The sequence below is a fragment of the Cornus florida genome, unplaced genomic scaffold, assembly GCF_030987335.1.
Source record: "Cornus florida cultivar Cherokee Brave unplaced genomic scaffold, ASM3098733v1 CherokeeBrave_3.0.0_Hap2_Chr02, whole genome shotgun sequence".
Taxonomy (NCBI): Eukaryota; Viridiplantae; Streptophyta; class Magnoliopsida; order Cornales; family Cornaceae; genus Cornus; species Cornus florida.
The window spans coordinates 27,604,762-27,665,709 of NW_026775572.1; the positions used below are offsets into that span (position 1 = coordinate 27,604,762).

Genomic DNA, 60,948 nt, shown 5'->3' on the forward strand with positions numbered 1-60,948 from the left:
AGTACCAGACATCAAGATATTGAATGAACCTTGTTATTCAATCAAACATATATATATATATATTTTTTAAATTGATTTCATTTCATTTTTTTGTTTTTTTTTTTTTAATGTATGACCATGTGCAATGTCCAAGTTCCTTAAGCTCTCTAATCACCCCATGTAACAAGCGTTGAGCCAATGACTCACAAACCAAATGGAGAAAGGCCTAGTTCTCATCTGTGAATACTCCAATTTTTATGGCGTTACTTGGATTTCACAGACCCACTTGAAAATTTCTTGTGGATCCACAAGCATTTGCATCAACCTTTTGGATCGACCATTACAGAGGATTGTGTTGGTTTTTTTTTTATGATGTTTTGTGTTGGGTTTTTGAATCTCATCTTGGATCTTGATTTTTCTTTTGTATGATATGGATTTTGGGTTTAGATGGGGTTTGGAGGAAACGTGAGAGGAAGAACAAAGATTTACAATTTTTTTTTTTAAATGGGTTTGCTGGTAAGGTGGGTGAAAGAGAGAGATGGCAGATAGGATTGTTGGTTGTTCGTTTGGGAAGAACGGTTGCCATAGATGGGTTTCTCTCTCTATATATGAGAGAAGGGTGTTTTGGGAATAAAAAGATAATATATAATAAATTTTCATGTCCACGTCAAATTTTTACAAAATTTCATTAATGTGAAAAACTTAATTTTGACTCCATTCTTTTGTCCTTTGACCCCCAAAACTCCATTTTTATGAAATTATCCCTTTATGTTTAATATTAACCCACTCCTGAATCCGCCCTTGCCCTTACGTAGCTTCGTGTGGTTATGCATGTGTGCTTTATGTATATATTGCATATTTGCGGCAAATATATATATATTATGAGTGTAGTTTTTTAATTTTTCCACCAATAACGTGTATAGTTGTGGGTGATTTACAACATGCAGATTTGGAGCTCTTAATAATCGGTCCAAGGACCAAACACCACTTAAGCCAATGGAGTCAGGCCTCTTATTTGGATTTTATCTGGGCCTGCTAGTGATTGATCAAGGTTAGACAGATTCAGTTATGGGCCAATCCTGGAAAGCCCACTACACGTTTAAGATATCTATATACTTTATTTTTTATTTTTAAGAGATGTATCTACATGACCCATCTATGACCCAATATATGTTACTAATTACTCTAGTATTTTTTATTTTTTAAACTTCCCAAAAAAAAAAAAAGAGAATAATAAATAAATATAAATATAGGAATATTATGTGTATAACTGGGGTTATTGTTCGAGTATAATTTATTAAAAGATGAAAAATAAAAATAAATAAAGACAAAGCACTAAACATGGAAATTTAGTTAAAGAAATATCATAGAAAAGATAGATGTGAAAAACAAAACAAAAAACCTCCATTGTGTTTTTCTAAAATAGGAGGAAAAAATTAGTAATATGCCTAAGATTTCTAAAATACTAGAAAAATAATAATAATAAACATAGGAATACTTTTGTACACACAAATTTTGTAAGTCTGCAATAGAAACAAAATATGGAGTAAATAATATAATTTTATTAATTTGAGAAATTGAGATACATTCCTCTGTAATATTTTTTACATAAGAGATAACTGGTCCTCCAATTAAATCTCCTTTTTTGTTGGTTGGTTGGATCCAAGGGCTGTACGAGCTTGATCTTGAATCACCGTGGAATTTGGATGACGAACGGCATGACTTTGGATGTGTTTTTTGTTGATCACCGTGGAATTTGATGAAGACCGACACGATTTGATGTACTTGGTGTTCTTCGTCTTTGGGTTTGGTTGTTGGGGATGAGAGCTTTTGTATTTCTCTCTGGATTTCTGGATTTCTGAATTCTAAATTTGTGTCTATCTTCTTCTTCCTCCAGGCCTCTATTTTTAGGCTTCTTAGATTAATAGGATGATGACACGTGTCATCTCCTGATAAGGATAAAATTATAACTGGGCCGGGCCGGTTATATTATGATAATTATCCTTAAAAATAATTATTCCAAATATATTTTATTAGGAATAATTATCTTTCCATTTAATCATATAATTTAAGTGGACCAAGCTTGGGCCAATTAAATAATTTAATTTAACATTAAACCCATATTGAATGGGTCAATTTGTCAACACCAAAGTCCATTAAATTTTTAGTGTCTACAAATTGCCCCCACTTCGAGTCCCATGTTTAACAGGATTTGTTTCCTTTTTCAAGTGGAACTTGAAGTATCCAACTTTCCTTCTTTTTTTTCTTTTTTTTTTCTTTTTTTTTCTTTTTTTGTGCCTTTCCAATCCCACTTCAGAAATTTTACTTTCCAATTTATACAAATCCCTTGCCTATATATATATCACCCAAGTCATAGGATTCTGACATCAATTTCAATCAGCTCTCAAGGACTTGTAAGATCGCAACCTCTGAAGATTGTGTGGGATTGCGGCATCTGCTTAAACACATAAGTATGACTGTTCTTTCTTTTCTTCTTCTTTTTTTTTTTTTTTTGGAGATCAAATTATTATTTTTATTTTTATTTTTTTCTCTTCTCCACGATTGCTGGAGATCAAATTTTTTTTTTTCACGTCCTTTAACCCTTTTTTTTTTTTTTTTTTTTTTTTCAGGACTTGATTGGATATAACAACTTGATTACACCAACCGTATCAGAAATTGAAATCTTTCTTCTTCACAACATTGATCGAGCTTCAAAATTTGTGTATTATTCCATCATGGTGGCATTCAAGTGTTTTATGAAACAAAAGGTGACTATCTTAAAGAGCGAAAATTGTCGAAGAAGCCAATGAACCACATTAAGCGTATTCGATTCACTTCTCGGTCGCGATGCCATTCATATGCCTGATCCCGAGAATAAACATTGTTCTTCTCATTGGACACGCATTCAAATGCCTGATCCCTACAATGAACAATGTTCTTCTCATTGGACACGCAAGGCTATAGGCGACCTTACCAACTTTGGTTTTGATCACATTAATGAAGAATCCCTTGTCTCGGAGGCCTTGATATTAAATTCTCCACTTCATGAGAGAATAGTTGAGGAGAACCAGTTTTCACTATTGGGTCACAATGCTCAAGTGAAGAAAATGTCATGGAGTATTCCCTGTACACCTTCTGCTGAATTGCCACACACCGAACTATATTGGGATGGTTAGAAGATATCTTGGCGCGCTTCAATGATTTCTTATTAAAACAAAATCTATATGGTGCTCTATTTGCCTCCCTGTTTTCATATGATCACCATGAAGAGGGATTTAAAGCATTCCTCGAATGTTGGTGCCCAGCCACTAATACTCTTCATTGTTCTATTGGCGAGCTGTCTATTTCCCTTCGAGATTTATATGCGCTAGGCGGTCTCCCCCATCAAGGAATAATTTATGATGAAGTCATTCCGTGTGCAGATGAACTCTCGAGAGCTGGCAACAACAAACGTTCTCTCCCCTTGAGTTGTCAACATCTATTTTTGGCTTTCCACAGACTCCGCAAAAAGTACAAAGGAAAATAGAATGTGAAGATATCTGACTGGATTAGTTTCTGGTTTCAAGGTGCATCAAGGAATGCCAATCCCTCAAAGAGAATGAAAAAAAATAAAGTTTATCGTCCAAAGGAAACTCAGAACCCTTCTGGTGCAATCCCTCATGTCCGGCCAATGTCCACCAAAGAGAATGAAGTATTTATTAACCTTGGTATAGATGAAGCATTGAGAGACACCACTTATCTAGCCGTTTTTTTAGCATGTTGGCTCTGTAAATTCGCCTTGCCTGCACACCCTGGTAACGTGATTCGTCCTGGAACTTTCAAGGTTGCCAGCATGTTAGCAGATGGCTGCAACATTTGTCTTTCCATCCTAGTTTTGGCCAGTATTTACAGAGGTTTAAACGAAATTGTTTCCTCACCAGATCTTAGACGTTGCTCTGCGATATTTCCTGTACACTATGTATTCGGATGGTTGAGTGATTATTTCCAAACTAATTTCACCGTTCCCCATACCAAATACTAGCCTCGAATGACATTATACGCAGAAGAATGAGGAGCAAAACATTTTGACGCTTTTGAAGCACAAAATTCATTCAGATCATGTGAAAAAGTAATTTTAACTAATATGTCTAAAAGATCTTTAAAACAGCGACTCATTGTGGATAATGGCCAAATGATAAAGCCCGACTCTGACTACCTACTCAGTCTTCGATCAAGTTATTTGACATTGCGCCAAGATGACCGTCTTATCATTGAGCCATATAGTCCACACAAATTTAGTCGACAATTTGGATACCACCAAGATGTTCCTGGAAAATTGAAGAACGATATTCGTTATTGTACCTTAGAAGCACTCTTAAAGTGTTGGACTTCCTCTGTTCATTACTCTTCTGGTTGCGACACGTTGCTTCCTTCAACATCTAGTCACCAGAAGTCCTCAATTACTAAAGCATATGTTAAATGGTGGTCCAACGTATATGTTGATCCATTTAAAAGACTGGTTTCATTGCCGACTAAGCATACAATTTCTCCAAAGGAATCGCCAGCCAAAATTAGAAAAGTCATTATTAATGGACTCAAGTCGAACTCTCGTTGCAGACAATAAGCCATTGAAACTCACAAGATCAACAATATCAATGCAGACCCGCCAACGGAGCAATTTCTGTCACCAGTAGAATCTCGACTACATTCTCAATAGTTAGTCCATCCAGATAAATAAACTGACAATGAAGACCGTAACTGGAAACATGTAGGTGTAAATAACTTCCCATATGATCGGGTTATTATTCCTCATAATTTAGACCGCTTGTTTGAAGGAGTTAATAGTAGTTCGGAACCCATCCAAGTAAAGATTTTTTTTTTTTTTTTTTTTTTTTTTTTTTCATTATCTCAATTTGTTTCAGACAAAAGGCAATGAAGGCTTTCTTGGAGAATATGTTGTTATGGTTACTAATCATGTATGTAGTGGGGAATCTATTTATGGACCATATGCATTTGATTTAGCAGCTAAAAGAAACTGTGCAATTACTCAAGATGAGAATGACCCTCTCTTACAAGAAGTGGAGTCCCTTGAAAGGCAGTCACAACCCCAAGCCTCTTTGACTGAGAAGGACGTCCAAAGCAAACAAATGATTATGAATGTTGAAGAGATTCCTGCAACTGCTACTGCATTATTGACTAAGAGTCATCACCTTAGGGATGCCCAGACATCTCACCGAATCACACCCTCTGCAACTACTTTTGACCCGAGGAGTGCCATTTCTGAGATTAAGCACACGGCGGCCAAAGCATTTGGGAATATCATTAAGAGTAAAGAAAGGTGTACACCGCTTTCGAAGATTCCATCTCTTAAACCAAAGTTTGACGAGATCTTTCTTGAAATTTCTAAACAATGTGTGGATTTTCCTGAGTTCCGCCATAAAATTGATGCATACATTCAGAATGGTGAAGAATATAACAAAGTTTGATTCAAGCATGATCATGCCTTATCTGAAGAAGTACGCTCTCGACGTTTAGCCGATGTTGGTTCTCACCTTAAAGAAGCTCTTGCTTTAGATTGTGCAGACGTGAAACAAGTTCAATCAGCTCAAGAAGCTCTGCATAATTGTGAAAGAGAAATCGAACTTTTGCATGCTTGTATGGAAAGACATAAAGCCACCATTGAAGAAGCTAATAACCGAATTCTCCAAAAAAAAACTAACATTGCAAAATTCAAGGAGGAACAACATTCAATCGAAGAGACCTCTGTTGTCACTGATGATGATAAAAAAAGTTTTGAATTTAATGAAAAAACTGTTACAAAATGCTCAAACTAAAATTGAGAATCTCCCTTTGTTGCCTTAATGAGAAGTTTTTTTTTTTTTTTTTTTTTTTATTTTTTTTTTTTACATATACCTTGTAATAAAATATCATTTTATTAGAACAAAGTAATGAATTTGATTTGTTTATTTTACCATTCACAGTTTATACTCTTGCGAGGCAAGAGTGAGTTTATATATATATATATATATATATATATATATATATATATATATATATATATATATCATACTGAACTTAGAATGAAATTCTAAACTGCCTACGTACCCCCACACGAGGGATCAAGTCATCACGTAGTTCAAAAGGGATATGAATTTTTTTTTTTGGGCCGTACACAGTTTTAGCTCATGCGGGCCAGGAGCATAGTGCAGTTTAAGCTCGTACGATCAGAAGCATTGCCTTCATGGGTAGTAGCGCTTTAGGAACTTGTCATTAATGGGCCCCACTCTTACTCCGTCTTCATCAATAATGAGATACGCGCCATTAGTATAAACTTCGCAAACAACATATGGTCCATCCCATTTGGAAACAAATTTATTTCCCTTGCGATTCATGACAATTGGTCTACGAACAGCTAATACTAAGTCTCGAACTTGAAATGACCGAGGTCGAACTTTCTTATTGAATGCTTTAGAAAGTCGAGCTTGATAACACTCTAGCTGTTGTTGAGCTTATAATCTCTTTCCATCCAATGCTTCCAGTTCTTGAAGACGTAAGATGGCATTTTCTTCACTTGTAAGACCTTCTTGTATGGCTATCCTTAACGAAGGGATCTGTTGTTCCAATTGAAGAACCGTTTCCACGCCATAGACAAGAGAATACAGAGTTGCTTGAGTAGGCGTACGATGCGTAGTGCGGTATGGCCACAATGCTTCTTCCATTCGCTCATGCCAATCTCTCTTCGTCTGGTTGACTACCTTCTTCAATAACTCACAAAGAGTTTTATTGAATGCTTCCGCGAAACCATTTGCAGGGGCATTGTACATGGAGGACTTACGTTGTTTGAAACCAAACTTCTCATAAAGGTCAGTTACCCAACTATTTTTGAAATTCGTCCCATTATCAGTGATAATGTATCGAGGGACACCATATCGATAGATAATGTTCGATTTGATGAAATCAACCACTGTTTCCTTTTTCACATGTTTATAGGGTGCAGCTTCCGCCCATTTGGAAAAATAAGTGGCAGCCAAGATATACAAGTGGCCCTTTGAAGACTTGTCTAAAGGACCAATTGCATCTAATCCCCATGCATCAAATGGCCATGACGTCACAGTAGGGTGCAATGGTTCCGGTGGTTGGTGTATGAAGTTAGCATAGAATTGACAGGCTTGACACCTTTTCGCATATTCCATGCAGTTTTTGACCATGGTGGGCCAATAATAACCCATTCTTTTGACACGAAAGGGAAGTTTTGGTCCAGACTGATGGGCTCCACAAATCCCAGAATGTGCTTCATTCATTGAATGGGTGGCTTCATCATTTACGAGGCAGCGAAGGAAAAGGCCCTCATATGAATGACTATACAACGTACCATTGTAATAGATGAATCGAGGTGCTCGTCTTCGTATATCAGTCTTGTGGCGTTGATCTTCGGGAAGCTTTCTATGTTCCAAATAATCAATGATAGGGAGTCTCCAGTCTTCTTCCTCTTGTGTCCAACAAGAAACTAAATTACTTTTTTCAAATTTATCTTCCAAGACTTGTGGCAATACCCATCGTTGACATACAGGAACATCAAGCAAATCCTCAGCAATTAACGCCAATGTTGTAGCTAAATTTGCCAAAGCATCAGCTATCGGATTTTCTTTCCTCGGAATGTGTTCTAGCATGACGCTATCAAACTGTTCCAACAAACGAGAGGCATAACGATGGTACAGCACTAGATCATCTTTCTTAACCTCATATTCTTGAAGAAGTTGGTTAATCACCAACTTAGAGTCTCCATATATTTCGAGATCTGTGATCTTCATCTCATTTGCCATTTGAAGGCCGATGATCAGGGCTTGATATTCAGCTACATTTTTGAGCAGTTTTCAGCGAGTGCAAAAGAGTACGGAATAACATGTCTTTTTGGAGAGACAAACACTACTCCTGCTCCGGCCCCGTCTGCTCATATTGCCCCATCGAAAAACATCATCCATGGAGGGAGGATGTCCACAAGGAAGACTTCTTCATCAGGAAAATCTTCAGAAATTTCCCAATCGGCTGGAATAGAATGGTCAGCCAAGAAATCTGCCAGGACTTGTCCTTTTACTGCTTTGCGTGGCACATAAACAATTTCAAATTCGTTGAACAAAATTGACCACCTTGCCAAGCGTCCAGAAAGGACCGGTTTAGACATGACATATTTGAGAGGATCAGCCCTTGCAATAAGATGTATCATATGAGCCAAGAAATAATGCCTCAATTTCTTAGAGGCGAAGACAAGTGCGAGGCATGTTTTTTCAATTGGAGGATAATTTCGCTCCGTTAGGGTAAATTTGTGACTTAAGTAATACAATACATTTTCTTTGTGTTTTTCATTATTCTGAGCAAGTAAGGCACCCAACGATTCTTCTTGCGTAGCAATGTAAAGTATGAGCGGTTTTCCAGGTATGGGTGCTCCCAATACCGGAGAATTGAGAAAGTACTTTTTGATGCTATCAAAAGCATTTTGGCAAGATTGGTCCCAGATGAATGGGGCATCTTTCTTCATGAGTCGGTTAAAAGGCTAACAACGACCAGCCAAATTTGAGATGAACCTACGAATGAACGCAAGTTGACCTTGTAAACTTCGAAGCTCGCGTAAATTCTTTGGTAGCGGCATCTTTTGAATGGCCTCCACTTTATTAGGATCAATCTTAATATCACGATGACATACAACGTATCTTAGGAATTTCCCTGAAGTCACACCAAATGCACATTTAAGATGATTCATCTTGAGTTGAAATTTTCGGAGGCGATTAAAAACTGTACGTAGATCCTGTAAATGATTCCTTCGTTCTTTCGTCTTAACCACCAAGTCATTAACATAACATTCAACAATCTTGTGGAGTATGTCATCGAAGATCCTTTACATGGAGCGCTGGTATGTTGCTCCCACATTTTTGAGTCCGAAGGGCATAACTTTGTAGCAATATATGCCTTTAGGAGTGCGAAAGGCAGTTAATTCCTCATCTTTTGGAGTCATTCTTATCTGATTGTACTCGGAGTAACAATCCATGAACGAGAAAGCTTCATGCCCTGTGGTTGCATCTACAGTAAGTTCGGGGATGGGAAGAGGAAAATCATCTTTTGGGCATGCCTCATTTAAATTACGAAAATCCATACAAATTCGAATCTGTCCATTTTTCTTCTTCACTGGAACAATTGTAATACCACTAAATTTAAAAAGGACGTAATTGGAATTTTATTTTTTATTTTATTATTCTTAGGTGTTTTCATGACTTTTGTTATGTGGCTTCCTGTTTTGTTGTTTAAATGAACTAACTATTTAATTATAAGTGTGCGTGATGAAGTGGTATTTGAATGTTAAATTAAATGTATTGTTTTTATTTTTATTTTATTTTCAATCGAACTTGGGCTTGGATATGATTAACGGACTATTTGGATAGTGTAAATGGATACCGTTTTATCCATGGAAGTATATACATGTATATATATGGGTATATATGTATATAGAGTTAGTTTTAATTATTGGTATTTATTAATAATTAAACTTGAGGTATTAATCATAATTTAATATAGGTTATAATTTTAGGGTTACATATATTCTCACGTTTTTAGCCGACTTACATTATAACTTTTATGGTTGTTTTTCTTTCTCGGATAAAAATTAGAATTAGGGTTTTAGTTTTTCTAAACCTATAAATATATCATTATGTTGACTTAGGGTTTTAAAAAAAAAATATGTAAACCTTTTTCACGTACCAGAGAGATAGAGAGGAACAGAGCGTAAATTGTGAGACAATAACAGACCATCTTTGGTGAGGGTTTCAACTGTGGATAAAGGATTGGTCATAGGAGAAGGGAAGGTTAAGCAGTAGGAGGCTTGACGGCAGTCATGATCGCCGGAAAAAAACCTAGGAAGACGGCAACAAGGTTTTGATTCCAAAACCGCAAAGGCAAGTTCTTTCCTTTCTCTCTCCCGTTGACTGTGTTCTGTGCATCTGTAGATAGTCTCTAGGGCTTTAATAAACTAATAAATTGAATCTTAGATGCTTAGTATTTGTTTAATCAATTATCTGTATGTAGGCGTGAATTAATTTTGTTACAGTTCATGCAAGTTTGGTTTGGTTGCAGTGCTTGCTCTTTCTAAGCATGTTGGATCGGTAAATGTTTTAAGTTTTAATTTGATGCAAATTGACTTAAGTAAGGATTTGGGATGGTTTTAGATATACTTAGGACTCCTAGGAACAATTTTAAAAACCAACAAAGGGAGTGGAAGTGGCCGGTGCTGAAGCAGATGGTCGAAAAAACGTAGCTGGAGGAGAACAGAGGCTCAGAGGGATGAAGAGCCGGCTCTGGGGATTGAAGAGCCGGCTCCCATCATTCAAGAGCCGGCTCCAAGAAGGCATGGAGCCGGCTCCATGCTTGCAAGAGCCTGCTCTTGCATTTTAGAGCAGGCTCTCTCCTATTTTGACGTATTTTAGTGTTTTCTGATTTTCTGGGCACCGTTTGGATGATTTTAATTCTTTCGAATTGTGTTGTGAGGGCACTTGGGGTTCTTAATTTAAACTTCAAGTGTATCTAAACCTATTATTGCATAGTTTATACATTTATGCTAAAGTGTTAAATAGTAGGAAAGTAGATAACTTTTCAGTACTGTTAATGGTTAGAGGAAAGTTAACTTGCGTAGTTTAATTCAGTGATTGAACGGATTATAAAACCAGTCATGGGGATGATTTTGGGTGTAAATAGGATTCTTAAACTCAGTATTAAAGATGAACCGAAGGTTGGGAATAGCCGGAGACGAAGCTGAAAGGCGAAACGAAGCAAAACTGGACAGAGGAGGCTCTAAGCCTTTAAGAGCAGGCTCTAAGTTTTTATGGAGCAGGCTCTAAGTTTCTAGAGCAAGCTCTAAGTTTTTGTAGAGCAGGCTCTATGGTGTAAAGAGCCTGCTCTATGATTTTCAAGAGAAGGCTCTTTGGTTAGGTTATGTTTGGTTGCAATCTGGAGCTATCCGGAAACTGTTTGGGCTATGTTTGGAGTTCTAAATTGTTTTAAGGAGTGAACTAACAATTTTAAAAGTAATTTCAAGAGATCTTAAGCTCTCTAATTGCATAAGTTAGCCTATTATAGGAAGGGAATGATCAGTGTGAAAATTAGACAATTCACATACTGTTAACGGTTGGAAGGGAAGTAGTTGTTAAATTTTTAAATGGGTGACTTAAGTAATTATAACATGATTTTAATCTTGTTTTAAATGCACGTTAGGGTCATTTAATTAATAAATTTGATCTGTGCACACTCGAGAATATAATTACTGAATTAATAAACCCGTTCTGCAATTATGTAGATTAAGGATAGGAAATTACTTGCTTGTTTTAATATGGCAATTTAATAAGTTATAACATGTTTCTAATTTTTGTTTTAGATGCACAGTAGAGTCTTTTAGTTAACAGATTGGACCTGTGCATGTTTTGGATTTTTATATTACTGAAACATTAATTTTCCTGCAATTACATGAGTAAAAGGTTTGCTTTAAATTGCTGAATTATTAGATACACTTTTCTGCAATTAATTGGATGATGGTTTTCAACTAGATGATGGTTTTGGACTTAAATTGCTAAACTAAAACATAGGTTTTGTAATTTACATGGGAGTTAACCTGGACTTAATTGAAGAATTAATTGCATATTTTCTGTCAATTATATGAATGGATTCTGGATTTTAAGTTGACGAACGATTAAGTTTTGTCTCATCAATTTCATGGATATTTAGTTGATAAACTGTTCCAATTTTGTTTTATCAGCTACATGGATTTATGTGGACTGTATTTGGTGTACTGATTGAGTTAATGAATCATTTACGGATCATATGCATGGTATGTACCGGTATGGGACGGTGACATACGGAGGGACGGATTAGATCAAAACGCTAATTCCAACCCATTCATACATACGGAATGGATTAACTAAAACAGTTGAATCCTACATGGTTTCATGTCCTATCAACTAAAACAGTTGAACGACATATTGGATGGTTGTTTATATATTCTGTTAATAGGAAGGATAGGGATTTAATTAAAACATTCAAATCCTAATTATATGTTGTGTTTCGGCGACGAATAGTTGACCGGCTCAACATTGTATTTGGATGGGATGTATGTAATACCCCTAATTTTAAAAAGGATATTCTTGGTATTTAATTTATTATTTAAGTGCATTTTATTTGATTATGTGTCATTATTTTTTTTATTAGGTGCTTAATTGTTTTCTTTTGTGGTGATTTAATTTATTTAAATGATATTTATTTTTAGTTATTTGATTGGAATTACTTGTTAGTGTTTTAATTATTTAATTGGCATTAATGGTTTAAGTGTGTAATACCCCGATATTTTAAAAAGGATTTATTAATTAAATTAATTTATATTATATTATTATTATTATTATTATTAAATGATTTGTTTTATTTAATTAGGTGCTTGATAGTTGTGATTTGTTTTATTTAATTAAGTGCGTAGGTAAATTGTATTGGTTTAATTAAATTATATTTTGTAATTTTATTTGTTAAATTTATACGGTGTTTGATTTGTGGAATGCTAGTTAGTGAATTGTTTATTTGATTTGCGTGATTTTATGTTGGTGTAACTTTATTTAATTTCATTATGTTAGGTATTTAAGTTATTTGGGTTGGGATTAAAGGAAATTGGACCAACGGATGTGGTATTGGGCTTGAAGGAAGCCTTGTTGGGTTAATTGGTAAAGGCCCGTGGTTGTGAGGATATTTAATAATTATCTTTGCATAATTATACCTATATAATTACATGTGTATATTAATTCATTATTAAATCATGTGGAGGGGTATATATGTCAATATAATTATATATTGATATATATAGGTATATATAATTTATTTAACTAATGGTTATATATGGAAGGTAATATATATATATATTTACATTAAAATATATGTATATATATATTATTTAAAAGATAAATATTATTTATTTTATATGATAATAATCCTAATGGGAAAAGGATTTAGGTTTTTGGATGTGTATAAATAGACACATAAGACTTTAGGGTTAGGAGTTTTTCCACGTTAGAAAAATAAGAGAATTAGAGCGAGAAGAAGAAGGGCTAGCGAAGAGGAGGCCGGATCAAAGAACGTAAGAGGAGACCAAATTTGGAAAAGAAAAGGCGAGTTCTTCTCTACTTCTCCTCTTAGAACTCATAAGCTTATCACCTTAATTATCGAAATTTTAATTTTAACTTATTAAATCAAATTGTTAATCAGTGTAGATCAGCATGTTTATTCTTTACAAAATTATAAATTTAAGCATGTGAATATATGTATGAATTGTTCTGAATATTTAAATATTGTATGTGGGGTTAGGTTAATTAAATTTTATTTCTGAAATTTTTTATAGTTTGCTTTAACCTTGTGTGGTATGATGAATTAAATTAAATAGATCTTAATTTAATTATATATGTTTAATTATGCCCAAAATAATAAATAAAGCTTTTGGGATTTTTTTAGGATTTTCTGGAAATTTTCTAGAATTAATTTATATTTTGAATGTTATTTTAGAAATTGTTTTATTATATACTGTTATATATATATAAATATTTGTAGTATAAACAACATACTGGGGTTGGATTTGCAAATCGGTGCATCATCAAAGGCGTAAAATCCAGTGTGTCGCGGTCCATGGTAGTATGGTGAGCCGCAAATCAGCACCATGGATGCTGCTCGATCTAAGGAAGATGAATCCAGTGTGTACGGCATATAATAAGGTTGTGTGAAAACTAATCCAGTGGCTGAGAAGAGTTGATGGAAGGGCGGTTGATTCAGTGCTTCGCGGCACATGATGGGCTGGTACACGTTAGCATCTGGACCATAGATATGGTCCAGCCAACTAAAAATGATCTGGTGCGAGCAAGTGCACCAGAACGCAGAAAGGCAACCAATTAGGAGCTGCCAACACGCGCCGAGAGTGGCTCAGGCGCGTGAGGGCGCGTGCAGGCGCGTGGACGCGCCTGCCGGTAAGGGGAAGCGCGTGGAGGCGCGTGGGAGTAGTCTAGGGGTATGTGGCGGCACGTGAAGGCGCGTGGGGATGCGTGTGAGGTCCTGGAAAGTTGCTTGAGACTCCGGTGAAATTCCAGTATTTATCTTAAGTTTGTTAGGGTTAAAATTAATCATTAGAGGGTGTGTTCTTGATATTTTGAGAGCCTCAGAGTGTTACTAAGATACCTAGTAGCATTTAGTGGTATAAATATAATTAATTAAATATGTTTGCAATGAAAGGAGGTGTATATATGTGTATGTATATGTAGATATGATTTTAAATAGGCAACGATTGGTATGGAATGTATGATACACACATATATATATATTATAAAATATATGTGTATATATATATGATTTAAGATTATTAAATATTATAAATCTTGTTTGGTATGACTTGATTCGTGTATGGTATGGTTGATTTAAAATCGTAATAGATACACGGTTATTAAATTAAGGACATGCTTATTATATGCATGTGAAGTCTATGTATAATTATACCTAGAGTTAAGTTTAAAGTTAATACATGGTTGAATTGTAGGCATGGATGAGTTGCCAAAGGCTTTGATATACTGCCTTATTGGTTATGAATAAATTTCATATATGGGAAGCATGGTTGAATTGCTAATTAATTGTAAAAGTAAATATATATTGAAGGAAGCATGGTTGAATTGCTAGTATATAAATAAATATATTTATAAATGGTATGGTTGATTTGCCGGTGCATATTTAAATTGCTATATGTGTAGATGACTAAATTACTGTTTAGGATGGAGTTAAGGTGAGTGGGGTTTACTTTATGAGAAAATTATAAAAGGGGGGGCTTGGTCTAGGTATGTCTGATAATTAATTATTGGTGAGTGGTTTTGACAATTTAATGCCCTATTAACTGGTAGGATTCTTGTACTATATATATAAGTATTTATATATATTTGTAGCATCGTATATTAAAGTTAAAGCTTAATTAGGGATGGTTTTGGTAAAGATGATCTGTTTATTGGTTTTCAGAGGCTTGGTAGAGAGAACTTGCTCGTAGGGTTTAACCCGCGATTTATTTTTCAGGTTGTAGAAGGTCAAGTCTCAAGGTTGAGGATCCGCAGCTGGAGGACTTATCCATTCCTTCTATTTACTCAAAAGTAGGATATTAGTTTTGTTTCAGTTGATGTTAGTACTTATTTGGTTGAAATTCTAAATAGTAACTTTTGGTTAAGGGGTCCTTGAGTTACGGGATTCCCGAGTTGTAACCATTTGGGAGTTATTAATGGATTTACTATTAATTGGATTTCTTCAGCGTTTTATTTTATTCTTTATTTTATTTTGTAATCCGTGCTTGTTTAAATACTTTAATTGGTTTGATATCCCCTGATTTTGTGCGCAGACTTGATCAACCCGTGTTCCGAAATTAGGGGGTATTACAAAGTGTAATTGGTTTAATTATTCTATGCGTGTCTTATTTTATGTGTGTCTTATTTGGTTTAATTGGGTTTACTAATTATTATTTTGTTCAATTAGATTATTTGTTAAGTATTTAATGGTGAATAGGGTAATTAGGTAAATACATCTAACTAGGGTTTTAATTACAGTATAAATTAGGGTTTTATATTATAGCCGTCGTAGGTTTCTACGTTAATTGGATGGGCCGGTTAGGATTGTGAGTTGGACTTAAATGAACCTAGGGTTTAGGAAAACTCTATAAGTATAAGGTAGACGTCTGTGTAGGGTTTTTTTAAACAAAGCACACGTTTTGTGGAAGTGGAGAAGGAAAAACGCAGTTTTTCACATTCTGCCAAGGTTTGATCAAAGCTCCGATCCCGCTTCGTCCGTGGTCCGATCGAGTTGAATTTTGGAGGAGAGGTTCACGACTCAGTGACGCACAATCTAAACAGTGGAGATCAGAGTTTGACCCCGGGAACAGTGATTCGTACTCGTGAACAGTAACTGGGTCGCACAGGTTTTTTTCCATTCTGCCCAGATTTCATCAAACATCCGATCCTGCTTCTTCCGTGGTCCGATCGAGCTGAAATTTGGAGGATAGGTTCATGACTCAGTGTCGCACAATCTGAACGGTGGAGATCAGATTTTTGAGTTCGGGAATAGTGTTTCGTACCCGTGAACAGTAACCGGGTTTTGGAACTCGCCGGGATTTTTTTAAGAAGACGACGTTGAAACTTTGAACAAAAGTTTCTGAGGCAAGATTCTATCCTTACTCTTTCCCTTAGGCTTCATACTCTTTGCACTCTTAGATGATTTCAGGATTAATGAAGATTAAACCAAACTAAAATGATATCTGTTTTGCTATGAAACTGGTAGTTACAGTAGTGTTGTATGCTTGTTTAACCCAGACTAAGCATGTTTGTGGATGCATTGTGGTTCTGTGGTTCACGTTTTTCCTTACCACTGCTAGTATAAATTATTGGAAGGATGGGTCTAGATGATAGCTATCTTAACTTCTGTAATAGCAACTGTTGGAACTTAAATACTAGGAGGATTTGAGTTTAACACTAAATCGGTTTTGTGGAACATTTTAATTTGAGCATGTCTACATACATACCGTGAATATTGTTTTGATGCTTACATTATCACAGTTAGTATCAACTGTGGAGGTTAGGATTTTGTGATACATACCCTACATATCTGTATGTCATTTGTAAGGTGTTAAATGGAAGTTTTAATTAATTCTGTCTTTATATCAGACTAAAGGGAACAACTTAAATTGGGCATGTATATGTTGTTGTTGTGACCCTGTTTATCAATGCTTATTTTATCACTGCTAACATTGAATGTTGGATGTTGGAATTTTGTTGATATATACTTGATTTATTGGTATTATTGACTACTGGAGGATTGGAAAGTAGGCACCGGTATGGGATGGTGGCATACTAAGGATGGGTTTGGTTTTTAAAACAATACCATTACCCACCTACTTGGAATAAGGATGGGATTAACTAAAAGTTAAGTCCCGTGGATTTGTATTGTCATGGCAACTACTTGTTGAGCGGCAATACTAAGGATTTTGGATGGATTTTATATATGTACTGTTATGGTGCCTCGGTATGAGCTTGAGCCTCGGGACCGATGGCTACGGAGCGTATATGCATCGGGATGTGTAGCTGGCTACGATGGTTGGAGGTGTACCCTGTTTAGGTATAGGTACTTATGCCCACTTCGTGTGCGTTTTAGCATGTTACCTCTATTCAGGTTGAGACCGGCCTGTAGTCCAGTGAGAGTCCTTTAGTGTGACTATATATATATTTACGGACTATTAGCTATTGTTGAATTGTTTAGGATGTACATGCGTATCGGGTCTCTGTTTGGATTGTAGTAGTATAGAACTTGCGCGTGGGCTTGACCCACTTCTATTTTTCAGGTACACGGCAGTTCCAGGCTTAGACGTGTTCGTGCTGAGCAGAGGTCTCTATTCACTCTTCCGACGATGTAGGACTCTCTCTTTAGTTTTATTTCTGGACGTTTATTACAGTTGTTCTATCTTCCGTTTGGATGTTTAATAGGGGTCCACTAGAGATGGATTCCCAAGTTGTAAATTGATGGAGTTTTGGAGTTTGGGTTTGATGGATTTTAATAATTATAATATTTTGCAGATTCTATTTTTAGTTCCTTCCAGCTTTAATTTCATTTCTTAATTTCTTTTGTATTCCGTGTTCATTATAAAATATTAATTGTTTGATATTCCCTCGGGTTTGGGCCTGGGCCTGATCAACCCGTGTCTCGGATCCGAGGGTAATGTATATACGCTTAATTTGTGTTATTCTGTGCGACTGAACAAGCTAAACGACTGTAATACCCCTAATTTTAAAAGGATAGTCTCGGTATTTATTTATTTATTTTTATTGTATTTTTTTTAATTGTTTAATTGATTATTTGACTAACTGTTTGTGTGTTTAATTGAATTAAGTGTTACTTGATTAATTGGCTACTTATTTATGTGTTATTTGTATTTTGTCTAGGTATTATTTGTATTATTTGTTTAATTAGATTGTGTGCTTAAATGATGTATTTGATTAATTGTAATTAATTGTAAATTAAATGATTAAATGTTTTTATGGTTATGGTTACTGGTAATGGGCTAACTAATTGGGTCTCATGGACTACTTGGATAGGAGGTTAGATGGGTATGAATAATTACCCATAGATAGTTCTATATGTATATATATAGATATATATGTATATACATATATATAAAAAGGAAAGTAATTTATTAATATTATAGTAACTTTAGTATTAATAAATAATCTGATATATATATTTTATATATTTATATAATAAGGATACGTAACATGTTTTAAGTTACCTTTTTAATATTATGGTAACTTTAGTATAAATAAATAATTTGATGTATATATTTTATTTATTTAATGAGGATACAGATAAATTATATACGTAACATGTTTTAAGTTACCTTTTTAATATTATGGTAACTTTAGTATAAATAAATAATCTGATGTATATATTTTATTTATTTAATAAGGATACAGATAGATTATATACGTAACATGTTTTAAGTTACTTTTTTAATATTATGGTAACTTTAGTATAAATAAATAATCTGATGTATATATTTTATTTATTTAATGAGGATATAGATAGATTGTATACTTAACATGTTTTAAGTTACCTTTTAATATTATGGTAACTTTAGTATTAATAAATAATCTAATGTATATATTTTATTTAATTAATAAGGATATACATAGATTATATACGTAACATATTTTAAGTTACCTTTTTAATATTTTCATTTTTTATTTTTCTTTATTAAGTTGACTTGGATTGGGAAAAGGAATAGGATTATTATTTAGCCTATAAATACACAACTATAGGTTGAAAAAGGAGTGAAAATATATCACGTAATATATTCTAGAGAGAGAGAGTTAGAGAGAGAAGGAGAAAGAGGAAGGAAGGAGGAAAAAACCCTTTAGAGAGAAGATCAAGGAAGAAGAAGTTTAACTTTCAATCTGAAAGTTTAAGGCAAGTTCTTCTTCTATCTCTTTCCCTTTGATTCGTGTTTCTATACATGCCTAGGAAATTTCAGGATTTATTAAACATATAAAATTAAATAATTATGCATGTTTAATTGGATTAGAACATAGGTTTTATGAATTTGGTTCATATTGGTTCTTGTGTTATAAATTGATAAATGCATGATTTTGATTTGATTTCCGGTGTGAATTTTTACATGTTTGAATTATGTATATTTCATATCTGTGAAATGATGGAACGTAGAAACATGCCTAGGATTCCTGAACATTAAATAGGAACTAGGTTTGGATTTAAATAAATTTAAATAGACTCAATCATAATGATGCTTGCTATTTGAATGTTTTAAACAAACGAATGAATTTAATCTTTTAATATGTTTTAACAATTGAGATTAAATGTGTAGGATGAATTGGATATGGAGAATGCTTATTCGACGGTATAATAAAATATCATCATATGTATAAGATTCAGTTTATGTAGGACATATGATATAGGAAACTTAAATAAATAATAAGTCATTCATATTTTGTGATAACTTGAAATCATATTATCATAGTTATTTCTGGATTGTTTGATGTATTTCCTTAATCGTTACATCAATTGTTGAATTGTGTGATTTAATGCACCGGTATGGGACGGTGGCATTTTAGGGACGGATTAACTTATCAGTTAAGTCCTACCTATTTTATATAAGGGAATGGATTAACTAACATGTTAAGTCCTACTTATATCATGTCAGGTCAGCTGAACAAGTTGAATGACTTATGGAGGATTAATTTATTATATAAGGGAATGGATTAACTAAAATGTTAAGTCCTACTTATATTCAAGTCAGGTCAGCTGAACAAGTTGAATGACTTATGGAGGAATAATTTATACTGGATAGGATGGTTACTAGATTATATATATATAAGTATGGTGCCATGATATGAGCTTGAGTCTTAGGATCAGTGGTTAGGGTGCGTATATCGCCAGGGATGTATAGTTAGATATAGTGTAGTTGTGTACCCTGGTAGGTCTAGGTACTCATGCCCACTATATGTGCGTTTTGCATGTTGCTTACTATTCAGGTTGAGACAATCCTATAGTCTAGTGAGGTTCCTTTAGTGTGTGTATATATATATACGGACTACTAGTTACTGTTGGATTGACTAGGATGTATACGTGTATCGGATCTCTGCTTAGACTGTAGTAGAGTAGAACTTATTTGTGGGCCTGACCCACCATTATTTTTCAGGTGTTCGTCAAGAGCAGAGGTTGTTCGTGCTGAGCAGGGATCAGTCTACTTCATTCTTCCGATGCTACATAGGAGTTCCTTTCTGATTCAGTTTCCTAATTTAGACAGTTATTGCTGTCATTTGTTTAGTTTGGATTTTTTAGGGGTCCACACGGTATGGATTCCCGAGTTGTAATTTGGAGGATCAGTTGTATCAGAAGAGTTTATTAATTAATGGAAATATATTCTGAGGTTTATTATTAGATTATCATTTTAGTTTCTTGTCAGCATTTTATTTATTCTTCTTTATTCTTTTGTACTCTGTGTTCATTTATTATCAATTTGTTTTGATATCCTCGGGTATTCGGGCATGGGCCTGGCCAACCCGCATTCGAAAATCCGGGGGGTATCACAACGACTAGCTGGATTTCTTATGGTTGGATAGGATCGGACTTTATATATATAATTATGGTACAGCGATCTGAGCTTGAGTCTCATAGTCGACGGTTAGGGAGCGTATATACAGTAGGATGCATAGTTAGCTATGTTGGTTGAGGTATACCCTGTTAGGCTTAGGTAGTCATGCCCACTCAGGTGCGTTTTTGCATGTTGCCTTCTATTCAGGTTGCGATCTTCAACATAGTCTAGTGAGAGTCTTGTAGTGTGGTTATATGTATATAACTATTTACGGACTATATAGATATGGTTGAGACATCTAGGATGTATCTGCGTATCGGGTCTCTGTTTGGATTGTAGTTAGGATAGAACTTGTTCGTGGGCCTGACCCACTATTATTTTTCAGGTAACGAACGGTTCCAAGTCTTAGATCTTGTTCATGCTGAGCAGAGACGACTTCTCATTCTTTCGACGATGTAGGCGGTTCCTGTATGGTTTAGCATTGGATTCTTTTTCGGTGGTTCATTTCTCAGTGATGATTTTATTAGGGGTCCACCAAATGGATTCCCGAGTTGTATTAGAAATGGAGAATTTGGATGTATCAGAATAATTCTTTATTAATTTAATTTTATTCTGAGGTTTCAGTATTTGGTTTATTATTCTAGTTTCTTTTCAGCAAATTTTTATTTATTCCTGTTTCCTTAATTGTATTCTGTGTTCGTTTATTGCTAATTTGTTTGATATCCTCGGGTAGTCGGGCGTGGGCCTGGCCAACCCGCATCCGGAAATCCGGGGGTATCACAACAATGCTCGAAATCAATGTTGGATATTTGACCTCACGAATGAACCCTACTTCAATCAATTTGTTAAGTTCTTCCTCTATCCTCGGAACTAGCTCTAGACGAAAGAAACGTTGAGACTGCTTAATCGGACGTGTCCCATGTTTGACAGCAAAATTATGCACTGCAATTTTAGGATCAAGACCAGGCATCTCTTTGTATGTCCAAGCGAAAACATCCTTATACTCAGACAACAATTGAAAGTAATCATTTTCTTCTGAGGGGCTTAGGAATGCACTAACGAAAACTGGTCTGGGTTGATCATCAGTTCTTAAGTTGATTTCTTTGAGTTGATCAACAGTAGCCTGCCCCCCGTCTTCTAGTGTTGTTGGAGCTTTCTCGATATCATTTGGTTGTTCAACTTCAGGTTCCTCTTCAATAATGATGTGGTATGAAGTAACACAAGATGATTCGCCAATGTCTTCCACTTTATTTGCTTGATTAGTGAATACAATGGTTCACCTTCTAGCTTTTTATGTAACATCATTAGTGACATCTATCTGTGTCTTACGTTTCATTGGCGAGGGCACTAGGCTCTGAACTTCACTGTTGTTCACCACGTCAATGCTTGTTTCCTCTGACTTCCTACTCTTGTTACTTTTTAGCGGTGCATCATTGATAGTACCAATTCGAGAAAATACTGACTTTCGAGGTTGAGGTTGTGGAGATTTTCTTCCTTGGTCATGAAAGCTCATTCTGTTAAAAACAGAGGCACGAGGCAAACTGCTGACATGAGAACTTGAAACATTTGATTCTTGGCTTGACAACATGTTGAATACAGATATTCGATCATATAGAGCTCCAATAAGGTCAAAGACCGATTTTTGATTTATAGTCTGTTTATCTTGTTCATCTGCAACTTCTTCAAACCCAATGTAAAAAGTGTTTGACTTCTTACCCTTTTTTGTGATGTGAATTCGAAGTGGCTCAGAAGGTACGAAACCAATACCAGACTTGGGTGGAATGATTTTATGCCCTTGATCTTTCAACTTCTTCTGTGTTTCATTGAGGCCATGCATTTTCTCACCGGTGACCTCTGAATTCAGTTTTCTAAGGTTTGCATGATTTGTAAAATCATACCCCGACTTAGCCATGAGTTGGTATGCTTTAGGATCGAATCCTTCATCAGTCCTTTGTTTTAGAAGTGATTCATGATTGACCAGAGATTGAAAATGCCGCATGAACCCTTTTAACGGAGGCTTGGAAGGCGAAGACTTTTAAATCTTGATGAGAGGAAGAGTTAACTCTCCTTTCAGCTTCTGCATATCTTCTTTCTCTTTGGTTTGTGACATTTTCAATTTAAATTCCTTGGTTTTAAGTATCTCAATGACAGGTGACTGCCCTTCTTGTCGTTGAGATTTTGGAACATACTTTAAAATAGGTTTCGTCCAATGTGCTTTTATCGAGACCCCTCTTGTTTTAGCTACCTTTACAATGTCTGTCACTGAAACATCTAATGGATCACTTAACACTTCTTTTGTTTTTGTAAATTGAACCTCTTATGTAGATGGATGGCTTGGGATGGGCATTTCCGAAGGTGTATCATGATCGATATAAAACTTGGCATCAGCAAAATGAGATTCTGCTTCTATAAATGGTTTATAGTCCGCCACAACTGTTTGTACGCCATTCTTGTAGAATTTAAAGCACTGATGAAAAGTCGATGGAATGACACCATTATTATGTATCCAAGGCCTTCCTAACAACAAATTGTAGGACATTTTTGCATCAATAACATGGAATAAGGTTTCAGCTTGGAGCTCGCCAATAATTAGTTTTGCTCGAATCATGCCAATAGCTCTCTGTCCTCCTTGGTTAAAACCTTGAATAATAAGACGGCTATGAGATAACTCATCGATTGTGATGTCGAGATTTTTCATTGTAAATTTTGGCATGAGATTCACCGCTGATCCACCATCAACAAGAATTTGAGTAACTCTTTGTTCCTTTATGTAACCGAAAACGAAAAGAGGACAATTGTGCGGCTTCGAACCCAACTGAAGATCTTCGTTAGTGAAAATAATTGGTGCATAACATGAATCCAGCGTACCTCCAACTACTTCATCATCATCGGACTTTTCAATGATGGCAGCGTCCTTTGCATGATTCTTCACAGTCTGGGCTTCATTTTGATCCTTGCTATTCTCACCATCGGGGCTCGTTTTAGTTGAAACCATGTAAGCTGTCACAACTTCGACATCTAAATATCCTTTTGGAAAGAACTCTTGCAAAGTAATGGGCTACTGGATCCTTTTGCTTATAGAGGCGTGTTTGGTTGATTGTGTCTTCTTGACCCATTTTCTGTTATGGCCAGACTGCTTATAGTGATATTGAGGTTTCTTCATCCTTTGCCCCCTATCAGAATAACTAGTCTGAAAAATGTCAGCTCGTTGCTTCCGCGGTTTCTTTCTTGTCACTAGAGTCCATCCTTCTTCATCATCCTGAGGGAAGACCCTTCCAAAAGTTGAAACGTCAAGTGCATTCCCTTTACCAAGAGAGATGGAGATTGGTTCTAATGAGCCAAACTGGATGGTTGTGCAATATACCTTAGAAGTTGAAGGTTGAAAACGAGCACTCCCCACGACAGAGGTTGTCACAGTAGCAGTAGTATGATTTGAAGTTACAACTTCATCCGTGTCCAACAAGATTTTTCCTTGTTTTGCTAGATTCATCATCACCTCGTTGAAGATAAAACACTTCTCAATTGGATGACTGACAATACGATGATATTTGCAGTATTTTGGATCGTTGACACGTCCCATCTCTTGAGGGCGTTTGCATTCAGGGAGTTCTATAACTTTACTTTCGAGTAAACATTCCAAGATGTCAGGGACATCGGAATCGGGGAAGGGGTATTCCTTCTTCTCTAATTCCTTTAGCGTAGGACGTTGTCTTTCCCTCTCTTGACACTGGCGAGGCTTTTTATCATCCTTCTTGTCATCTTTAACAGATATCTTGATTGGGGTGGTTGAAATAGCTATGGAATCTTTAACAGCGGTCTTTGACGACTTATCACCCTTCTTCTAATCTTTCTTATCCTTGCGTGGTTCTATGGCCACAGGACTTTTGCCTTCATGGGATTTCATACTGATCTCCATGTCATGGGTACGTGTTGCCAATTCTTCAAATGTGCGAGGTTTTATACCTTGCAGAATGTAAAGAAGGCCCCAATGCATTCCCTGCATACACATCTCCACAGCAGAGATTTCTGACAATCGGTCCTTGTAGTCAAAACTGAGTGCTCTCCACCGATTAATGTAGTCGATTACAGGCTCATCCTTCCATTGCTTCGTGTTAGTTAACTCTATCATACTAACAGTACGACGAGTGCTATAGAACCTGTTCAAGAATTCTCGTTCCATTTGGTCCCAACTATCAATTGACTCCGACTTTAGGTCGGTGTACCACTCGAACGCGTTTCCTTTAAGGGAGCGGACAAACTATTTAACTAGTAAGTCCCCCTCTGTTCCGGCATTGTTACAAGTCTCGACAAAATGGGCAATGTGTTGCTTGGGGTTACCTTTTTTGTCAAATTGCTGAATCTTCGGAAGTTGGTATCCTACATGCATCCTCATACTGTCGATTCTCCTTGTATAGGGCTTTAAGTACATGAGAGTGCTTTGTGAGACGCCTCCATATTGGGCTTGGATTGTATTTGTTATCATATCTTGCAATTGTGTGACAGATAATGAAGAGACTGAAGAAGCATGATTGGTTTGACTAGCTGCATATTCTATCACCGGCGTCTAGTTTTGATTAGCCACTTGTTCTGTGACCGGCATCTGTTTGGGATCCATGTGAGTACCTTGCGCAGTAGAATTAAGATTCTCCGTCGGTATAGCTGTGGAAGATGCAGGATTCCCAGACGGTGGTGGTGTGAAAGTTGCATGATTCCCAGTTGGCGGTGGTGCGGAAGATGCAGGATGCCCAGATTGTACTGGTGATTCACCGAAGGTCTGAACTTCCAATTTGTTCATCAGCGTAGCGATTTGTAAGTCCTTCTCTTTAACAGTCTTTGTGAGGTTCTCAATGGCACGAGACACAGTTGCTAATTGTTCCTCCACTGTGGCAGCTCCAGTCATCATAGTAGCGACCACATCTGAGTATGATAGGCAATGAAAGTCAACGTTTCTTGAAGTGATTGAATACTTTGAAGTCTGACGTGGTGACTCTGGGGGTGAACCGACACTAGAGCGAGCATCATAGATGGAATGAGGTAAATCTGGTGGTGGAATCTCCTCTAGAACAACGTCAGGGTTCTTGACATGTTGGGTTTTCACGTTTGCCGGTTTTGCAGGATTGGTTTTCACCAAGTCTTGCTGATGTTTGGATGAAGCCATTGCCTGGGACTTGCTACATGTCACAGGGCCCGCCAAGGTACTTCCATCACTTGATTTGGCTTTCGTGCCACTTTTCATGGCGGCTTTGGCGTCGACCTTTGTGGTAGCGATGTTTTTTTGGGCTTTTTTGTCTGTCAGAGTCTTAGGGGGAGCCATAGAATCTGACAGAGATGAAACTTAATGGTAGGAGAAAGAGATGAGAGGCAAAGGAGGTCCCACTGGGCGTGCCAAATATTTGTACACATAAATTTTGTAAGTCTGCAATAGAAACAAAATATGGAGCAAATAATATAATTTTATTAATTTGAGAAATTGAGGTACAATCCTCTGTAATATTCTTTATAAAAGAAAGAACTGGTCCTCCGATTAAATCTCATTTTTTTGTTGGTTGGTTGGATTCAAGGGCTGTACGAGCTTGATCTTGAATCACAGTGGAATTTGGATGACGAACGGCACGACTTTGGATGTGCTTATTGTTGATCACCGTAGAATTTGATGAAGACCGGCACGATTTGATGTGCTTGGTGTTCTTCGCCTTTGGGTTTGGTTGTTGGGGATGAGAGCTTTTGTATTTCTCTCTGGAATTCTAGATTTCTGAATTCTGAATTTGTGTCCCTCTTCTTCTTCCTCCAGGCCTCTATTTATAGGCTTCTTGGATTAATAAGATGATGACATGTGTCATCTCCTGATAATGATAAAATTATAACTGGGCCGGGCCGGTTATTTTGTGATAATTATCCTTAAAAATAATTATTCCAAATATATTTTATTAGGACTAATTATCTTTCCATTTAATCATCTGGGCTGGGCTAATTAAATAATTTAAGTGGACCAAGCTTAAGCCAATTAAACAATTTAATTAAACATTAAACCCATATTGAATAGGTCAATTTGTCAACACCAAAGTCCATTAAATTTTTAGTGTCTACAACTTTAAAGTAAGGCGTGTCATCTTAGCTCAATAAATCATTTTTATCAATAATAATATTTGTCATCCTATGTGTTTCAAGATGATTTTTAGAGTTTTCTTCGGAATTTTTTATTTTATGTTTGATAATTACCTATGTTTCCAATGAGATGTTCCAATACCCAACACCACCATTGTAGAAAAAAATGTATATATATAATATTTTTTAAGATTATCTTGTGAGTTACAAAAAATAATAATAATAATAATAAAAATAAGACTAAAATCTGAAAGTCCCCTGTTGTTTATCTAAACTATCTACTAACCCCCTCGAGTATTAAAAAACCCCTGATATAACATAAACTATCACATTGCCCCCATTCCGTCATAGAACCGTTAAGTTCATGTGAAATGACAAGAATGCTCTTAATAGTATATTAATATTTATTTAAAAGTTAAATGTGTTCTTTATAAAATGACAACTATGTCCTTTGTAGGGTTCACCACAAATGAACTATGAATGACGTCGTTTGGCAAATTTTTTTTTTTTTTTTTCTCACCCCTTCGTTCAAGGTATATATATATATATATATATATATATATATATATATATATACAAGTGCTGGCGTAGAGCACCACCAGTGTGCATATATAAGCATGTGAGTATATATAATTATCGTAATTATAGATATAATTATAATTATAATTATAGTAATTATGGTAATAGTAGTTATAGTAATATAATTATATATATTACATAATTATATATATAATTCACCAAGGATCGAGAAACTTAAATTATATAGTAATAGCTTTGATCACGCCGGAGCATATCGGAACAGTAGGGACCACGAAGCAGCAAAAATAAAGCGATTGGATTTAATGATTCGATTGGTCAAACACCTCTTCACATCACAACAATTCATGGCAATATCTAGTTGGTTCGATTTATAGTTTCAAGCGAGGTTGGATTGAATCCTTCGCGATGGACTAATTAGTTTTATGAAAGCACCCAAGTTATCAATGTATAGATGACTGCAAGAATTACTGCTTACCTTTAAACAAGAGATTTCGAAGCTCGTGACTTTCAATGATAAAAAATCAGACCAAATTCAACAACAGTAACACAAACACATGACAAGTCGCTCTTGGAATCAATAGACGCTATGGTCACCGGAAACCTGGAGCCTCTCCGATGAGATAAACACAAGGTATTTTGGTCAATAAAAACTAGCAAGTGATTGTCACATGATTTGTTCTGATAGTTTGCGACGAAAAAAACATCAAGAAGTTAAATGATAGTTTCCGTACTTGAGGGGGTTAGTCTATAATTTTTGTAAATAACAAAAGGGTTTTTCAGATTTTAACCCAAAAAAATATTATGTAATTTATTTATCTATATCTATATTTATATCTATATCTATACTATTCTAAAAGTGTAAGGAATTTCTTAACACTTTTGATTTTTTTTTTCCCACATAAAAATAGTTCATCAATCTATAATAATTCATACCGCACATGATCGAACATTAATTCCAAAAAAACATAACACGTCCTACATATAAATCTATACATGTATATTTAATTAGTGAAAAACTTTTCCTCTTCTTTAAATAAAAAACTAATAATACGTTTAAACTTTTATTTATCTGTTTAAAATTGCAATTTATTTTAGTTGATGATATTTTATTATTTTAGGAATTTTTTTTTGTTAAAATGCATATTCACAACATATATATATGTATATATAGTAAGATTATAATATAGAATGATAATAAATAAATAAATTGATATTAAAAAAGAAAATAAAATATATATAACAAAAAGAAAGCAAGTAATTTGGTAAACATTAGTATATATAATTATTGAAACAGTGTAAGGAATTTCTTAATACTTTTGATTTTTTTTTTAACATAAAAAGAGTTCATTAATCTATAATAATTCATACCACACATGAACATTAATTCCAAAAAAAAAAAGAAAAAAAAAGACATGTTCCACATATAAATATATAAACGCATATTTAATTAGTGAAAAACTTTTCCTATTCCTTAAATAGAAAACTCATAATGTGTTTAAACTTTATTTATCTATTTTAAATAGCAATTTGTTTTAATTAATCATTATTTTAGGAATTTTTTTTGTTAAAATGCATATTCATGACATGTATATCTATGCTATTCTAAATTATAAATTAAAGGGTAAGGAATTTCTAAACACTTTTGATTTTTTTTTTTTCCCTACATAAAAAAAGTTCATTAATCTATAATAATTCATACTGCACATGAACATTAAAATCCAAATTTTTTTTTAAAATAGCACGTCCCACATATAAATATATACATGTATATTTAATTAGTGAAAAACTCTTCCTCTTCTTTAAATAGAAAACTAAAAATGTGTTTAAACTTTTATTTATCTGTTTTAAATAACAATTTATTTCAGTTAATCATTATTTTATTATTTTAAGAATTTTTTTTGGTTAAAATACATATTCACGACATATATATCTATCTATCTATATCTATATATCTATCTATACATCTATCTATACTAATGGTAAGAAATTTCTTAACATGTATATATATTTTTTCCTTTCATAAAATGTCTCATTGACTATTTTTTTATTTTTTTTCCAAGGCAAGTCAAATACACTGCTCCACTACAACATCCATCAAAATAGGAGGAAAAAAATCAAAAAATTCAGCATCGACCTTCCTAGACATAGCATACTTTGCTAGATTATGGGCAGCAGTGTTGGCATCCCTGGGAACAAACTTAACAGCAAGCCCATTTGAATGTTTCAGCCACATCTGGACATCCTCAATCAACTGCATCAAAGCTATTGGACATACCTGAGTCCCATTAACTATGTCCACCACCTGTTTAGCATCAGACTCAAAAATAACCTGTGACAACAATCGTTTCCTTACCTTGAGCATTGCCTGCCTCAACACAAATGCTTCCCCAACTGTGGGATCAGATAAAAACTTCAAGTAGAATATAACAGCAAAAATTACCAACCCTTTGTGGTCTCTAATCACTAAACCACCAGCAACTTCATTAGAGAAGGTGTTAACTGTTGCATCAACGTTAGCCTTTAAACATCCCACATTCGACAGCAACCAACGCACTGGCAAAGGAGAGGGAATATGAATAGACTGATAGGAATCGTGAATATTTTTTGAATGAACCCTATAAAACTCCCAAAACTGCCCAACAACAACTTCAATGATCTTCTGGCCAGACCAACTAGCTCTACAAAACACAGCATTGTTGCGAGACTTCCATAAATACCAACATAAGTTTGCAGCTACTCCAATTAAAATATTGTTGTCTTTCAATCCATCTCACGAATGGATTAAGTTCATCCACCATTCACCCCATGTACTCCCCCAACTGAAGATACATCAATTCGTAACGGGGAACCCTTCCAAACTAATTTTGTTGATTGACAATCACACAGTAGGTGTTTTAAAGTTTCTATCTCCAAACCACAAACTTTACAAGGACAATCCATGGACATACCTTTCCTGACTAATTGATCTGAAACGGCAACTCGGTCATGAAAACATCTCCAAATAAAATTTTGGGCTTAACAATCATTTTCCAAATTCGAGACCAAAAAACTGCCTTGGCCCTTACAGAACTGATTTATTCCTGATTAACCACCGAAACCGAGGAACCCCTCTTTAACTGTAAAGCTACATAGTAAGTTGATTTAACGAAAAAAATCCCACCAGCCGAAAAACCCCAAATCTGTCTATCTTCTTGATCTATCTGGTTCAACTGGATTTGCAAAATCTTGGCGTTATCCTCCTTCGAGAAGCACTGGTAAACTAAAGCTTCATTCCATCATTGGATTAAGCTCCTAAAATTGCGAAGCCTAGACAAAAGAGGTCAAATGAGGTGAAGAAATGGGCTTGAAAGAGACAGAACTTGGAATCCAATTATCTTTCCACACATTTATACATCAGCCATTACCAATCTTCCACAGCAGCCCTTTGTCTAAAACACTTCTTCCCGCAAGCATACTACTCCACGCCCATGATTGGTTATGAGCTTTCCCTAGATGCATAAAATCAGAAAACGGAAATACTTTCCTTTGAATAACTCATGAAATAAACCATGTCTCTCCTCTTGCAATCGCCAACCTAATTTAGCTAACAAAGCTAAATTAAAGGCCTCCAAATCTCTAAACCCCAAACCGCCATTTTTTTTTTGACTCCACTAACTTGTCCCAAGCAATCCAATGGATCTTATGCAAATCATCTAACCCAGACCACCAATAATCAACCATATGAATTACACGTACCTTTAGGGAGCTTAAAACAGGACATGGCAAACGCAGGAATAGCTGTGAGGACTAATTTCAGCAACACCTCTCTACCTCATGGTGAAATAAAATTTCCTTTCCATCCCGAAATTCTTGAAATTATTTTTTGCTCCACAAATTTGAACACTTTTTTTTAAGATCGGCAGATAACAGCTGGGAGGCCCAAATACCTTTCTTGAGCACCTTCTCTTTGAATTTGAAGCAAATCTCTGATAGCCGCTTGCTTATCACTTGGAGTATTTTTGCTGAAAAAAGTAGAAGATTTATCAAAATTGATAAACTGTCCAGAAGCTTGAGCATAAATATTGAGTATATGCTGAATTCTTTGCATTTCCTTCTCTTCTGCTTTGCTAAACAAAACACAGTCATCTGCAAAAAAATAAATAAGAGACAACCGTAGCTCTGCGTCCAATTTTTAGGCCAGAAATCAAACCAGCATGGAGATCATTGATAAGAAGAGAAGACAAACCCTCAGCACAGAGTAATAACAAGTAAGAGATAGAGGATCCCCTTGCCGAAGGCCCCTACCCGGTTTGAACAAAATGTCTCATTGACTATGCCAAATGATTTATAGCTCATTTACATTAACATGCCCAATAAAAGTATAATTAAAGGTTAATTTTAGTTTATATCATCTATTCTCTCTCTCTCTCTCTCTCTCTCTCTCTATATATATATATATATATTATTCTAATGAAAAATGTGTATAATTATAAGCTGGGAGTTGAATAGTCAACAGTTACAACTTTTTAAATTGCCCAGGATTTACATATACTTTGCTACATTATATATTTTAGGCATTCCCTCTCTTTCAGTAGTATTTGTTAGATTTATTTATTTATTTTTTTCTATCTATTAAAAATCACTATTTCATTTTGATGTATATGCATGGATATTGATCATTCTGTTATGTGTTCTTGTTTTGGTCAGAATATTGAATTAAGTTTAATTACGCTCCAGATAATTGTTTGGAGGATAAGAGGGAAAAGTAGAGTAGAGGGAAAATATTGAAGCAATGTTTCAAAAGGTTTGTTTTGTTAAACTTTGATTGTTTTTATTTTTTTTTATTTTTTTTTATTTTTTTTTGGTACGATCGTGTCATGCATAAGGAAAGAAGGCCTGAGAAGTGAATTTTTTTTTTTTTTTTTATTTTTTTTATTTTTATTTTTTTATACTTTTTTCAGAAGCTATTCTTTCTTATCACTTTAATCAAATATACTCTGCTGCATTATATATTTTGGGCATTCCCTCTCTTTCATTAATATTTGTTAGATTTTTTTTTTTCATAGATTAAAAATCACTATTCCATTTTGATGAATTGTCATTAATATTGATCATTTTGTTACGTGTTATTGTTTTGGTCAGAAAATTGAATTAAATTTAATTACACTGCGGATAATTGTTTGGAGGAAAAGAGGGGAAAGTAGAGTAGATGGAAAATATTGAAACAAGGCTTCAAAAGGTTTGTTTTGTTAAACTCTGGTTTAAAAAAATATATATTAATTTTCTTTTTGTATGATCACTTTAATCAAATATACTCTGCTACATTTAATTTTCTTTTTGTATGATCACTTTAATCAAATATACTCTGCCACATTACATATTGTGAGCATTCCCTCTTTTTCATTAATATTTATTAGATTATTATTATTAATATTATTTTTTTGGTGTAGATATGTTTTATTTTTATTTTTTTCATGGATTAAGAATCACTATTTCATTTTGATGAATTGTCATGGAGATTGATCATTTTGTTACGTGTTATTGGTTTGGTCATAATATTTAATTAAGCTTAATTACACTGCAAATGATTGCTTGGAGGATGAGAGGGAAAAGTATAGGAAAATATTGCAGCAAGGCTTCAGTAGGTTTGTTTTGTTAAACTTTTTTTTTTGAACATATATATTTTATTTTATTTTTTAAATTTCCTTTTGTATGAACATGTCATGCATTAGGAAAAAAAGCCTGAGAAGTGGAAATTTTTTTTGAAGGCGTGTTTTTATTTTTTGAACGGTAAGATAAATTACTTGGTAAAGAGTTCCAAAGACGTCAAAAAAGGCAATTGGGTGGTGCCCAGTTCTTGCTCAAATTAAATTAGTATAGTTAACGTATTTAATTTTTTGAAAGGTAAGAGAAGTGGAAATTGCATGGTAAAGAAATTCCAAAAACATAAAAAAAAAAAAAAAAAACAAAAAACAATTGGGTGGTTAATATAAAATTTCATGTAGAACCATTATTTTATTTTTTTCCTTTTTCATTTTGAATGTTGCAACTATACCACTGGTTTCTTGTATTAATTTAATAAAAAAATTCTCTTAACTTGTATTATTATTATTTTTATTTAGAGGCTAAGTACTAATGAACAAATATGTTAATACCTTTTAAATGTTTAAGTTGGAAGTTGAATAGTTAAATATTACAACCCTTGCAATTTCCCAAGAGTTACATGTATATATTTATCTTAGCACTTTAATCAAATATATTCCCTTATCTTATATATTTTGGACATTCCCACACTTTCATTATTTTGTGCTAGATTTCATTTCGATGGATTGTCATGGAGATTGATAGATAATATTTGAAGTTGTGGCTAGAAATATGAAATTTTGAAAGAGTATTTAATAAAAAATTTAAAGAGGGAACATTGTTGTAACCATTTTTATTTATAGTTATTAAAAAATAAATGAGATAATTATTTGCTTATTTATGTGGGATACAAAAAATCCTTTTTCTTTTTCTTTTCTTTATTTTTTTTTTTTGTTGTTGTCATTTCTATACATTTTTACTCAAATTTTCTTTATTAATTATCAGTTACTGTATTTACTATAAATCTATATCTTTACTTACTATAAATCTATATTTACTATAAAAGTGTAATAATTATTGAATGTTTTTATATTTTTGTAATAATTTTTATCAAATACTTCCATACTATTATGAGTGTAAACTATTTTTAATTATTTCTATATATATTTTTAAAAAATTAACAAATAATATTTTAAATTTTAAATACAAATGAATTGTCAAATTCACCATTTTAAAAGTTATAAATAGTAGTTTGAGTTCTAAATACAAATAAGTTGCATATTTCAAGATTCCAATAATTGTAAAATAATATTTTGAAATTTTAAATACAAAGAAGTTGTTAGTCAAGGTTTATAAATAATATTTTAAGTTTAAAATACAAAGAAATTGTATAGTCAAGTGTTATAAATATACTTTAAATTTGAAATACAAATAAGACCATTTCAAGAATTATAAATAATATTTTAAGTTTAAATAACAATAAGTTGCATAAAGTAATATTTTTAAATTTTAAATACAAAAAAATTGTATATTCTATGCTTCTAACAATTACATCCATAAAAAAAAAAAAAACAATTACATTCAAGTTTTAAATATAAAAAAATACAAAAATTTTAAATACAAAGAAATTATATATTTATAATATAAAATTGTATTTCATAACGTGTACCTTGTGCTATTATAGAATAAAAAATGTCAAGTCAATGAGAACATAAAGATGTTTAAAAGAGCAAAAAAAAAATTAAAAAATTAAATAATAATAAGCCCTAATTTGACCGTTGTGATCTCTGCATTCAAATGGGCTCCACATTAGTCCCACGAGACTGAAGAGGAGATGACATTTCAATGTTGCGTTTCAATGTGGAACGTGGTTATAAATTTTTGTTTACTGCCTGGAAAGGGAAAGGAAAAGGAAAAAAGGGTGGGGCTTGGTCTTCATTCAAACATTTGAATTGAGTATTCCTCTTTTATTTATTTATTTTTGTCCTATCATCACTTGTAACATTCAATATATTAAAGGATTTGACTTTGATATTTTGCCCAAAATGACGTAGGACGGAATCAGAATGAGGAATATACTGGGACAATTGGAATATTTTCAATTTTGTGCTCCAAATATTTTTAAAAAGTTGATAAGTAAAATATTTTTGTGGAAGTGAAAAATCGGCATCTTAAAATTAGGATCGAAATAAATTTTGTTGTAATTTTGAACTAATTTTTTTTAACTAAAATTCAGAAGCTCCTAAACATGACTTTAGTTGAATTGTTGTTAAGTTATGATGAAAAAAAATTGATAAAATTGAAACATATTCATCTACTTTATTGATAACTCGGGATAATTGACAAACACATGTTTGATATTAAATTGAATTAAAATGTAAAAAGCCTAAAATTAATTATTTAAAATGTTTAATTTGAAAGAAAAGTAAATACGCTGTTGATATAACATGCAAAGATAAGACTCCGTAGTGGTTCCGTTTGCAGAGTGTTGAGTTATGTTTCCTCCACAAATCTGGAGTCTATTCTTTATTTATTTACTTTGCTTCAAGATTTATATGCCTTTTCTGACTTGGCTTTATGTCTTTATACTACCATCTTGGCCTAAGCCTTTGTACGGAAAAAAAAAAAAAAAAAATTAATGAGACTTATAAAGATAAAAATCATGATAGATTTTGAATTGAATTATATGTTTTCACTTATGGGTTAAAATTTTACCAATTTATTGACTCATAATGGTGTAACCTTTTTGATAAAAGAAAATCGTTGGAATTAAATTGATCCTTCAATCACATTCATTCAATTTTAATACAATAATTTAATTACTAGTAAAATGTCCACTTAAAATCATGATGTTATCCAACTATATTTCCTATTTTTTCTTTATTTTTAATGATTAAGCCATGTAACCAGACACAATTAGTGGGGACCACTTTAGGTACACGTGTAAGAAGCAACAAGCAAGTACAGTGTTTTATTTCACGCCGAATACGACTTTCCACATTGCCACGCACGATGCTACATTCGCCGTGCAACTCGGGCACTCATTCTCTATCTGAAACACTCTCTCTAAAACACTCTCTCTCTCTCTCTCTAACTTTCCCACTTTCGAACGGAATAAAATATTTTTCAATCTGTAAAGGAGACAGAGACCCACAGTGAGACACACTGTTTCAGCACTTTCTGTGTTTATCTGCTCTCTCTCTCCCTCTGTGCTCCTTTCATGGTGCGTTTGAGAGACTTTTTGTCTTTGAGGTTTGAACTTCGTCTTCTCTGTTTCTTTGCGCACACTCAAAGCGACGCCGTTTGACCGTTACACAAGTCTGCTTTATTGCCTTCGTTCTCTGAACTTTCTTATTCGTTGCTTTATACGAATACTTTCTCGCGATTTAAAAGCCTTTTCTGTTTGGTTCTCTTGAAAGTTGTGGGGAATGAAGACAATCAATTGTGTAAGTTTCTATCTATATACACATACATACATATACATATATATATCTAATATATGTTTGGGTATATAGTTGTTTTTAATTTTTTTTTTTCCAGTAAATTGTATGTAATTGTTTTGGATGGGTTTGCCTTTGCTTTTTTACATGCTTTGTATCGTTATTTTTGTTGGTGGAATTATTTGATTTGTAAAAGTGGATAGAGATTGTTATTGGACTTTGATGCATATGGTTCTGTTAGCCAAAATTGTTTCAATTGTTATACATTAGTCTGTGTGCGTATACATTTCATATCTAGATAGATATAGATACCAGTTTAAATCACTTTAGGCACTGTTTGGATGATGAGAAAGCAGAGGAAAAAAGAAAAGGAAAGAAATTTAGACCCAGTTATTTGAAAAACAACTATAAAACAGTTTAGGATTTTTAAATTTTAGTAATTTTTTAAAAACTGTAAACGAACATTTTACAAAGCAAACATTTTTTCAGTTGAGTGTTCGGAAAAGTATCAGCCAAACAGGCTTTTGTACTTTTAGTCCTGGGTCATTTCTAACTATTTTTCAAAGAACGTCTCACGAATTTTTCAATTTTTTTGATAACAGAATAGAGCAGGTTATGGCCTTCCCGTGTTTAGATTACCTAAAAAAGTGAAAGAAACTAAATTAAGTTGACATGTGAATACAATTAACTTTTCTGTTTCTGTAAAAATAAGTTATCAAATTTGTAAGTTTTCAAGTAAAAAATTGTATAGGTTGAATGGAGTTCCACTTTTGCTGAACTTGAACCTTCAACGTCCTCCTAAGGAATTTGCTAATATTTTTTATGCCACAGAGGTTGTGCTTTTTCCAATTGATGGCCAATTTTGTTTTCATTTCCTCAATCCTATATTATGGCTAAAAAGGGGGAAGAAAAAATAGTAGAAATTTGTGTTTTATGTTCTCTTGAGCTCTTTGTTCTATCATGTTGCAATTGACCATAAGTATTACTTTTTAATGTTGTTTCTTTAATTTCATTCAACCATCAAGTTCATGGTGGATCAGTTCCAGTCTTGACAAAAAATAAACAATTTACAAGATATGATATCTGGATCTAAAGTATCAATTCCAACATATATCGAACTTAAAATAAATAAAAAAAAGAGAATTTTCATTTGAGATATTTTGATATATGAGATGAATAGATTATTTTGGTTTGTTACTTGTTTTGTACTCTGTTTGGTTGATGAGAACGTGAATGGAAAGAAAAACGATCTCACAACTGTTACAAGAATCCTAACTCTTATCCTTTCCTACATCTTATTGTTGACCAGAGGGAGACTCTTCTCACCATTTTGCGTTGGCATCAAGAGGCCTAATTGGGCTTAGAAAATAAAAGAGAAAATATCATTGGACAAAAAGCAATTTGTTCATTGCTGCACAATAAAAATTTCTGCTTCCTCCTCTATTTAACTCTCCCTTCTTCTCAAGAAAAAAGGATCTTTCGTGAGGTAGAAATAGAAGAATTAGTATTCTGGCAATCTTCTTTGCATCATATTGTCATGTCCTTCTTAGTAGGTTACATGCTTCCAGAATAAAAATCATGTATAACAGTAATATCCTTTTAGAAAAACATTTTGTCTTGTGAGACTGAAAAGGTGTTGTTAAGTCAAGAGCCAAAATAAGGTGGTTGATGGAATTCTGTCTCCAGGTTCAGCCTTAAAACTATAGCATCTAGTAGAATATCATAGCAACATATTGTACAAAATTCCTTTAACCATACACATGTCCCTTGATTTAACACTTTTTTGACCATGTTGCTTCATCAGTTCGCATTTGCTCTTTCTTGTTCATGTATTGTTCCGATGTGTCATTGGCTTGACGTACTACTCTATGGAATTGATTGTCATAGGGTGAGAGCATATTTTGTGTGTGTGTTTTTTTTCAGGATGCATTAACGATGTTTAACATCTCAAGAACTCATCTTGTAAACCGTTACGCATTATTAGTTTCATGTTTGATGTAAGAAATTTCAAATTTAAGTAAGGATATAAACATGAAACATGGGTATGACACGATTCGAGAACATCGATTTGGCAAATCTAAAAAAATAGGGCACTGTAGGATCTGAAAATAAAATAATGATAATATAATATATTATTATATATACGAAAAATCAAATTTTTTTTTTTTTTTTTTCCATAATAGAATGAAAGTACTCAGTAATTTAGGGCTTAAAGTAAAATTGAGTGTTGTTTTGAAACTTTATATGATTTTTCTAATAATCAGCAATATGTTTTAAATTCCATTGGAACTTTGTTTTTGTAATAAATTAATTGCAAATTACCCCACCATGTCCCATAAATGTCCGGGTTGGGTACGAATCCAACATCACCACGACATCCCTAAGAGTATTGTCTTTGCTTTCTAACTTTTAAATAATGTTTTTCCTTATATGAAATTCCAACTAATCTTTTTATATGTTCAGTGACTTGATCAGTATTCCCTTTTGATAGGCTCGGGCCATTTATTTATTTGTCATATTGAGTTATTTATTTTTTATAAATCTGAATACATGATCATTATTATCATATTATTATCAGTTACATGATGTTTATAAAGTTATTTCTATTCAGTATAGAATATTTAAGTTTTGCCGAGGCTTGAATCGATGGCTTTAATATCTTCACCATATCATATCTTAGGATCTTGATGTATTCTCTTCAACCAAGAAAATGGTATAACCTGCACGAATTAAATTTTTGAAAACTGGTCAAGGTACTTATAATCTTTTATTTTTGTCATTGTTACCTTTTCAGGTTTCTGTACTGTCAGACCCAAAGAGTAGATCCTATTTCTGCAGTCTCTTCATTACAGTTTCTTTGATATGTGGTGCTTACATCATTGGGAGTGCATTCCTGGCGAATGATTATAAAGTAATCTTACCCCCACTATTTGTTTGTTTTATAACTGTTTTACTTCATGGAAGAAATTTTAAGATACTTTTATTTGGTTCATGTGGTGTACCGATCATTTCTTGCTCAAACTGAAGGCATTCTTGGCCTGAAGTGTTTAGTTGGTGATGATTTGTTTTCAAATGAAATCCTTTTTCAATTCATTTAATTTAGAATGCATTGTCTTGAAAAGTTTTTCCCTTTAATCATCACTTTGGTCAACTAGTTCTATTGAGTGAGTGTGTTTAAAAAGCAGGTCTGAATTGGCTGTTACAGTTACTAAAGTGATTAGCATGGTCTTGGTTCATGCTATGGATTTAACTTAAAGGTGATTTTTTCAGCTCTTTCATCATTATATGGCTTTCTTGGGTTGTACTTCGAGTTTTGGGTTCTTGTATCGGGTCAAGAATCCTGGGATCTGGGGCGTGAAACTTCAGATTGAGGCAGGAGACACAATCTGCTAAATATAAGGTTCACCTTGTTAAGAAAATGTCTTTAATGTCGTGGCATATAAGTTCTTTTTGATTCTTATAATCCTCGGAAGTATTTAAAATCTGCTAAATATAAGGTTCACCTTGTTAAGAAAATGTCCTTGATGTCGTGGCATATAAGTTCTTTTTGATTCTTATAATCCTCGGAAGTATTTAAAATTTGAACGGTCAAGATTAACTTTTATAAGCTATAATAGTAGCGTGTGATGTAGCCATGCCAGTTGGACGTTCGTTGATTCATTTTCTCACTTTTTTCTTTGAGGGCTAAGTCACGGTCCTCATCTTTTGTTATTGTAGTTTTTTAAACATAAATGCCTAAACAATTGTTGCAAAGTTGCATAAGTGTTGTGATGACATCTAAGAGAAAGATATGAGGTTAGGGGTTGGTCAAGGAAAAAAAATTGGGGGATATTTATTATACTGATATTTCATAAAATACCTTCTTTGGAAAAATGATAGACATGTTTCATTGGTACAGTTATGTAATTTGTTGGAAGCCTCATGAATCATGCCTTATGAACACACATTTCTTGCCAAGAGAAATGGTTAATATAAGACGTGAGACTAGCAAATTGAGGTGTGTTGGGATTCTCTTCGCATTTCTCTTTCTTTCTTCCTCTTGGTTCTACCAAAACCTTTCCCTGAAAGAGAAGATTTCTCTCTCTTATTCCGTCCACCACGATTCCTTTCAAGACACACTAATCTCCCTATTATCTTCAGGAGTTTGCCCCAAGACTTTGAACTATGAAGTATATAGAAACTTGTTCACAGATGCTTGCATCACTGTTTGGTGTAACTTTTATTGGCTTTTAACTTTCAAACGAAGAGGTTGGATGAATATTAGGGTTTTGTTCAGAAGAATTGAGCTTTAGTGGCAGCATGGTTCTAAGTCACGGTATTGGTCACTTTCTCAGGTGCCCCCAAGATGACTCGGTGATAGTGTAGCAGATCAATATCTGGAAACTCATAATAATACACTCAATATAAGGCTCCAAAATCCTAAAGATTGATTTTTTAAAAAACTTATTTACAAAGACTGTATGTAAAATAAATAAAATAACCATCTAGACAGTGATGGAGCCATGAACTTACTCGAGTGGGGTCAAGAGGAAGAAACTAAGAGCGAGTTTGAGAGAGAGGAGGGAAAGAGCAGAGCATTATTAACAGAGAAGAGGTAGGAGAATTTGATGAGGACATAAAAGGTTTATGGGGGCAACTTCATAATTATTGTAAATAATTAGAAATTCAAGATTATAAGTTAAGCAATGCATAGAATTACCGTGTCCAGATTTGGTACCTCAAATCTCAGCCGCTGACTTATGCATCTTAATCCTCATGGACTGTGCTCATGATCCTCGATCTCAAAGCAGCGGTTGGAAACTCCTTCTGATCACAACACTCAACCACAGGAGTAATTCTCAATCAAGATCAAAGAACTGAAGCTTTGACGTATATGCTTGTTTTCATGTGCATCAGAGAAGAGAATAAACCTGTTCTTCATCACTGGTCAACAAGGCTCAAGTGCTCAACTATTTTTTCCATAAGGCTAAGTTTTCCATAAGGCTCAACTATTTTTCTTTGTTGTTCTCATTATCTATATACGGTGTGAGACTGACTAAGACTCAAATTGACACAGGAAACAAACCTGTTCTTCATCACTGGTCAATGCTGGATTGGTCCAGCTAAAACTCAATCATCTGACCTGGGTGCACCTGTCCACCTCGATCAGTCCAGGTACCCAGGTCAGATGATCCTGTTAGAAGCTAAATCATCTAGCTATCTTCTCTCTCAGCAAGCTTCATTAATCAAATTTCAATAATTTTAATTCAATCTTTATCTCACTGTACCAAATTAAGTTATCTGATCTAGTATTTGCCTCCTAAATCCTTAGGCCTTAACTTACTAACCTAAAAGTGTGTAATCATAGTAGCCTGAAGAATCTTCTCAAGGCAGACACGACTTCATCTTTAATCAAAATTTCAATGACAAGGAACTGGATGAAGTGATTTAACCCATCTTGACTGTTCGTCACAGAGTATTCCAACACAGTTTTATGTAATTAACAGTATTGCGAGATGTCCTACAAGAAGCCTTGTGAGATGTCATTGTCGAAGGTTAGATGCACGAGTCATCTTGTGATATAGGATGGAGATGTCATCCAATTAAAATTTTGTACTTTTTCATGTATCTGCTTCCAAATTCAGCTATATCTGGACGACTTGGCTGAGTTGTCACGGTCTTGGGCAGAACTTTTAATCATGTGTGAGGGAAACTTCATTTCTGTGGAAAAACAAATATGTTTGAAATTTTGTATTCAGGTGCAGCTCTGAATTTGTCTGAATGTATCCTATTTTAAGAAAATTGTCTGTACAGTTTCAGTGACACAGTAACATATAACTTATTTGGAAACTGCTTATGCAGATATCACTGAGAGTGGGCATGAATGCTGATACAAGGCATGGAGCAGAATCAAATAATTGCAAGGTTTGTCTCTTTCTGAAAATGTCCTTGCTAATGTGGCACAAAAGTTCTTTTGTATATTTTTTGATTTTTATCAGCTTATTTTTTTGTTTTTTTGTTTTTTTGCTTTTAGAATCAATGCAGGCCTTCTGGAAGCGAGGCATTGCCCGCAGGAATTGTTGTCAAAACTTCTAACTTGGAAATGCGCCCTTTATGGGGCCCCATTGCCGATAAAGTATGTGAAAGTGAAATCATAGCTGGTATTCTCAGTTAGGTGCTACAATGAAAGCTTACATGTTACCATAAGTTTGTAAAAATTGTAACAATGGTGCTTATAATTGTTTCAATTCCATGGTACATGACTTTACAAATTTTCAAACAGCCCATCCTTTTACTTTATTGAGCTTTTGCAAGGCATGACTAGTAAATTACTGACTTAATTATGGATGTTTTCTGTTGCATTTTGGATGGCCTTTGACCTTGGATCATGTGGTAAAATTGTCGGGATTGGGGTATAGGTATTAGGCTTGAATTCTCCGGTGAAGAAAAGGGTAAAGAAAAGAAACTGAAAATCATTTGGGATACTACTAAATATCCTAAAAGCATCTTTACACTGGTTATCCTAAGAAACTGAAAATCATTTCTTACATGTTTTGAGAGAATAAATGAATGATAATCAGATAAAACATTCAAATTTCAAACTAATTCTGTAGAATATCTTTACACTGGCAATGTGGCTAAAAGGTGCTTGGATACTTCTAATGTGTTGCAAACATTTTGTATTGCCCTGAGTGGCAGAAACAATGATTATGGCATATATTCAACTTTCCAAGGTAGAACTATTCATGCCATTGCTTCATAGTCTGCTTGTAATATTACATATACTCCTAAAGGTTATATAGCCCAAGAGGTAGATGAATTTTTATAAGCACCCGTGATTCAGATGCTTATATAGTTCAAGTTAAATAATATACACTTGTATTTTCCTTGTACTCACCTTGCAATGTTTTTGAATCAGAACAAATCAAAGCATTCAGCGAGTCTGTTGGCTATTGCAGCTGGAATAAAGCAAAAAGAAATAGTGAACCAAATTGTTAAAAAGGTGATAGTCACATCTTTTATGCCTTCCTGCTTAGACTTTTATCCATTCATATTTATTATTGTCTACCATTATGTTGCAGTTCCATGAGAATGATTTTGTTGTGATGCTTTTTCATTATGATGGTGTTGTCAATGAATGGAGTGACTTGGAGTGGAGTGGGCGTGTCATACATGTCTCTGCCATGAATCAAACAAAATGGTAATATCCGATCCATTACCGCTGTTCCTCCGCGACTGAAGTTACTCATGTACAATCTTTGTCTTAAATTTGTGTCATTTTTTATCACTTTTTGATGGCATAGGTGGTTCGCCAAGCGTTTCTTGCATCCAGATATAGTTGCTGAATATGATTATATTTTTCTCTGGGATGAGGATCTTGGAGTCAGGAATTTTCACCCAGGACGGTGAGTATGGTTTGATCAGTTATCTTTAAAAGATTGATTCTTGTACTGTATCAGTTTTTAAATTCCTTGAGTTTATAGCTGTTAGATCTCATTGATAAGGGTTATGTGATAAATAAATTATACTGGACTAGTGAACTGACTGGAGTTATAAAACAGCAAAGCTGATGTATTCAAGTCTCTCTTTTTTATTTATTTATTTATTTTTTTATTTGGGTTGGGTGGGGTGGGGGGAGATAAGGACATAAAAAGGGATTTTTTAGTCCTGGTTGTTAAACTTTCTTCCCGCTTCAAGTATTCTCATCCTTCATTTCCTTTCCCTCAGAAAATTCTTTTTTTCTTATAAAAAATGAAAAGAAAATCATCTGGTCATGTAAAGATTGTATCAAGATGTCCCCCCCCCCCCCCCCCCCCCCCCGAGGTCATTTATGTGTTCAAAATCCTCCGTTGCAGTAACTTTTCTGTTATGATATTTAACTTTTTGCCTGTCTTATCAATATATATTATTGTTGGGGGCAGCGGAAGCGCGTGAATAACTAAGATCCAGTGAAAGCCAGCAAAGCAATCACACACAAACACAAGATATACACGGTTCAGCCAAAACCGGCCAACGTCCATGGATGAGAAGAGATTCCTCTATGATTCGTAGAGATATTACAACAACAGAGTACCAACACCACCACTCCACGAGCCTATTTGGTAGATTCGTAGAGATATTGCAACAATAGAGTACCAACACCAGCACTCCACGAGCCTATTTCCTCTCTACTAGAGTCACCGGTGTATTTCTTACTCTACCAACCCGCATACTACCTCTACCTATCAACTTCCTCGTGAGAATACATCTCTCTCAATCTCATAAGTCTCAACCCAGCCTATGTATCTATTTATCGAGTTCCAAACCCAATTCCTTGTTTTTCTTTCCCTCCCTCAATCAGAGCCATAAACTCTTTTGATCTATAATGTCAAATCTAATATTTTCTTTTGCCATGCATGTGAACCACTAAACTTCGTTATTTCAGGTCCATTTCCTTTGAGAGAGAGAGAGGGGGAGAGGGGGGTAACAAGATAAAAATAGTGCACTACTCGTGCAAGGGAGAAGACTGACGACAATCCATTCAACAGGCTGCACAATACTAGTGTTGCAGCATCCTTCTTAATTAGTGCCATGGTCTAGAAGATTAATGAGCTCTTTAATGTTTTGTTTGGTTGGAAGGATGGATGAGACATCCATAGGGAAGGAAAGGTGACCTTCCTTTTTGTTTAGTTGAGTGGAAAGGAGTAGAAGGAGGTGATACCTAGGAAGGGAAGGAGATGTATTATGTTCTTTTACCATTGTACCCTTATTATATAATTTGGCAAAAAATGATGAAGCGTAATAATGTCACTTTACATAACATACAATACTTATCCTTTTCTTCCTTCCTCTTTTCCATCCAATTCTGAAGGGATGAAAAATGATGGCCTAGGTGGGATGCTTCATCCATCCATCCATCCATCCATCCATCCTTGCCTTCCCTCCAACTCTTGTACAAAAAGATGGAAAATTGCTCAATCCCTCTCTTTCTTCCCTCCTACCAATCACCGTGTAATTGATTAGGATCAGGGTATCTGTTGTTTTACAATTGTATGTAAATAACTTAATGTAGTGTCGGAAGAAATCATCTATACTCCATTTTGGATGCTTTTTACTAGTTTCTACCTTTATGAGGATAATAGATCTAGTAGATACATTTACTTATAAAAAAAAAAAAAATACATTAAGTAGATACATCAATCACACAGATTAACGTGATTCACCCAAGACTAGGGTAAGGTGTACAGTACTATTAGGCTCCACACTTCCTATCAAAGAAAGCCAAAGGTAAAAGGAGAAAGAAATTTATGAGAAATTGCCACTTGTTTTAGAGCCCAAATTTTTGTGTGTATGGATGATTAGGATTGGACATATTATTCAGCAGCGGGAGCGTATAGACAAGTTTATTGGCTTAGGCGTTTTGGGGTTTTCTGTTTTAGCTTTGAAAATTCTAAGGAAGTGTGGTTGAGGAAGAAGTATATAATTTGTCTATAGTAGTTTTTACAAGATCATGCTAAAAGGCATGGAAACATAAAAGTGAGGTAAAAGGTCCCATACAAAATTTTCTAATAAAAGTGGTAAGCTAAGTTGTAACTTATGCATGTATCATACATCATATTTTTACGATATAGTTCTAAGGGTGTTGATCAATCAATTGCCTTTCGTATTAACTCACAATAGTGGATGCTCTAGTCACGCAGACTCAGAAAGAGTACTCAAAGTAACTTAGCAGTGAGCATCTTCTTTAAGTAAAATAGTAAATGCCTAGAATCTTTAGAATGAGATGAAATTCCCTTGGCCGTCACTCGGCAGGTGATTAGGCTTTCCCTCAAAACTAAAGCCCGGAAGATAAAGTTCTACTGATGCTTTTCGTTCCTATTGGTGGCCTTATTAAAAATCACTGGAACTCTTTAAAGTGGGTTTGTTCTGTTCTATGAAGCACCGACACGGCAAAGGGGTGTGCCGTATCAATGTCAGACACGGGTGTCCAAACCTCGGACAAGTGTCCGATATGCAATAGCAGTGTCCTGCTTTAAAAAAATCAGATACACCGTCGACACGCAGCTAATACATTGAAGGACACGGCTGTTGTGTATATATGTGTATCTGTTCAACCCAAATGCATAAATTTGAGATAAAAATAAATATATAATATATAAAGAGTTAAGGAGATACGAGAGAAATGGCTGGAATATAGAGAAAAAGTTTTGATCAGATCCCTGACACCGTTAACGAAGGAGAAAGAGAGGAAGAGAGAGAAGGAGATGGAAAGTTACAGTACCGTAAAAGAAGGAGAATGAGGGATAAGATCAGAAACTTTCAATCTTATATGTCTTTCAACATGTTTGGTTAGAGGGATAAAAAATTGTGCCTTTTGGATATATATATATACACACACACACACAAGTATTTACTCCGATATTTTAATGGAATTTGGGCATATTAACCCTTCTGTTTTTCAAAAACAATATGTGCTATTTGGAGGAATTTTTTTTTTTTTTTTCCTAGTTGGGACTCACACACACTACCTCCACTGAGATTCAAACTCCTGACCTCCCTTTGGGAAGTAGGAGCCTTGTACCGCTAGGCCATAGGCCTGTTGGTCTATTTGGAGGAATTAATTTAAACGGGTTGTGTTTAGTAATATAAACTTAAAAATTGAGGAAAAAAATTATTTTTTATATATAATAAAAAATTATATTATTATTATATTGCCGTATCCTTCCATGTCCGTGTCCTATTTTTTTTAAGACTTGTCGTATTGCCGTGTCCGTATCGTACCCGTGTCTCGTGTCCGTGTCCGTGCTTCATAGGTTCTGTTGAATGATGGGATGGTCAACACATGAACGGAATTTTTCATAGGTTCTTTTGTCTCGTATCTGAAACTGCAATTGCTTCAGTGTCCCTGAGATTAAATTTCCTATTTCCCATCATATTTACAGCTGGTAAATAAAGGAGAACAAACCTCTCCGGATTTATATCTTACCCGTACCATATATGTCTTCTATATCTTGTTATTGCTCCATTTATTATTCTTTGTTTGTGTGCATTCTTGGAAAGAAATGATCTTCATGGAGAAGACATCTCTTTGAACCTTTTCTGCCTATTTGGCACCTTTAAATCACACCTGATCACTAATGCCTCCATTTTTTAGTTTGCCTTTGTTGTTCTGCAATTTGCATAAAACATATAACTCGTGTCTAGTTACCTATATTGTTTTAATATCATTCTAAAATTCACAGTACTTCACCAGTGCTTCTCTCTGTAATGGTCCCAAACAAGCCTTGGTCATGTTATCTTCTGTAACTACTGTATTTGCAGAATTTTTTTCTCAGAACCAGGTAGCAAGACTATGGCCTATTAACTTTATGATATCTTGCCTTTGTCTTCTTTCAAATTCTGGAAAATGCCATATAATGTTCTTGAATTTATTGTAATATTTTCTAGAAAAGCAGTTCAAATATTATGAATACAATTTCTTTTGGAGATGAAACAATGCAGACATATCTTGAATATAATAAATTTCCTGCAGGTATATATCTATTGTTAAAGAAGAAGGACTTGAAATATCACAGCCTGCGCTTGATCCAGTAAAATCAGAGGTGCATCATCAAATTACTGCACGGATGAGGAGATCAAGAGTGCACAGGTTAATGTAGTAATTTTAAATGGAAGAGAGTTATTGAATAAGTATTGCTGATTTGCTGTAACATGAAATATAACTAGAATTAGCTGTGTATGGACTGAAATGTTGTTCACTGAGTGCACCAATTATTTTGTGTGTCAAACCTTGGAGATCTCATAGTTCAAAGAACTTGATCAAACGATTATGACTGGACCATATAATCTATCATATAGCTAAAGCTGGGTACATAAATAGCTTCAAAGGTTAATGAGCTATGACCACCCATTTGAAATCAACTGTTGAAATGGATCTCCTTGGTGCGGAAGCATGTTGATCAAAACAGGACCCACTCTATCGTAAGGACTAAGGAGTTGTAACTCCCATTTTAGGGCGCAAGACATTGAGCTCCCCTTTGTTGGCGCCTCTGCAGGCCAATGCTTTAACTATCACCTTGCCGCCATGTATTTAGAACTTAGGCTCATTATTATAGACCCATTTTTTTTTTGTTTGATACACAAAATAAAAAAGTGTTTAATACTGCATGTTTGCATGCCCAAAACTTTAGGTTGGGTAGTTATTGAATAATGTAGTTGTTGGATTTAAGCATCAGCCTAAGATTTGAGGCCCAGGCCCTGCCATACATGAGACCCCCGGCACTTTAACCAGTCATGGGTCGGTCTTAGAATATTGTACATGTCCCAGGCCTGATCCATGACTCGATTTTGGTCAGATGAAAAGACTTATTTCCTCAACTGAATAAACGTTAAAATTGGCAGGCTCTGAATCCGACTTCTTGGGAAAGAGGTTGAGGCTTAACAATTGAGCTAGAAGCTTACTTCACTTAAATTAATAAAAAATACTTATATAAAAGGTAAAAGATTGGCCAGTGGTTTATTGGGCTATTGACAGGACTACTCAAGCTGGACTGAGCTTTGGAACCTATGCCCAGGTCTCACCCGTCAGCTTATTAGGCAGGGCTGAAGCCCGTTGGGCCGGGCCATATTTCCTGGGGATATTTTTTGTGGCTACTTGGATGATAGATTCTTTTCTTTAAATTAATTATATTATTAACTTAACAGTTATGCACTTGAATCAATGTTAATATTTCTTATCTGTCTTCAACAGAAGGATCTACAAGTCAAGAGGCAGCGCAAGGTGTGATGCTAACAGCTCAGCACCTCCTTGCATAGGGTAAAGAATTACAAAACCTGCAACTGCTGTTGTGGTTTAGTCATCAGTTTCTTGCTTAGTTTGTTTGGTCCTTCTATTTTTGAAAAATAAAAGAAGCTTCTTTCTGGTGCTGAATAGAAGCCATCTATTGTTGTCAGAGAAATATTCTTATGCTGTGAATAAAATGTGTCACACAGTTGGGTAGAGATGATGGCACCTGTGTTCTCGAGAGCAGCCTGGCGATGTGTGTGGTATATGATCCAGGTAGAGGACCTTTTGCTACACTGAGTACTTAACTATTTTATAATGGATGTCCCAACTGAAATAATATAAAATTAAATTAAATTGGTGTGAATTGGTACTCAACAACTTCTCCAGGAGTTTTGGATTTAGGGTTTATAAAATATTGGAGAAGAAAATAGGATTTCCGTCGAATTGGATTTTTTTTCATTTACTTCATCATATTATATTTCCTTAGGGTACCTTTGTGTATGTGTATTTTGGTGGTGGGGTGAATTTTATGGCCTGACTGAATCACTGAATATATAAGCTCTGGATATCTTCTCTCTCTTTGGTAACAGTTTCCCAATGATCTTTTGATTTAACAGAATGATTTGATCCATGCATGGGGCCTTGATAAGCAGCTTGGTTACTGTGCACAGGCAATTTCCTAATCCAATAACCTTTTGGTATGACTCCGTCGTAGGAGTACTAATGATATTTGGACCATTTCTTGACAGGGTGATCGGACAAAAAAGGTTGGCGTGGTTGACTCTGAATATATAGTTCATTTGGGTCTTCCCACTCTTGGTGCTTCAGATGGAAACAAGGCAAGTAATTCTTATGTTTATGTCAGCATTTCATTCCTAGGCTGGGCTGGACTAATGGCTTTAGCGTATGTATGAAGAGTTTGTTCAAACTAGGCTGGACTGAAATAATGGGTTCAATGTACATTTGACAACAGTATAGTACAACTATGTACCCCATCCCTGAAAAAGTAATTTATGCACTGGTTTTCATGCAAAATTCATGACTCTCAAAGGCTTGCACATGACTAAAATAATGAGCTCTGATGGGGAAAAAAATTTCATGTGGCCAACCCCGTTCTGTTCATATGGATTGAGCCAAGGATCATCATGATGATGATAGGTAAAATTTGAAACAAAACAGTCCTTAGAATCCTATGTTACATCAATATGAAAAGGGGGCGTGGACTTGACACTTGGCGTACCTGCTGACAACCAGGGAGTCCATGTACTCCACTCTTTCATGGACTTTTCTTTTTCTCCCCCATAATTGCAACATCATAATAATCTACTCTTTTCTATATATCTGACGATACTTCAGTAAAGACGGTGATTGTATTCTATTATGCTCCTATTTTGTGTTTAGAAACCTGAAAAAAGAAATGCTTTAAAAAAACATGCCGCCTGTCTGCCTTTTTTCTTTTTGGTGTCAACTACCTATCCAGAAATAAATAATTTAAATATATATTGTGTGCATTAAGGGGATGCATTTGACTTGTGGTACGGCATGTCTGGGCTGTGTTTTTCACTTGTTCTACATGGACATTAATAATTTATATGTGTCTGTGCTGCGTAGGATGAAATAACATAACCCCACATAATTACAGAATACAATAAGGCTTCGATTTATTTATATATTTATTTTGACCATGTTGTTTCATGGAAACATTTACTTGATCATGAAACTTCTTGTTGCTAGTCACCATTGGATGAAGTGGATTAACTCCTTGCATAGGTATAATGGCCAAGAGAGCAGTGAAATTCTGTCGTCTTAGCATCTAAAAGGATTAGACCCTGCTGACTGAATGGTTTACTAATTTGGACACATTTTTATTTTTTAATGCCAATTGTAGAGATTATTGGATAATTAAGAGCTGAAACCATTAATCAAACTATTTTAGATACAGTTGTCTACTGAAGATGGCCATGCCCTGATTTTTTAAAGATAAAACCAGGATTTTTTTAAATAAAAACCGAGAGTTGTTTTCACATAATCATGATGTGTTAATATGAGTATTAATCTTGGATTTGCCTCACCTGTACTGTGCTTTTTCATGTAGTTGACTGATGAAGCACCTGATCATTTTTCTCAAACAAAACACTTGCCAGATTCAGATGCATCGGTATGTCTTCTGAATCTAAGTTTGCCTTTATTACCCCCCACCCCTCCTCTGTGTTTTAAAACCAAAGCTAATATGTTTTCATATTTGGATTTTCAGGAAACTTCTATTGTGCATAAAGTTGATAATAGACCTGCAGTGAGTACTTTTAAATATCCTCGTACTGAGGTGTTCAATCTGTTTGGAGCAATTTGTAGATTACATTCGATTTTACACCCTCGCTCGCACATGAATTTTGATGCACATATATTCACTCTGCTTTATTCTGCAAAGATAGTTTCATCTCAAGTGTTTTTTCAGAACTGAAAGTTGGTACACGGGGAGTGACTTTGTCCTTAACACTTGAATGTTTGTTCTCTTCTTCCCCAGTTCCAGTGTTCCATCTAGAAGCTACATGATACTAGAACAAATCTGCTCTGGTGTTCTTTTGAGCTTCATTTTGTTCTTTCCCATTTGGTTTTCTTGGTTTGAACATTTTTCTCTTAACTTTCAGTCTCCTTACTTGTTCTCCGCATGAGACATCCATTTGGATAAGCATAAGTTATGACGTTATTGATCACACACGAGGTTGAGATAGTATGACTACTTTGGGCTCTTTATCTCAAAGGAATTATGCTGCGTCTGTAGACTGATTTTTTTATTGAGTTCATCCTTATAAACGAGATATATTGTATGTATTGAGATCATTTACAGCATATAAAATCAGTGGGCATTCAACAAGAAGGTTTCAGGGATATCCAGCACTGAACCCTCTTACAGTTTGGTATCCTAATCTCAGTAACGTGTGGGACACCAAGCATGCTTTGGTCCATACAAACCCTACTACTCAAACTGATGATTTTTCCTCATCAACCAACTCAACTAAATAGAACCTTGTCCCAACTATTTTGAGTCTGATACACGATTCCTGATATTTCATTCTGCCCTTTTTAGAGCCATAATTTTAGTCAAGGATCACATGTTACCATGCTTTTTCCCCAGCAGTTTCTTCATTTTTCCCCATCAACTGTCATTTTTTAAATGATTGTCATGTTGTTATTCTGACTAACTACTACATCTCTGATTCTCTATTTGCTTATTTTTTTCCTGCAACAATATAGTGACTAATGATTTATGGACAGGTGAGGAGACAGTCCTTCATCGAAATGCAAATTTTTATGAAAAGATGGAATAATGCGACGGAGGAGGATAAATGTTGGGTTGATCCATATCAACAACCTGCAAAGCAAAAAAGCCATTGATGTAGTATATAAATTACACTTTACAGGGCCTTGTCAAACTAAGCAGAGTCCCAGGATGTGATCTTACTACATCCTGTGCCATACTCAACCATACAAACCTCAAAGAACTGAACATACTTGCAATTTTCCAGGGGAAGTGATAAATCTCAAAGTCTTGGAAGAGTTTCGGATGCCAGATGGTGCTGTGTAGATAAATGCTGAGCAGATGTTTTTCCCTGGCTGGGATGATTTACTCATCTTCCTTTCTTGTAATCACATCATTTATTCATTGAAAATAATAGAAATGATGGTATGCCTGGCAAAATAATTTCAGGCAACCCACTATTTTTTTTTTTTTTTTAATTTTTGGAGGGGTTGATTTTTGATCCTTAAATTTTCATTGTAAATACTCTTTGGTTTAAAATTATTATTTTGGTGATGATGCTCACATTTCAACTTTATCTTAATCAACAGGACAGCCCATATGATCCTTAATGAGTTTGAATTTGTAGAATTGGCTGTAAGAACAAAGGAAGTCTGACCATCTAATTACTGTATTCAATTAAGAAATAGGAACTAAAATCATTGTAAACTTTTAATGAAAATTGTGCGCTTGAGGTGTTGTCATGGATTCTTCCTCCACGTTGGATCTTGTATGTATAAGGTTGGGTGCTAGCGCCATTTATTAGCTTAAGTTTTTGTGTCGGATCGTAAAACACACGATTCGTTACAATGGTATCAAATCAGAATTCATTCCTTAATGCGGTTAAGGAAATTGCTCTAGTGCTAAATGTCATTTATTTTTCCAGCTTCAAAATCACCACTTTTATTTGATGGATTGGATAATGATTTGAGTCTAAAGTCTAATTGATTAGGTAAGTGAGGACTGACATCATTATGATGTCATTAATATATATGATGTGATGATGACATTAATCCTTACTTACTTATATGTGAGTTTTGTGACTTGAACCAAATCAGTCAACACCCAAGTCCCAAATATTATAGTATCTCCTTTCCAAGTCCAACTTTAAAATTAAACAGGTTTTTTTATAATTGAGTTTTCAAAAAATAGTTTTCAAAAAACTAATCCAAACAGAATTTTTTTTGTGTAGTTTTTTATTTTCAGTTTTCTAATAACAAAAAGCTATTACAAACCAAGAAGGACTAAAGCATTCTCAATTGTAAAAGCCCAAGGCCAAGCCCAACTTGGCATGAGTAACTTAAAAAATAAACGATTTTAGTGATTAAACAGAGATTAACACTAAACTAACCATCCATCGACCATAGACCATCTTTCTCTCCTTAAACCCTCACATTTCACTCGCACATCTCCTTGTGGTTTAAGCACTCTCTGTCTCCATTTTATACATATATGTATCTTCATTTCTTCTCTCTCTATACAAACTAGGGCTTCTACCTCCCTCTCTATATCTAACAATTTATGGCGTTTTATCGCATCATCCTCCGATCTCTCCGACGATCCTCGTCTCTCTCCACCACCACTACATCCACCACCCAAACCCTAGCTCTCCACCACCACATAGACCATCATTTCCAACCACAAAACCCTAATTTCACACTTCCGTTCCGCTCCTTCGCCTTCTCCTCAGCTGAGGAAGCTGCGGCGGAGCGCCGCCGCCGCAAGCGTCGCCTCCGAATAGAGCCACCCCTCCACGCCCTCCGCCGCGACCCCTCCGCCCCCCGCCCCAGGCCGGACCCCAACGCGCCGCGCCTCCCGGACTCCACATCCGCCCTCGTCGGCCCCCGCCTCAACCTCCACAACCGCGTCCAGTCCCTCATCCGCGCCGGTGACCTCGACTCTGCCTCCGTCCTCGCTCGCCAGGCCGTCTTCTCCAACACACGCCCCACCGTCTTCACCTGTAACGCAATCATGGCTGCCATGTACCGCGCTAAGCGCTTCGATGACGCAATCGCGCTCTTCCAGTTCTTCTTCAACCAGTCCAACATCGTCCCCAACATTGTCTCCTACAACTTCTTCATCAACACTCACTGTGATGCTGGCCGAGTTGATGTCGGTCTCGAAGTGTATAGAGACATTCTGGCTAATTCCCCGTTTAGCCCTTCGGCCGTCACGTATCGCCTTCTCACGAAAGGGTTAATCGATGCAGGTCGGATTGGGGAAGCTGTTAACCTCCTTCGGGAGATGCTGAACAAGGGTCACGGTGCAGATTCACTCGTTTTCAATAATTTGATTTCTGGGTTTCTCAAATTGGAGAATTTGGATAAGGCAAATGAGCTTTTCGACGAGCTCAAAGAGCGTTGCCTTGTGTATGATGGTGTCGTCAGTGCTACGTTTATGGATTGGTTCTTTAATAAAGGAAGGGAAAGAGAAGCCATGGATTCGTACAGGTCATTGCTTGATCGGCAATTTCAGATGATTCCGGCGACCTGTAATGTTCTATTGGAGGTGTTGCTTAAACACAGGAAGAAAGCCGAGGCTTGGGCATTGTTTGATAACATGTTGGATAATCACACCCCTCCTACTTTCCAAGCCGTAAATTCAGAGACTTTTAACATAATGGTGAATGAATGTTTCAAGTTGGGGAAGTTTTCGGAGGCAATGGCTGTGTTTAAGAGGGTGGGTAAGAAGGTGAAGTCGAAGCCTTTTTCAATGGATGTTGCTGGATACAATAACATGATCACAAGGTTGTGTGAGAATGGGATGATGCCGGAAGCAGAGAAGGTGTTTGGGGAATTGTCGAGTAAGTCTTTGAATCCGGATGTCACGACTTACAGGACGTTAATTGATACTTATTTTCGGGAAGAGAGGGTTGATGATGCTCTGCAAATGTATACCAAGATGGTGGAGGCCGGGTTGAGAGTGATTCCGGTTTATGCCAATAGATGGTTCACTGAATTGGTTGAGAAAGGTAAGGTTGTGGAGTGCGTGTGGATTTTGACAAAAATGGGAGATAGAGATCCAAAACCAGACGTCCTGAGCTATGATGTTGTGATTAGGGAGCTTTGCAAAGAAGGTTATTTGGACGCCAGTCTGGCTTTACTGAGCCAAATGGTCAGGTATAATGTTGGCATCACTTCTCCACTGAGAGAATTAGTATCTCAGGCTTTTGGGAAAGAAGGACGAGGCGAACAGATTGAGAACCTTTTTATCACTAGAGGACCAGGTTATGGTGCACGTTATCAACCAACAGGACCTCCTCCAATGGCAGGACAACCAACAGGACCTCCTCAAATGGCAGGACAACCTACAGAACCCCCTCAAATGGCAGGACAGATAAGAGCTTGATTCTTAGATGTGAAGTCAAGGTTTGAAGCACTTGTTTTCTCATCTTCAATTTTTGATTTGGTAAGAATTACAGTAGTTATATTCACTTTGCATGGTTAATCATGTGGTATGTTTTTTATAGAAGTCAATTATAGGCTTAGGGGGCTCTTCATGCCTATTGAGTCTATCATATATCTTATGTATCTTTCTGATTTGAATAGTAATTGAAGTGCAGTTTGGACCTCTCCATTATTATTGAAGATGTTTTAGTTGATAAATAATTACGATAAGCATGTGTTGGTTTTCTTGTGATACGTGTGCAAAATGTTTGAAGCAACACATGCAAGACACATTTCTCGCTTAAGAATAGCATATTGCAGCCATAAGTTATCATCCAGGTATACTAAGGCTCTACTGTGATGCTAATTAGTGTACTATGGTGTAGATCTTCAACATCAAATCTGTAGTTGTTTATTATGCAGTGTTGAATGGATGAAAATATTTGAAGTGATTTTAATATGTGTGTATCATGGTGTCTGTTCCTTCCTTATTGATAAGGTGAGTGGTATTCTGATAGATGAACTTGGAGTCTTTACTTCTCTTTTTATTGGTTGCCTTTTTGTGACCATGTCTATGACCAAAAAAAAAAAAAATCCAACTTGTGGAACTTCAAGATTTAAAAAAAAGTTAGGTCAAAGAAAATTTCACATTTCCACTAACCATGCCGGCTGCGTTACCATTACTTAAAGCCTTGGGTTTGTCATGTTGGCTAGTTTATATGGACAAGTCACTACAGAGGTTTAAGATTGTAGGAACCATTCTAAGCTCACAAGTAGTGGCTAACTATAATGGAATCATTATGTTCTTTTTTACATTTTTGTAGGAACCATTCTAAAGGTGAAAGTAATGGCTAACTTATCAAAAAACCATTATTTTCTTGCTCTATTTTTCAAGTAATGACAATTACGAACCATGCTTCTGAGTATTATGGTCTACTATTTGATTCTTTGTGTAATGGCTAAATATACAAAGGAATCATGGTTAAAAGAGTTATGTTTTTCTTGTAAACCATTCATTGGATTTCTAAGTTGATTCTTCTTCTATCCTTTCTTCTTTATACTGTGGTTAGATCTAATCTCCCTCCTATTCTTTCTGCAGTCTATTATACATTACATTACGATTTTCAACACATCCAGTCCTTCATTGTGGGTCTTAAAGGTGTTCCTCCTTATTTGATTTGAACGTATTATTTTTCTTAATTAATGTACTTGTCAACATTCATTTCTGGCCAAATCTAAGAGACTGGAAATGATAATGAGGCATTGTGGAGCTTTCCTCTGACAACTGGTCCTTTTATTTGAGTTTGAGAGTTCTATTTTTATACTCTTAGGGCAAAACCCCCAGTAAGTAGCAGTATTATTTATAGCTTACGAATATTGAGTTTGGAGTTGAAATGATTAAAAATAAGCTCACTATGAATAACCAACTGCAAAACCAGTGTTATTATTATTATTATTATTTTCTTCATCTATTCTATGCGTATTGCATCAAGTTCTTTTTTAGCATTGGCCATCATTTTTTCTTCTAGAAGTTCAAGTACACCCCATGAACCATCTACTATAATCTTAATGCTCCATGTCTGATGTCTCTGAGCTATCCTAGAACTTTAGACCTAGAACTTTAGACCATACAAATAGGATGAGATTTGCTTGCACCTTGTACTCAAATTTTACTGATGCGGCTGATGCCCTAATATATAGCTTCTTTTCATTTCTCTCTCTCTCTCTCTCTCTCCTAGCCTCGAACCCTTGACCTGGCCATAAGCCAGCAGGTTACAAGGAGAGCTGGTAGCTTCTCTTCATTTGCTATTGCAAAAATGTTGCATTTGTTTGCTACTGCAATTTCAGTCTTTTTTATTCACTTGTAGGCTTTGTATCAGAGGCTTAAATTCTAATCCTATTTATGGTCGTGTGCCTAACCTTGTACTGTTATTGCTATATTTTCATTTATATCCCTACTCATCTTGAATAACCTATAAATGGTGCTCTAATCCTTGCTAATTGTGTGGAAGATTTGTTATGCATATCTAATATCAAGATTTCCAAAGCAGTCATATATGCTTGTGAATCTAGAAAAAATGTTCACAAACGTGATTCTGTTCTCTTGAGAGTAGTGATCGAAGAGGCCCTCGCCTGAGTTCATCCAAGTGGGAGCAGGGTTCAGCTCCCCACTTTCTGTTTTCTTTCTTGGGAGTACCATTTTCCGTGCTTTAATCGTCATGATAAGACTAAAGAAATCAGAGTTGGCAGTTCTCATGTTGGGTTTATACTTTATTCTGTCAGTTCATTTTCTTCTTTATGACAAATAATAAAATCATGCTACAATTTCTTTTGTTTTTCCCTCTCTTCTCTCTCAAAATCTTTTAACATATCTGCCATGAGACCTGAGGTATGTATTGGTTAGTTGTATACACTTGGTACTTTGTGGGTGACACTAATCCTGTATATGGAGTTACTTTAGTAGCATAAAGAAAGATATTCTCTTTTCATACCTTCAATTCTAATATTTGAAGAAATCTGAACCTATATTTAAATGATTAAATTGGTAAATACTGCAATGAAATTAATCATGAGACCATATCAAATTTTCTAATGCATCAATAAGAGGGAATAGTGAGATATATAATTATATATATATATTTATCTATTTATATATATACCATCCCTTGTGTGTGAAGCTTTGTTATTCCGATAACTTGGCACAATACTTGTATGATACATTAGTTCCTATTATAAACAGTAATTAGTGATTTTTCTTTAAACACCATATCACCCTATGGATTCTCTTCCCCCCACCCATCCGCACTTACACACGAAGCCACACGAAGAAGGATGAGTTATAGCCTCTTATTCATTCAATTGTCTCAATGCCTTGTACATCCACAAGCCCTTCAACATTGCCCATGATTCTCAGCTTAATGCCAACAGAATGGTGGGTTATGCCATTCCTGGCAGTTCAAAACAACAGTCTGTCCTTAACCGGGGGTGACAGCCATTTTCAAGGGATTAAAGACGGTCCCCAAATGCCAGCAACCATGCCATGTGAGGGTTCTACACAGAGCGAAGTTAGGAAATGAGAGGGATAGAGGCTCTGATCATTTTCTGTTGAAGACACGGTTCCTGGGTCGATCTTAAGTGCAAGTTATTTGGTTTGGTTGACTGTTGGTTTTCATCTTCATTTTTACAACTGTGAAAGAGCTAACGACGCTCAAACCCGTGATATTGAGGCTTTGTTTTGTGGTCGGACTTCAATGTCAGACAGCACAGCGGGCAGGGTTGAAACTAGGGTGAGGTCTCTCTCATTTAGTCCCAAAACAGCTAAAGGAAACATTTTTGTGGCTGATATTGGTATAGTTAATGGCTTGCAAGAAGTTTCTAATATAGACAAGAAAGAAGAATCGAAAATGAAGAAAAGGGAATCCCATGCAGGTTCTCCCGTAGCCCAGCTCTAGAGACTAGAGAACAGTAGAACATCCAAGGCAAGACGACAAGAGTCTCCTGCACAACACACTGTTGAACAACGTCGAGGCAGATTGGCAGCAGTTGAAGAAGCTGTATTATCGAGCTAAATTCCTGTCCTTAAGAAAATTTAGTTCAAAATTTTAACTAAATCACGTGAAGTAAACTATACCTGAAAGGCAAGGCCGAGAAAATGAATGACCATTATCTGGACTTGGTGTGTAACTCATTGCTCTAGTCTTCCAACAAGATCAATTCTTGGTCCATTCTCATTTCATAGCATTATAAATGGTCGACATGTTCTGTGCAAGACTTGTAATTTGTCACCAAAGCGCGTCCATGAGCCTTGCGGATAGACGATCACTGTTTTTGGATTGAATCCAGACATGGCATGCATCTGGACTAACAATCTTAACTTCAACCTAAAGTGGAGGCCCAGATTAATTAGACCATGACTGATGGTGCTTTGGTCGTCCATTGTCCATCCTCAACTTGCAGCAGGTAAAACCATTTCCCAATCTCTGTAATCCGGTGAAGGAAAAATGCAGCCTGGTTTTGAATTCACCACATTCGTTAACCGACAGGAATTTAGCTCGATAATACAGCTTCTTCAACTGCTGCCACTCTGTCTCGACATGTGCCCGTGTTCGAGTTTCCCTTCCTCCTCACAGTTTGCCAGGAAAAATGAAAAAAAAAAAAAAACAGAGGCCAAGTTGGGCCTGTGAATTGGGAGCCCAGGCCTATTACTTCCGGGCTTTGTTTTCTTAACGGACCAGGCCTGAAACAGACTTGATAATCCCAAACCCAGACCACGGACCTTTGCCTCTTGACGGGCCGAGCGGCCCGAGCTACGGGCTTCGAATGATTTTTTAAATTTATCTTTTATTCAGCGTCATGTGGTAGTCTTGATTTGACTTGAAAGTTTTTCTTTAAAAAACAAGACAATGCAATTCAAAATGTAATATTGATTTGACTTGGGTAGTCTTGGGAGGAGAAATACAACATTCATCATTTCCGCATTGGAAAATAATTTTTACATCGAATAGTTGCAGTAAATTGACATTTCTAATGTTTTTAATTGATGATATATGCAACAAATAAGAAAGTGGAGTCCTCCACTTGTTTGTATTTTGCATAAACAATCAATCAAAAGTATTCAGTTGTATTCAGTTAAGCAATTCACTGTAACTTTTCAGCATGAGTATCACTACTCTTTCGCGCTTATTTTGTATAAATGTGTCGGGCACATGAATTCTATTTTTTTATATATATATAATTTTTTTCTATAACACGTCATTTCTCGTACTAGTACTAAATTTAATTTTGTAAAATATTTTTTTATTACTTCATTTCATGTTAATTTTGATTGATATCTTTGTCATTATTTGAATTTATCTCTTATTTTGAATGCTTCATTTCATGTGAATTTTGATCAATATTTGCACTCAGATGGTTACTTTGAATTCACAAAATAAGAGATAAATTCAAATATTGCATTACATATACTTTATAATGAAAGGAAACTAAATGAAATAGGAATTCTAATAACATAAGGAAACCTAATTAAGAAAAGATGACAATACTGTAAATAAGTTTAAAAATTTTGGAAAAATAAAGAAAGAAATCTAATCAATTAAAACTACGTATAAAATATTTGTGCAATCCCAGTTCAGTTTGTTTAGACAACGAATAAAAATTTTGAGTCTTGCTCGTTGGGCTATTTTCAGTAAAAAAAAATTCTCTAGAGTTAAAAACGGACACTTCGGGATCAG

At 35.1% G+C, this 60,948-nt stretch overlaps 2 protein-coding genes across 5 annotated transcripts; both read left to right on the forward strand.

The window, feature by feature from the left end:
• The first annotated feature begins 35,881 nt into the window (after positions 1-35,881).
• On the forward strand, positions 35,882-52,864 carry LOC132294443 (uncharacterized). 4 transcript variants are annotated; one of them, XM_059792306.1, is made up of 15 exons: positions 35,882-36,294; positions 39,083-39,199; positions 42,130-42,192; positions 42,302-42,403; positions 43,187-43,270; positions 43,350-43,468; positions 43,572-43,673; positions 47,780-47,896; positions 48,998-49,063; positions 49,240-49,306; positions 49,651-49,704; positions 49,783-49,872; positions 51,129-51,191; positions 51,288-51,326; positions 52,310-52,864. In XM_059792306.1, the coding sequence occupies exons 1-15, from the start codon at positions 36,277-36,279 to the stop codon at positions 52,427-52,429; spliced, it is 1,221 nt and encodes a 406-aa protein (XP_059648289.1). In that variant the 5' UTR covers positions 35,882-36,276; the 3' UTR covers positions 52,430-52,864. The 4 variants fall into 4 exon arrangements, with proteins under 4 accessions (XP_059648289.1, XP_059648290.1, XP_059648291.1 ...); XM_059792307.1 differs by lacking the exon at positions 35,882-36,294 and adding an exon at positions 39,474-39,545; XM_059792305.1 differs by lacking the exons at positions 35,882-36,294; positions 39,083-39,199 and adding exons at positions 41,487-41,822; positions 41,913-42,026.
• An 852-nt stretch (positions 52,865-53,716) lies between these two features.
• LOC132294444 (pentatricopeptide repeat-containing protein At1g10270-like) lies at positions 53,717-55,905 on the forward strand. Its single transcript, XM_059792309.1, has one exon. It carries the CDS (start codon positions 53,853-53,855, stop codon positions 55,677-55,679), a length of 1,827 nt encoding a protein of 608 aa, XP_059648292.1. The 5' UTR covers positions 53,717-53,852; the 3' UTR covers positions 55,680-55,905.
• The last annotated feature ends 5,043 nt before the right edge of the window (positions 55,906-60,948 follow it).

Excerpts from the sequence above, each read along its gene's own strand:
- LOC132294443 (XM_059792305.1), top strand. The coding sequence starts at position 41,784 with ATGTCCTACAAGAAGCCTTGTGAGATGTCATTGTCGAAG. Across the intron at positions 42,027-42,129 it reads GTTTGAAATTTTGTATTCAG|ATATCACTGAGAGTGGGCAT; the intron begins GTGCAGCTCTGA and ends CTGCTTATGCAG. Across the intron at positions 49,705-49,782 it reads AGCTTGGTTACTGTGCACAG|GGTGATCGGACAAAAAAGGT; the intron begins GCAATTTCCTAA and ends ATTTCTTGACAG.
- LOC132294444 (XM_059792309.1), top strand. The coding sequence starts at position 53,853 with ATGGCGTTTTATCGCATCATCCTCCGATCTCTCCGACGATCCTCGTCT.